The 72,089-nt window shown below is 41.1% G+C and overlaps 1 pseudogene; it reads right to left on the bottom strand.

Annotated features, from left to right (window-relative positions):
* Positions 1–43,905: 43,905 nt before the first annotated feature.
* On the bottom strand, positions 43,906–45,376 carry LOC136322925 (dnaJ homolog subfamily A member 1-like; annotated as a pseudogene).
* Positions 45,377–72,089: the final 26,713 nt, after the last annotated feature.

The raw sequence follows: 72,089 nt of genomic DNA, 5'->3' as shown, positions 1-72,089 counted from the left end.
AAAAAAGAAGAAATTGAATTCAAAGGTAAAGGTTCAAAAGCAGGAGGGAATGGTAATGAAAGAAGTTGGTAAGCAACTAGGCAAAGCCCAAACCTGCATTAATTATTCAAGAAAAACAATATTGGTAACAATAACTTTTAGGGGTATAAAAGTAAGGTGAAGCTACCTACAATGCTGGAAAGCAGTAACATGTAAGACAAGTTAAAATGTTCTAAATTCCCTATATTATTTGGGAAAAAGTTATCAATATTTACTTTAGACCTTAGGTCCAAAATGCTCGAAAATTTCAGGTTAACCATTAAAAGAATAGAAACAGAGAAATGGAGGGAAAGAGAGAAATACAGAAATCTTGACTGATCCAAAAGAAGCCAGGAAAAAGAGGCATAAAGGCATTAAAAAGCAGAATAAATAGAAAGTACATAAAGAAATGGTGGAAATAAATCAAATACATTAGGAAGCACAATAAATTTGACTCACTAGTCAAAACACAATTGTCAGGTTCAATGTGAAAAGGAAAAAAATAGAAAGAAAAGTTGCTTATGCTGTTTTCAAAATACATACCTAAAACAGAGGGTTTCACAGACTACAGTATGGTGAATACCAGAGCAAAAGGGGGCGGAGGGAGGTAGAGGAGAATGTAGGAGGGATAAATGGTGATGGAAGGAGACTTGAACTGGGGAACACATACAAAATGTAACAAAAACAGAAAGATTCAAAAAGTTTGAAAGGAAAGGATAAAAAGAGGTATATCACGCAAATACTGATCAAAATAAAACAGTAGCTATGACTGCAGCAGAGTAAATGTTTTTGAGACAAAAAGGTAATTATTATATAATGATAAAAATAATAATTCATCAGGAAGATGTAACAAATCTAAATTTCTACATATCCATTGCAGACCCACAAAATGTATAAGAGCAAAAGTTGACTGAATTATAAGAAGGAACTGACAAATCTTTATAGGAAAATTTAAAATACACTTGATAGATCAAGTGGTATAAAAATTGGCATAAATTTGTAAGGTTTGAATGACACAATGAACAAGGTTGATCTAACAAACATATAAAGAATCTTGTGCCCAACAATTGAAGAATATACATTTTTTTTGAACACACAAGAAATAATTACAAAACTGTCAAGGTACTAAGCCACAAAGCAAGTCCCAACAAGCATTGAAGAATTAACATCATATAGTCAAGCTTCTCTGACTAAATCTACCTTATGAACAACATAAGGTAACTGAGAACAACATGTTTAGAAACTATAATAGAAATGAACAAATACTTAAAACAAAATTTAAAATCTGCCTGACCTGTGGTGGCTCAGTGGATAAAGTGTCGACCTGGAAATGCTGAAGTTGCCGGTTCAAAAACCCTGGGCTTGCCTGGTCAAGGCACATATGGGAGTTGATGCTTCCAGCTCCTCCCTCCTTCTCTCTCTCTGTCTCTCTCTCTCCTCTCTAAAAATGAATAAATAAGTAAATAAAATTAAAATACTTTACCTCAATATTTAAAAAAAAATTAAAATCCTACTTAGTAACATCTAAGGGACACAGTTAAGAAGTTCTGAGCATAGTCGTTCTCATCTGGGGACATTTGGCAATATCTGGAGACACTTTTGGTGTCACAACTAAGAGCAGACATGAGCATCTTATGGATAGAGACTGGAGATACTGCTATCTTACACTGCAAAGGACAGCCACCTATAAAGAATTATCTGACCCCCCAAATGTCAATAGTGTTGGAGTTGAGAAACCCTGACTTAGAGGGAAAGTTATAGCCCTGAGTGTTACATAAGAAAAGAAAAATGATAACTATGTTGGCAAGGTTGAGGATAGATTAGAAACAGAGCACATGACAAAAAAAGGTGGTAGGCTATTTTAATAATTAAAATAAACACTAATAGGGACTTAGCCTGAGGCAATGGATACAGGAATGGACAGAGAAAAAGGTTTTAGGGTAAATTGACAGGATTTAGAGACAGGTGAGGGAAAGAGAGCAGTAGAAAAATGAGATGGCTCAGGAGGGACACTCTAAGGTAGAACCAAACTGTAAAACTTCGCAGATATATTGACCAACCATAGTGGACTACTGGGGCTGACCCTGACTGAGTATTCACAAGCATTTGGCCTCCAGGAACTGGTCAAAGAATCGTGACTTAACAGCCAGAAGTTGCCAAAAAAGAAATGAGATGAAGGCTATTTCCTAGGAGGTGAGAAGACTGGGGGACCCAGGATCCCAGAGAGAGGAGCCAGAAGGAGAAGACATGCTTCCAGAATGATCAGTTACAAGATCACCTGAAGTGGCGGCAAAGGTGAGATGGAATTCACTAGTCCCCGAGTTCTTGTCTCATTCACATGGACACGATGCAAGCCACAGGGGAACGTTCAGTTTCCAATTCTACCATAGCAGAGAGAAAGAAAGAACACGACCACATGTACCACAGCTCAGAGTTTCAAAGACCACATGTAAGGAGCACTTCAAACAGCCATGTGCAGCTCGCGCAGCCCGACTCAAGTCAGGGTAAACAGAGTTATATTTACTGGCACAAGGCCTAAAATAGAAATCTGCAGCAAGCTCTTCTCTCATTAACCATGTCTCTTTGATAGCTAGAATGGGTACCCACAAAAGGGCTGGTGTCAACTGTTAACGCCAGAAACAGTGGCTGGTGGGGAGCACTTTCTCTTTCACATTTTATGGAGAAATTCAAATGGCACCAGATTCATAGTGTGGGGACATCTTTGGTGGAAATACTCAGATAGTTTTCTCTTTGGCTGGTCTCCATGGGTTGATGTTCAGTATCAGAAGAGCCTCAGACAGGCCACCAGGAGAACCTGTAGGCTTACTGTTTAAAATAATGCTTAAAATAGCCTCATGATTAACTGCTCTGAGGCTCTTTTAGGGTCCTATCACATTTCTGTACTAGTGAGGGTTGTTGTTTTTTCATTTTCCATCCAGATAAAAGACAATCTACTCATCAAGGTAACTGGTACATTTTATTCATTTGTTTCCCATTAAATTCTGTCTCTGAAGTACACACAGATATTTATTTGGTTTGTCAGTGTGGGGGAGAGAGATATAGACACAGGATAACAACCACAAAAAAAACACAAAGACAAATGTGCTAGTTTGTTGATGTCGCCTCCTCCTTCAGTTGTCTGTCCCAGTGAACTGTCTGTCTCTGAAAGTTCGACTCAGTAGGACTTCCGGTGATGGTGGTAAGAAGAAGGCAGCCCAGAGGGAAAGATTAAGGGATATGGAGTAAAAAAGGATGATAGGAAGGGAGAAGGCAGGAAGGAAGGTGAGGAGCCTGGGTCGCCATTTTTCTAAGCTCTTAACCAACGATTTCTTGGCTCCGGGTTCATAAGACATGTCCATATCACTGAGGATGGACCTACCTGGCTTCCTGGAGCTACTAATGTGGGTCCTTAGAGTTCCGAGAGAAGAGCAGAAAGAAGGAGCTGATGGCTTCAGGTTCCATGCACGTGGAGTGAGAGCTGGAGAAAAGGAAGGGAGGACAGAGATCCAGGACATCTTGTCTAATGTCACTGCCTGTCTAGCACTTGCCAGTCACCTTCCGATAAGGGTCAGAAGGGGAAATTGGTAGAATTTGTACAGACTGGTTGAAATTTTTGTGAGTTGAGTTGATTGTTGGATTTCAACTTCAAAATGTAAGCCTATTTGAAAGTTTCTTGGACTACAAAGATGAATTTACTTAGCACTCTTCCAGGAAAAACAAAGACGTTACAATAAAAAGTTTCTCTTTTATCCTATGAAAGAATTCTAATAGTAATACCTCCCTGTATATCATAGTACCCTATGTTTATTTAAATTCTTTTCCCAGCTGCGATCTGATTTGGTTCTGTAAGGAAGTAAGGGATAGACTGCTATCTCCTCTTTTATCCCTAGGTTATTGGTATGCTTCCCCATTTCTGATAAGAATTATGTGATTGATCATCTCTTATCTTTTGCATTGATTACCGGAAAGCTCAGAACCAAATTTGTAGCTCAAACATTGCTTAGTCTATATTTTTCTGGTTTGGATTTTTATTTGTATTCTTATTTTCCCTGGGTCGGGTTTCCACCCCCTTCCCCTCATGCCTTGATTATATTTTGCTTTTTTATTTTCCTTTGAGTTTTGGTTAGACATTTGTTGCATTCATCAAACAAATATTTCTTATCTCTCACACTCCTTTTTCCTCTTCCTTGTTATATTATCTTTCTAGCATTAACACCATTTAAAGTGCCACATATTTTATGTATTTATTGTTTATTATATGTGTGTGTGTGTGTGTGTATATCCCTTGCCTCCTAACACTCAGTAGAAATTAAGCTCCATGAAGGCAGAGTTTTGTCACTTTTGTTCCATACTGTATTTCCAGAGTCTAGCAGGGGTCCTCAAACTTTTTACACAGGGGGCCAGTTTACTGTCCCTCAGAACATTGGAGGGCCACCACATACAGTGCTCCTCTCACTGACCACCAATGAAAGAGGTGCCCCTTCCGGAAGTGCGGTGGGGGGACAGATAAATGGCCACAGGGGGCCGCATGCGGCCCACGGGCCGGCCGTAGTTTGGGGACTCCTGGTCTAGAGCAGTGCCTGGCACATTGACGGCCTTCAGTAAATACTTCTGAGTGCAAGAGGCACTGACTCTGTGCCAGGCTTCTGTGTTAGGAGACAAGAATCAGAACTGACTTCATGGGTATGTGACCTGTGCAGGCTCACAGGGTCCCAGACTTCAATAGGCCCCAAGCTTGTTTTGATGCTCTGCTGTCACCATCTTGAACTTCCAAATATGTTTTGAACAAAGAGCCCCATGTTTCCATTTTACACTGGGCTCCATGAATTCTGTGACTGGTCCTGACGATAACAAACCAATGTCATTACCTGCAGAATGGATGTATTCCTACTGGAGAGAGGAATCATAAAAAAAGATATATGCCATAATATTTATTTTAACATAAAAGATTTATATGTGTGTACACACATCTGCATGGATCTTTTGAAGCAGAGCTAATAATGCTTTTCTCTGTCATTTTTTTTGTGTAAAAGCCACACCCTGAATGCATCATCTATGATTTCCTGCTTTATTTCTTTAAAGTGGAGGGAGAGGCTAAAGACATACTTTAAAAGAAATGTGTTTGCAGCATTTTTCTGTAGTTTTATAATCCCCTCCTTTATCTTTTATAATTGCTTTACTTCTAAATAAGCAGCAAGTTTTGGTGCCTTACCTTAATCAAGTCTTTTCAAATCATTCAATTTATTTTTCATATAAATAAATACTTTTTGTACTCACATTTCATTGGCTTAGATGATATTTAATTTAATGATATGATAAAAGCGTGTACAACTAGCATGAATAAATTTGGTAACAATACAAATGACTTTTGATAAACAAAAACTAAACAAGAAATAAATAGAAAAGTGGAACCCTGTTAAAGAATAGCCAGCCAGCTGCCAGCATTTCGGGTACCAGGAGTACCAATCAGTGTGACTCGCAGAGAGAGAGAGAAATTTGGTGAATCTGGGATCCAGGTAAGTAGAGGTTTGTTAAAAAAAATTTCTGTTGTCATTGATGCTATGAAAGCTTATAATAAAGAGATTTAACTAGGTCAAGGAGATCACAGAAAATTTCCCTGAAAAAATTATAACTGAGCTGAACTCTAAAATTAATTAAATAAATGAAAAATAGGGGTGAGCCAGGTGAAGGGAAAGGAGTATTCCAGGCTGAAGAAAGATCATGTGCAAAGGCCCTGTGGAAGAGTGGAGCACGCCATATTCAGAAGGAGAGTGTAGCTGAAATGTACAGAATGAGGACAATCATAAGGTATGATGTGCTGGAGAGGTCAGGAGGGGAAGGCCTGACAGTGTTTATTAACCATGTTAAAGATTTTGGGTTTTGCAAGAGAAGCAAGAAAAGTTACTAAAAATTTTAAGCAGGAGATATGACATCCGATTCAACTTTCATAAAGATCACTCTGGCTGCAATGTGGAAAACAGATTGGAGAGAAATGAGAGCAGATTTGAAAGATCAGCAATAGTCCTGGCAAGAGATGCTATTAGTTTTGACTAGGGTTGTGATCATGGAAATGAAAAGAACACTTAGAACTTGATAATAAATTAGATATGGAGGGAGATTGATGATTAATCAAGAATGAAACCTAATGTTGGCTTTTAAAACTGGATAGATGATCTTTCTATTCATGAGAATATAAAACATTTAAAAATAGTTATGTTTTAGGAGGAAAAATTCTGAGTTGGGTTTTGGAAATTTCAAGTTCAAAGTGCTTTTGAACGTGTAAGTGGAAGAATCAAGTTGGATTTAATTCTGTAAGTCTGGTTATAGGAAGAAGATACAGACTGAAGATAAAAATTCACAAGAATCTTTATATTGGGGAAACAAAAGTAAAGGTTAGCTCACCTAAGGTGAAAATCCAGAATGAGAAGGGGATTTCTTAATGAAGTCCAATATTTAATTGCTGGATAGAGAATAAGGAGCCTATAAATGAGAAGCAGCAGTCAAAAAGGGGAATGGAATCTGGGAGGTTTTGGATTGTGAGAGTCGTGGGAAGACAGTATTCAAAAAATGAAAAGGGTAAAATGATTCCAAGAGTTTAAGTAAAACAAAGGCTACAAATATCCACTGGAAGTAGCAACATGGAAGTCACTGATGACTTCAGCGAAAGCTGTTTCTTCAAGTGATGAGGCAAATGGGAGTGGGTTCATTCATTAGGGAGGGGGAGGTCAGGAGCTGGAGGCTCTGCAAATCCTTGTTGGGAGGGATATTTATATGTCTCGATCTATCTATGATCTATCTATCTATGATCTATCTATCTATCTATCTATCTATCTATCTATCTATCTATCATCTTTCTATTTATCTATCATCTATCTATCTACATCTTTATACACACACACACACACACACACACAAATACCTATTTTATTACTGAGAAAACAGGTTCAAAGAAATTAGTCTCAACTTACAATGGTTAAACTTAAAATTTTCAACTTTACGATGGTGCAAAAGTGATACTCATATAGTAGAAACTGTGCTTTAAATTTTGGTCTTTTCCCAAGCTAGCGATGTGTGGTAGGATACTCTGTCATGATGCTGGGTGGTGGCTGGAGCCGCAGCTCCCGGTCAGCCGTGCCATCATGAGGGTAAACACATATTACCTTACACTGGTTCATTGTATTAGAGGATTTTGTCCAACTGAAGGCTAATATACGTGTTCTGAGCCTAGGCTTAGTTATGATGTTCTGGAGGTTAGCTATATTAAATGTATATTCTGACTGTCAAATGGAAGGTGATAAATGGTGATGAACGGAGACTTGACTTAAGGGGATGAACACACAATATGGTGTACAGAGATGTGTTGTAGAATTGAGCATCTAAAATCTACATAATTATGTTAATCAGTGTCACCACAATTAAAAAAATATTAAAACCCACAAGTCCAATTTCTAAAATACGAAGCATTTAATTCTCCAACATTACCTACCAGTAAGGCTGATTCTTACATCCCTTAATGTAGATGCATAGGGTGACCAGTGGTTATTTAATGAGAAGTAAAGCTACGTGTTTACCAAAAGACATAGATTTCAGCTTGAAGAGCAGTATAAGGAGAGCTCTTGGCCAAAGAAGATTAAGTGCATTTGAAAATTTACCTAGTGAATTTAAATTGTACCATTTGTATGTTCCACCAATTCAGAGAACGAGGGTGATAGGCACAATGAAATTACTGAAGAATAGAACAAATATTACAAATGGATTGAATTATTTGCTCAGTGAAATGAGTCCCTCTATCATCATAACTCAGAGGTACTTCCTCAATTGGGAATTAGTTTTTTTCCAGAATAACTTAACCTAGTGTTAAAGCTACTTTTCTCCTACAAGGTAATGCTTCAACCCAGTGAAAAAACATGCAAATCATAACTAACACATATTTGTATTCTTGAGACGGTGACATTGGGATAAAATCCAATTGCCACACCTCAAATGAACTTAAAGGAAGTGGGAAATGTCCCTGGGACCCATGGACTGACTTTTCATAGTCATTTGGACATCTAGAACATCTGCTATACACTCTACTAGTTACAGTAGGAGGCAAGTTTCCAGTTAAATTGTTTACTCTATGAAGTCATCTTTTTAGGACCCCAATACTTTAGCTCATTTCATGTTGAAATATAGGTAATTGAGTTTCTATACGTAAGACTGGTTTCTAATCGAGACCATATCTGTTTATTTAGATCAAAGGTTCCCCCTTCTTGTCATCTTAACCTCTTTTCTTCTTCTGCAGCTATCCATTGGAACTGTGAAAGACAGTCTTTTATTCATTTAATTGGAAGTAAGGAGCATTCTCAGATCAGGATAATTTGGCTGTTTAACGTTGCCTCTTTAGCTGCAGCATCAACTAAATGATTTCCTTTTTATTTCATGGTAACTAAGCTTTAAAATGTTCTGAAAATTTGATAACTGCCAATTGTTTCATTTTCTGTATGATATCTAATAATTATGCAACTTTTTAAAAAAATATTTTTTAGCGAGAGGAGGGGAGGCAGAGGCAGATTCCCACATGCACCCTGACCCAGATCCACCTGGCAAGCCCACTAGAGGGCGATGTTCTGCCCATCTGGGGCCCTTGCTCCATTGCAACCAGAGTCATTTTTTAGTGCCTGAAGGGAGGCCATGGAGCCATCCTCAGTGCCTGGGGCCAACTCACTCTAATAGAGCCATGGCTGCAGGATGAGAGAAGAGAGGGAGAGAGAGAAGCGAGAGGGGGAGGGGTGGAGAAGCAGATGGGTGCTTCTCCTGTGTGCCCTGACTGGGAATCAAACCCAGGACATTCATATGGCAGGCTGACACTCTACCACTGAGCCAACAAGCCAGGGCCACAATTTTGAAATCAAGTCTTCATTAGTATTTCAGAGAGACAGATAAATGCCACCTCTAAAATGTAGGCTTCCTTGGCCCCTCAATGCACGTGTGCAGATTCTTGTGTGTGCCAAAACACTAAGTTAAGTTTCCAAGAGTGACTAAGGGGAGGTGAGGCTGTTTTTTCCTATATGCTTGACCTCTTCATTCATTCCAGAAAGTTCAGAAAATGCTGGTTTCCTACATATCTATGACCAGGTGTCCTCTGCCTCAGCTCAAAGATGTTAAACCACTTTAGGTGGCTGAGTTTTCAAAGAGACATTAATAATTCTTTCCAAGTAATTTTTTAGCCATATTGTTTTGCTAGTAGAAACCAGTTTAAGAAGAGCACAGTTTCTTATTAGACTGAACTAATATATGTGCAGATTTGCCTAAAGGGTGGGGTTGGGACTCTCTCTCTTTCTCTCTCTCTCTTGAGCACACCCATGCCTATCCCCATTCCCTTACTTTCCTCGAGGCACATACCTTTGCTTTCTTTCTCCCAAGCTCCAAGGGCTCTTCTTTTGCCTCTGTAACTTTTCTCCTGAGCCCACGCAGCCCAGCTGGCTCACTTTTTCCACTTCTCATTTATTCTGCCTCTGTGACTTTCTAAATGAGTTTTTACTTGTATTTGAGTTTTGGCTCTGAATTCTTTATTAGCCAGAATTCAAAGATGAAAGTTAAGCATTCTAGTGCTGGTTCACTGTTAATGCACTCACAAAAAACCTAGATTGTATAGCCTACTACTATATGATACAGCTTGTTGCACTTTAGGGGAAAAGGGAAAAGATTAGGGTTGAAATAAGGGTGAACTCTCCCAAGTTTTGCCCAACATAGGCACATACAGTTTGCAACTCTGATAACTTTTGGGTCCTCCTACTTAGTGAGATTTTATTTTTTTCATATAAACCAGCAAATGCCATTCCACAAGCTTGTAGAATCTACTTCTGAGTAAATCATTCCAGATCACAGTGACAGGCAGTGGCTCTATTTCCTTCTTACTCAAGGAAAGTGTGGAGGAATAATTGTATACAATCAGAATAAATATGAGAGTGGAAGAGTTGCATGGCTGATCAGACTCAGCTTGTGGAAAAGGTTAAGTAAATAACTTTCAGCTAAGACCTGGTGAAAGAGGAAACTCAAACCTCCCAACATATCAGAGAGATTTCTACAGTTCATGGACTTAGCTATCCTTCAAGGTGTCTTTCTCACATAGCTGTTTTCTCACTGCCCCACACAAACATTAGGTTCAAAGCATTCAATCCTTTTTTTCAAGGCTTGGGCACTCAACCAAGGCATCTCTTTCCTTGGTGAATTTTAGACAGTCATTCAATATTTGGTTTACAATTTGAACATCACCCTTAAAAAAAAAACTTAGTGTTAGCAATTAGATAATGCTCAATGTTCTCTTCTCATAGAATATTAGAGTTAAAAAAGTTATTAGAAAATCTAGGAGAATTTGAGCATCAAAATAAATAATAATATTAAAATAATATAACCCATTAATAAGAACCTATAAGTCTCCTCTGATATAAACAAACAAACAAACAAACAAATAAGAAGGAAAAGCTCTTCCTACCATGGGAAGCCAACTAATAAATGTACAAGAAATGATGGAATTAAAAAATTACCTTTTGGCAACCTTCATAATAATAATTATTTATAGGCAAGAAATATTAATGGATGCTAAAAGTGATGGTAAAAGTTTGTGAAGTATTAGAATTTTATATACTCTCAGTGTCTTCCAATAAGACACTAGTTAAACCTGACCGGTTTTGGCACAGTGTATAAGAGTGTCGACCTGGGACTCTGAGGACCCAGGTTCAAAACCCCCAAGGTTGCTGGCTTGAGCACAGACTCACCAGTTTGAGTGTAGGGTTGCCAACTTAAGCATAGGATCATAGAGACATAATTTCAGGATCTGTGACTTGAGCCCAAGGTCATTGGCTTGATCAAAAGGTCACTGGCTTAGCTTAGAGCCCCCGGTCAAGGCACGTATGAGAAACAATCAGTGAACAACTAAAGTGATGCAACTACAAATTGATGCTTCTCATCTCTTTCCCTGCCCTCCTGTCTGTTACTCAGTAAAAAAATAAACTAAAATAAAATAAATAAAGCACTAATGACAAGGGGAAATAGTCATTTTACAATGGAGAAACCTGGCAGACACAATCTTAAATGAGTGATCATAGTTAACATCTCTAGTAATGGGGCAAATTGACATGTATGTCTCCTGAAATGATGCACTGAGAAGAACACATCACTTCTATGGTGTTCCTGCAAACTATGTATAATCTAATCACAAGGACAGGCCCAACTTGAAGGACAATCTACAAAAGAATTGAGCTGTAATCTTCAAAAATGTCTATGGCATGAAACACAACAACAGAGAGAAGAACTATTTCAGATTAAAGAAGCTTAAGTAGAGACATAATAAATGAATCCAATAGGATTTTGGATTTTCTTTTGCAGTAAAGGGCAGTCTAGGGCAATTAGTGAAATCTTCATAAGATATGTAGTTTAGATAGTAGTATTGTTATCAATGCCAATTTCTTGATGTTATTAATGGTACTATGGTAATACAGTATTAGAGTATGTCTTATTTTTAGGAAAGGCATTCTGAAATATATGGGGCTGAAGGGGCATAATGTCTGCAATTAATTTTCACACAGTTCATTCACACTTGCACAGAGAGAGAAAGAAAGAAGAAAAAAGAGAGAGAGGGAAAGAGAGAGGGAGAGAAGTCAACAGTATGAAGTGGTAATCTTTGAGGAATCTGAATAAAGACCATTATGAATTCTTTGTATTATTTTGACAACTTTTCTACTTATCTGAAATTATATTTTAAAATTTTTAAAAGAGGTCGTGGAGACCAGCTGTTAAGTCCTCTTGTTTGATGGTAGAGGTCATTCCTAAGGACATTAAAGTTACCAAAAATAGAGTTTGGGAGTCTGTGTCCCATGGCATATACATCCAGAGAGATAGAGGCAAACCCTTTTGTCTTTTATTGCCAATCACTTTGTGGACTCTTCTTTGAGACTTTCCTAGATCCCTTTTGTCTTAGTTTAACCTTGGATAATGTAAGCTATGACAAAAGAGGACACTTAGACTAGTTGCTGGGGATTGGTATTTTTTTTATTTTTATTTTTTTTATAAATAAATTTTTAATGGGATGACATCAATAAATCAGGGTACATATATTCAAAGAAAACATTTCCAGGCTATCTTGTCATTCAGTTCTGTTGCGTACCCATCACCCAAAGAGAGATTGTCCTCCTTCACCCTCTATCCAGTTTTCTCTGTACCCCTCCCCCCTCCCCCCTCCCTCCTCCCCTCCCCCCACCCCCCGTAACCACCCACTCCTGTCTATGTCTCTTAGTCTCGTTTTTATGTCCCACCAATGTATGGAATCCTGCAGTTCCTGTTTTTCTCTGATTCACTTATTTCACTCTGCATACTGTTATCAAGATTCCACCATTCTGCTGTAAGTGATCTGATGTCATCATTTCTTCTAGCTGAATAGTATACCATGGTGTATATGTGCCCCATCTTCTTTATCCAGTCTTTTATTATTTTTTTTACAGTGATTAAAAGCCTTTAAGAAAACTCTTGGCCAATACAGCAAGAATGCATAAAAGAGTAGTGTCCTTAACATGTTCACCAAGTCCAAGTTGGCCCCATCACCATGCCAAATCCCTGAAAAATGCAACCCAACCACAGTTCAGTCTGTTAGGAGCTGTCACAGGGAGCAGGAGTCCAGAAAAGTCCACATCCAGGAAAAGTCCTCATGGCACTGGAATTGTCACCATTCTATACTTTGCAGCTCTGGGGATTGATATTGAGAGTGGGGTTTCTCTAATGATTTCTCCCTAGAACTGCCCTTTATTTGATGATTTCTAAGTGTATACTAGAGCAGTGAGTGAATAAATCTACTGTTGTAAGGAAGGGTTTTTGAGTCCTCTTCCTGTCATTGTTCTGAGCAGATTTGTGATCTTGGGCAGGAATAGAATCTGTGGTTTTCAATTTCAACTGTGCAAAGAGAGCACTTTTCTCCCTCTCTCTATTATCCAGGAATGTCTTGATGTGACATAACTAAGACTTAAAAATTTTCAGGTTCTTAAGGAAGGACACCTTCTAACACAAGTCTTAAATGAATGTGGCCTTTGTATTCAATATCCTTAAAGAACTACCCACATAGATTTTTTTCTATCCACAAAACATCATGGTTACATCTATTTTTTTATTTTTTTTATTTTTTACAGAGACAGAGAGAGAGAGAGAGAGTCAGAGAGAGGGATAGACAGACAAGAACAAAGAGATGAGAAGCATCAATCATTAGTTTTTCGTTGTGCATTGCAACACCTGAGTTGTTCATTGGTTGCTTTCTCATATGGGCCTTGACTGCCGGCCTTCAGAAGACCAAGTAACCCCTTGCTTGAGCCAGCGACCCTGGGCTCAAGCTGGTGAGTTTTTGCTCAACCCAGATGAGCCCACGCTCAAGCTGGCGACCTCGGGGTCTCGAACCTGGGTCTTCCGCATCCCAGTCCAATGCTCTATCCACTGCGCCACCGCCTGGTCAGGCTACATCTATATTTTATCTTCGTTTGATTTTTTATTGAAGTACTAGTGTGAGTGAAAGTGATGGAAGTCCAATCTCCAGTTGGACTATGCAATCGGTAACACATGGCCATTCCTCCCCACCCCTTCTGCCTTCCATTAACAAATCCAAACTCCTTACCAAGGGCTTATAACCTGTTGTCTACTGTTTTCTTTTCTCAGTGGTTGTGAAAAGGAAAAAATGAGAATGGAAATAATCCCCTCCTCCCACCATCTGTAGCAGCCTTGCTTACTCTACCCTCCCAATTTGCCACCTATAAATTTTTGGTTAGATTTACTTTATCTATAGAGAATTCCCAGATTACTGGCATTCCATAATAGCAGCTCCTATACATTGAGTTCCAATGTGTATCAGGCTTTATGTACATTAAATGAGAAAATGTACTCAAAGCATGAGCCATCATGCCTAGTACATAAATAAACCTGAATCCTTATCCAAAACCCTCAGGGCCAGATGAGTTTTGGAATTTATTTATTTCTGTATTTTGCATGTATTGCAAAGGTAATGAGGTGGCTTTATATAATATTAATCAAACACCCTCAGCTGGGTCACATTCAGTGGAATAAATTAAAACTATACATCATTTTACTTTTGGTCAGGCCAGGTTTTGAAACCAAATGAGTTTGCACCAAACTTACAATAGAACTTATTTTCAGAGCTTCTGGGATCTGGGGACTGTGGATAAGACGTAGTGGTATATTGGTATTTCTATTTTACATTTGGGAAACGTGCTCAGGGAGATGAAGAGATTCCTACAGCTGAGAACAGAGCTCTGATACAAACTCAGATTTTCCTGAATCAGGATTCCTCACTTCTACCAGGGAGTTACTCCCCACCTCTCCACCTCTCTTGGCTTCTCTCCGACTTTGTGTCTCCATGCCCACTCCTCTAACTCCATGTAGTATATTACTCACCTTTCCCTTGTAGGAAGGTTATGAAGTCCTTAGACCATGATCTAGTTCTGCCTCTAATGCTCTCGCTATCTCTCTAGGATTTTCAAAATTGGTATGTATGCTTCCATAGGGAAATGGAAGGCCCAAAGGGGGCTCGTCTTCACAATTTTTTTTCCTTTCTTGACAATTTAATTGAGAATTTAAACATTTTTATTGGAAATTCACATAACATAAAAATAACAATTTCAAGAGAACACTTCAGTGACATTTAGTATATTTATGATGCTATGCAGGCAGTACTTCTATATAGTTCTGAAATATTTTATCACCCCAAAAGGAAACCCTGTACTTATTAAGTCCCCCCATTCCTTGTCAACCACTAATTGGCTCTCTGACTTTTATAGATTTACCTGTGCTGGATATTTCACATCAATGGAATCATTCATTAAGTGATCTATAGTGTCTGGTTTGTTTGTTTGATTTTTTTACTTTGCATGATATCTTCAAGTATCATCCAATGAAATACTATTCAGCTATAAAAAATATGACATATTGCCATTTACGACAACACAGATGGACCTTGAGAACATTATACTAAATGAAGTAAGTAAATCAGAAAAAGCTAAGAACTATATGATTTCACACATAGGTAAAATATAAAACTAAGACTCATGGACATTGATAAATGTGAAGTGGTTAACAGGATGGGGGTAAGGAAGAGGGAAGTAAAGAGAGACAAATACACAGTGACGGAAAATGATTTGATTTTGGGTGATGGACACACAACATAATCAACAGTTCAAACGCTATAGAAATGTTTACCTAAGGGGATTATAACGTCATTTTAAAAACCTTTTTAAGCCCATCACGCAGGGAGAGCTTTCTGGTCTTTTGTAATTTTATTGTTTATATTGTTTGTTTGCCTTTTTAAAAAGAGATTTTATTTTTTCCACTTAGATTCACAGTTTTTTTGTTTTTGTTTTGAGAGAGAGACAGAGACAGATAGGAAGGGAGAGAGATGAGAAGCATCAACTTGTAGTTGTGGCACTTTAGTTGTATATTGATTGCTTTCTAATTCTTATTACATTGCATGGATGCACCACAGTTTGTTTAATCGGTTCACCTATTAAAAGACACTTTGATACATCTGATATTTGGTGATTATAAACAAATCTGCTCTAAATATTTGTGTGAAAGTTTTAGCGTGGTCATAAATTTCAAAAACAGTTGAGTAAATGCTTAGTTTTGTAAGAAACTGTCAAGCTGTTTCCTAAAATGACTGTACCATTTTGCATGCCCATCAGCAGTATATGAGAGTTTCCATTGTTCCACATCTTCACCAGAAACTGTTATTTTGATTTTCAGCATGCAAGTAGGTGTATAGTAGTTTCTCATTACAGTTTGCAACTATCTAATGGTAAACAATGTTTAGCATCTTTTAATATGCTTATTTGCCATCTCTATATCTTCTTTGATGAGGTATTGTTTCAAATATTTTGCACATTTTCAATTTAGTAATTTGTTTTCTTATTGTTAATTGTTCTTTGTATATTTTGAATGCAAGTTTTTTATCAATGACATGTTCTGCAAATATATTCTCCCAATCTATGGTGACTTGTCTTTTGAGTCTCTCAACAGTGTCCTTTGCATAGCAGAAGTTTTTAGTTTTAATGAAGTTCAAATTATCTTTTTTTTCATGGATAATCTTTCTTGTGTTGTATTGTTTTATATATGTTAAAATTTTTTCTTAAAAAAGTATGTCTCCTTCAAATAGAAATAATTTTATTTCTTTTTGGCCAAATTTTATACCCTATTTCTTTTTCTTCCTTGTACTGGCTAAGACTTCTGGTACATGTTGAATAAAAGTGAAAGTTGTTAATCCCATCCACTGAATTTTTTATTTTATATAAATATATATTTATTAAATATGTATTTCCATTTGTATATTTTATATAGTTTCTATTTCTCTGCTGGAATTTTTCTATTGGTTTATTCATTATTGGTATATTTTCCTTTATGTAGTTAAACATAGATATAATAATAGCTTTAAAATTTCTACTTACCAAATACAATATCTGTATTATCTTGAGATTAATTGACATTGCCTTTTCTTTAGAATATAGGTCGTATGCTCATATTTCTTTGTATGTTCAGTTATTCTGGATTATATACCGGACATTGTTAATAATATGAGCAGAGACACTAAATTCTTCTGAAAAGTGTTTATTATTTTGCTTCGATGGGCAATTGACTTAAATGGACTTATACTCCATGCTCTATGTCCTCTTTGGTGATTTGCAGCCAAAATTACCATTTATTTTCATTTTAGTTATGTTTCTTGGAATCTGAGACATATATTTGTAGTTTAAGGACAAGCCAGAGTTTATATACTTTCTTTCTTTCTTTCTTTCTTTCTTTCTTTCTTTCTTTCTTTCTTTCTTTCTTTCTTTCTTTCTTTCTTTCTTTTTGTCTTATGATTCTCTCCATTCCTGGATTTCCCCTTTCAATTTCAAAATGCTTTGGATCCCTCAAATTCTATTATCTGGTACTTCAGCCAGTTCGACTACAGTTTTAATTATCTTAGTTTTAGCTGCCATGTGTAGGTACTGACTGAAACTTACTGGGAGTTAAAACACTATAAAAAAATTAAAAAAAATTATAGGCATCAAAAGCAAAAATAGGTATGCTGGACTATATCAAAATTAAAAGCTTTTGTGCATCAAAGAACACAATCAACAGAGTGAAAAGACAACTTATGGAATGGGAGAAAAAAATTGCAAATAATATATTTTATAACTAGTTAATATCCAAGATATATAAAAAACTCCTAGAACTCAAATAACCTGATTTAAAAATGGGCAAAGAACTCAAATAAGCATTTCTCCAATAAGCACTTGAATAGGAATATTATAATACCTTTCCATTTTTAGTATCCTAATATAAATGGTATTTTGTTTTTCATTTCAAATTCCACTTGTTTGTTTCTGGTCTACAAGAAAGCAGTTGACTTTTGTACGTTAACATTATATCCTGCAACCTTCTGATAACTATTTATTTTTTACCTAAAGTGTTTTGATACGTTCTTCCAGATTTTCTTAATAGGCAATCTGTTATCTGCAAACAAAGGTATTTTTGCTTCTTCGTTCCCAACCTGCATACTTTTAAATTTTTTGTCTTATTGCTTTAGCTGGGACTTTTATTATGATGTTGAAAAAGAATGACAAAAAAAAGCATTCCTGCCTTGTTCCTGATTTTAACAGGAAAACTTATAGTTTCCCAGCATTAAATGTGATGTTAGCTGAAAAAAATATTTTGTAGATGTTCTCTCTCAAGTTAAGGAATTTTTCTTCCATGCTTAGTTATTGAAAGGTTTTTTTTTTATCATGAATAAATGTTAATATTGTAAAATGCTTTTAATAAATCTCTTGATATGATCATGTAATTTTTCTTTTTTAGCCTGTTGATGTGAGGAATTATATTAATGTATTTTTGACTCCTGAATCAGCCTGGCAAGCTGAAATAAATACCACTTGATTGGGGTGTATAATTCTTTTTATACATTGTTGGATTCAATTTACTAATATTTTTTGAGAATTTTTATAATCTATGTACATGAGATATATTGGTCTGAAGTTTTCTTTTCTTACCCAATCTTTGGTTTTTGTGTCAGGGTAGGGTAGTGCTGACTTCTATCTTTTGAAAGTGACTAGCAAATTACTATAATTTTTTCCTTAAATGTTTGGAAGAATTCACCAGTGACTCCATCTGAGCCTGGTACCTTCTGTTTTGAAAGGTTATTAGTTATTTTTCCTTAATAGATAAAGGCTTATTCATATTTCTATTTCTTCTTATGTGAATTTTCACAGATTGAATCTTTCAAGAAATGGCTCATTTCATATAGATTATCACATTTGTGGGCATAGAGTTATTAATGATACGCCTTTGTTATCTTATTAATCTTTAGAAGGTCTTTAATGATGTCTCCTCTTTCATTTCTAATATTAGTAATTTGAGTCATCTCTCCTTTTTTATTTTCTGAGTTCTCTTGACTAAAAAGATCATCAATTCTATTGATCTCACAAAAGAACCAGTTTTTGGTTTTGTTGATTTTCTCCTTCAATTTTATTGATTTTGTTCTACTTCTTTATTATTCGTTTTCTTCTGTTTATTTTGAAATTAATTTGATTTTTTTCTAGTTTCTTAAGGTGAGAGCTTAGATTACTAATTTTCGATCTTTCTTTTTTCTAATATATTCATTCATTGCTATAAATTTCCTTTTATCTGCATCACACAAATTTTGACAAGTTGTATCATAATTTAGTTCAAACATTTTTTGAAAATTTTCTCTTGAGATTTCTTCCATGGTCCTTGTGTTGTTTAGAAGTATGCTGTTTGACCTCCAAGTACTTGGAGATTTTCCTATTATCTTTCTGTTATTGACATCTAGTTTAATTTTATTGTGATATAAGAGCAGACATTGTATGATTTCTAGCCTTTTAAATTTGTTAAGATGTGTTTTGTGGCCCAGAATGTAGTCATCTTAATGAATATTCCATGTGAGCTTGAAAATAATGTATATTCTTTTACTGTCAGATAAAAGAGCCAATAGATGTCAGTCCTCCAGTTGACTGATAATGCTGTTGAGTTCAATATGGTTTTCTGTCTGCTGGATTAGTCCATTTCTGGTGGAGGGGTATTGAATATGGAGTCATTTACTGTCTTTGAGGTTTTTGTCAATCTTTGTCTCACATAGTTTAACATTCTGTTGTTAGGTGCATACACATTATGAATTATGGCATCTTCTTAGAAAATTGACCTCTATCGTTAATTATGCCCCCCTTGCTTGACCAGGCGGTGGCACAGTGGATAGAGCATCAGACTGGGACACAGACAACCCAAGATTTGAAACTCTAAGGTTGCCGGCTCGAGTGCGGGCTCAACTGGCTTGAGCGCGGGCTCACCAGCTTGAGTACAGGGTCACTGGCTTGAGCGTGTGATCATAGACATGACCCCATGGTGGCCGGCTTGACCCCAAAAGTCATTGGCTTGAAGCCCAAGGTTGCTGGCTTGAGCACAAGGTTGCTGGCTTGAGCACAAGATTGCTGGCTTGAGCAAGGGGTCACTCGCTCTGCTGTAGCCCTCTGGTCAAGGCACATATGAGAAGCAGTCAATGAACAACTATGGAGCCACAAGGAAAAATTGATGCTTCTCATCTCTCTCCCTTCCTGTCTGTCCCTATCTGTCCCTCTCTCTGACTCTCTGTCTCTGTCACTAATAATAATAATAATAATAATAACAACAACAACAATAATGCCTCCCTTTATCCCTAATAATTTTCCTTACTCTGAAATTTGCTCTGTCTGAAATTAATATCACTACTCCTACTTTCTTTTGATTAGTAATAGTATAGTATATCTTTCTTCATCTGTTTACTTTTAATCTATATATGCTTTTATATTTAAAGAAATTTTCTTATAGGTAATATATGATTGGCTTTTTCTTTTCACTCTGGCAATCTTTACCTATTAATTGGTTTCTTTAAACCACTGACATTTAAAATGATCATTGATAGAGTTGGGGCACTCTTGACCATACATGTTACTTTTTTCTACTCACTGTCTTTGTTCTCTGTTTCTATTTTTGTCTTCCATTCTTGTTTTCTACCTTTTGTGGGGATTTTTTGAATTGTGGCACAAAACATATAATATAAAACCTATCCTCTTAATAAATTTTTAAGTGTACAGTACGGTACTTTTAAGTACATGCACATTAAAGTACTGCAGATCTTTAGAACTCTTTTGTTTACATGATTGAAACTCCCTATTTCTCTCTCCCCACAGCTCCTGGCAACCACCATTCTCTTTTCTGCTTCTATGGCCTTAGTAACGTTAGACACCTTATATAAGCAGAATCATGCAGTATTTGTTTTTCTGTGATGGGCTTATTTTACTAAGCATAATGACTCAATGTTCATCGATGTTTAGCATATGACAAGATTTCTTTTTTTATGAGGCTAATATTATATTGTGTATATACATATATATGTATATATATATCACATTTTCTTTATGCACTCATTTATTGAGGGATGTTTAGGTTGCTTCCACTTCTTGCCCATTGTGAATTATGCTGCAATGAACATGGGAGTGCAAGTATCTCTTCAAGACTCTGCTTTCAATTCTTTTGAATAAATACACAGATGTAGGATTGCTCAATAATACGGTAGTTCTGTTTTTAATTTTAATTTTTTTGGAAACTCCATTTTATTTTGCATAGCAGCTTTACCATTTACAATGTGACCAGCAGTACAAAAACATTCTAATTTTTCCACATCCTCTGTTTGTTCTTTTCCCTTTTCAGTAGTCATCCTAATGGGTATGAGGGGATATGTCCGTGGTCTTGGTTTGAATTCCTCTGATGATTAGTGATGTTGAATATCATTTCTGATACTTATTGGCCATTTGTCCACCTTCTCTGGAGGAATGACTATTCAAGTTCTTGGCCCATTTTAAAACCAGTTTACTTGTTTTCCCTCCCTTCACCCCAAATGGAGTTGTAGGAGTTATTTATTTATTCATGCCTCATCATATGTTTGTTTTGCAAATATTTTTGCCATTTGACTGATTGCCTTTTAAGTCTGTTATTTTTTTTTGTTGTTGGCAAAAGTTTTCTAGTTTGATGTAGTCCACTAATCTGTTTTTGCTTTGTTGCCTATGATTTTAGTATCATATCTACTGCTTTTAATGGTTTTAACTAAGTGTTTTATATTATTCTATTTTCTACCTTTTCTTAGCATATGAGTAACACTTCTTTTTTATTTTTTTAAAATGTGTTCAGCAGTTGCCTTAGAGTTTGCGATATACATTTACAATGTATCCAAGTCCACTTTCAAATAATACCATATAATGCAAGTATTATAACAAAAACCCCACCCTCCTTCTCATCCGTTATTGCTGTCACTCATTTCACTTAGATACAAACATGTGTGTGTGCATCAAAGCGTACATAATCTAATAAATTGTTGCTATTATTTTAAACAAAACATTATCTTTTTAGATAAATTAAGAATAAGAAAAATAAAAGTTTTTATTTTGCTTTCATTTATTGCTTCTCTAAAGCTCCTTTTTTCTTTATGTAGAGTCAAGTGTCTGATCTATATAATTTTTCTTCTCTCTGAAGAACTTCTCTTAGCATTTCTTCCAAGGAAAATCTACTGAAAATTAATTCTTTTAATGTTTGACTGAGAAAGTTTTTGTTTATGCTTCACTTCTGAAGGATAATCTCATAAGACACAGAACTGTAGATTGATGGGCTTCTTTTTTTGCTCCAATCTTTTTTGTTCCTATGGTTTCTGAGAATTTGGATATAATTCCAAGTTTCTTTATATGATAAGTAAGGTGTTTTTTCCTCTCCCTCTAACTTTTTTCAAGAGTTTGTTCTATATATCTGTTGTCCTGCAGTTTGAATATGATATGCCTAGGTGTAGTTTTTGTGGCATTCAGCCTGCTTGTCATTCTCTTAGTTTCTTTGATTTGTGGTTTGATGTTTGATATCGATGTGGGGAAATTCTCAGTCGTTATTACCTCAAATATTTCTCTATCCCTTTCTCTCTTTCTTCTCCTGGTATTTTCATCACACATGCTACAGCTTCTGAAGTGGCCCCACGGGTTTTGGATATTCTCTTTTCTCTCTCTCTCTTTTTGAAGACTTTTTTTTTTTCCCTTTGGTTTTTCTGTTTTAAAAGTTACTATTGAGATACCTCAAGCTCTGAGATTCTTTCCTCAGTTATATTTCATCTACTAATGAGCCCATTAAAGATATTATTCATTTCTGTTATAGTATTTGATTCCTCTTTTTAAAAAGTCTTAGAATTTCTACCTCTTTGCTTACATGGCTGATTTACTGTATCCAACAGAGCCCTTAAAATATTAATTATAATTGTTTTAAATTCTCAATCTGATCATTATAACATCCCAGTTACATTTTTTAAGCAAGAGAGAGACAGACAGACAGACAGGAAGAGAGAGAGATGAGAAACACTAACTCGTAGTGTGGCACTTTACTTGTTCATGGATTGCTTTCTCATATGTGCCTTGACCAGGAGGCTCCAGCCAAGCTAATTACCCCTTGCTAAAGCTAGTGACCTTGGGCCCAAGCCAGCGACCTTGGGCTTCAAGCCAGTGACCATGGGATCACTTCTATAATCCCATGCTCAAACTAGCCACACCGCACTCAAACTGGTGGGCCTGCATTCAAGCCAGATGAGTCCATGCTCAAGCCAGTGACCTCAGGGTTTCAAACCTGGGTCCTCAGCATCCCAGACCGATGCTCTGTCCACTGCACCACTGCCTGGTCAGGCCCAGTCACATTTGAGTCTGGCTCTAATGCATTATTTATCTCTTTAAACTTTATTTCTTACCTCTTAATATGTTTTGTAATTGTTTCTTGCTAGCTGGACATGGTACCCTGAGTAAAAGGAACTGCAGTACATAGGTCTTCAGTAATGTAGCAGGTGAGTGGTGGGCTGTGGGGAAAGAGAAGCCTTCTATAGTCCTGTGATTAGACCTCTGTCTTTTAGTGGGCCTGTGCCCCTGGACTACGAACTCCACAAGCGCCTCTCAGTCCCCCACTCCCATACCTCACTCAGGTGGAGAAGGATAGTTAGAATGGCTAGAGTTGAGTACTTTCTTTCTTCCTTGAGGAAAGCTAGAGCAGGCTGCATTGGGCTATTTGCCTTCCCTACATGAAGCAGGAGTAGTTAAGTGCTTCCTTTCCTTTATTGGTTGGCCTGATAAGACCCCAGTAGGTTAGACTCCAATAAACTAGTTTTTTTCTGAGGGCAGGCTTTGTTAGGAAGAATAGAGTGCTCCGGTACATTACAAAAATGGTCCTTTTCCAATATAAACAAACAAATAGATACAGAGAATAAACTGGTTGTTGCTGGATGGAGGGGCATGGGGGCTGGGTGAAAATGATGAGGGAAATAAGAAGCACACATTGGTAGTTATAAAATAGTCACAAGGATGTCAAGTACAGCATAGGAAGTACAGGCATTACTATTGTAATAACTGTGTATGGTGCCAGGTGGGTACTAGACCTATTAGGGGATTACTTCCTAAGTTATATAAATGTATAACTGCTATGCTATACACCCAAAACTAATATAAAATAATGTTAAATGTCAACTGTAATTGAAAAAAAATTTTGAATGGTTTTTTTCCTTCCTCTCCTGGCCTGAGGGACCTTTTCCCTGATGTTTACTGTGAGAACCTGGATAAGGTCCTGGAGGTGAACCTGACAGAAGTGTAGGCTCTCCCCTGAAATTTGAACTCTCAGACTTGTCCATCCTGAGCCTCCAGCAACTGGTCAGTTACAGTTCAAGATCTCCTACCCCGGTGCTTGTTTCCACGGACGTTTCTGCTGGTGGTTTCTTCTCTGGTAAGTTGTGATGTTCTGTATTCACCTGTTTGCCTCTCCAACTGGGGGACAGGATCTGTCCTTGTGACTTCACTTGTCTGTTAGATCTAAGAATTGTTGAATTTTCTGTTTTTTCAGATTTTTTACTTGTTGTCAGAATGAAGTTGTGACTTCTAGGTTCTTTTTTTGTACCAGATCAGAAACGGGAAGTCATTGATCCCCTTTCCATTCTTGGTTTGCACACAGATTGGCTCACAGTCTCCTTTGACCCTTGTCCTAGCCCTTGAGCAATGACCTGTTATTTCTTCCACAGTTACGTAGCAGTTGAAATGTAAGTATCACTGCCCACAGTCCATGGATGGAGCTCACCAGATCATTGATATGCTTGCTTGGAGGACATGATCGTAGATCAGTGGTAGTTTCCTGCTGTGGAAATTTTGCCTGCCAAGGAAGACTCAGAAACGTCACATTTCTGATGTTACAGCTGGAAAAGCTGCTATGGGCATCTAGTAGGTGTAGGACGTTGCTAACAACTCTACACTGCACAGGACAGTCCCTCTCCACAGCACCCTCCACCCTGCTGCATTCAGCAAAGAACTACTCAACCTCAATGTCAATGGCTGTGGTTGGGACACACTGTCCCACATTAATCCTGAGATTTTCTTCTCCTACTTCCAACCCACCCGCATCTTCAATACAACCAGCATTCAACCAACTTGATGCTTCGAATGTTATTTTACAACCTTAAAATTCAACTTTTCCCGTGATTATTTGTTGGTCTTGTCCCCATTATTAGGCTGCTAGTCAAGATTTAGCCAACATTTTACTCACCCACCAGGCAGAATGCTCATTTCTTGGTCTTGTTTCACTTATTCTTATTCAATATTAACTGAGCTTGCCTGACCAGGCGATGATGCTGTGGATAGAGCGTCGGACTGGGATGCAGAGGACCCAGGTTCGAGACCCCGAGGTCGCCAGCTTGAGTGCAGGCTCATCTGGCTTGAACAAAAAGCTCACTAGCTTGGACCCAAGGTTACTGGCTTGCACCAGGGATCACTCGATCTGCTGAAGGCCCACGGTCAAGGCACATATAAGAAAGCAATCAATGAACATCCAAGGTGTCACAACGAAATAACTGATGATTGATGCTTCTCATCTCTCTCCGTTCCTGTCTGTGTGTCCCTATCTATCCCTCTCTCTCTCTCTCTGTCCTTGTAAAAAAAAAATTCTAAAAAAAAAATATATATATATATATATATTAACTGAGCTTTTAATATGTACCAAGAACACTACTTTAATATGAGGGAAAACTTGATATCCCTGTGTTTACAGGCGAGAAAGCTGAGCTCAGAGAGGTTAAGCAATGTATCTCAAGTCACACAGCTCAGAACTGTCTTGTCAGTTAGATACATGTGCTGAGAGAAGCCACCATAACACTTCTTTCTCCTGGGACTTGTGGGTGCTCTGGTAAACCAGGTTAGCTAACAGCATCTGCCAAAGTTGGAGAAGCCCGGGTCAGGTTGAGGAGGTACACAGTCCAAGCAAAGAGAGGAATAGAACCCAGTGTTGCAAGTCCCCACCCAGGTGCTCTGCAGGCCTCCCAGAGAGTGAGAATGGGTTTTGATGGGGATAATAGTCTCTCTCCAAGTACACTCACTGTTAGCCTTTCTTATTGAGCGATTCAGCTTTCAAATGCTTGGTACATTAGACCAAAGGATGGGTGTTTTGTCTTCTTTTCCCCCCTGCCTTTTTCTTTTTTAGGAAAAGCAATTTGCTCCTTTCTGATTTAGAATGAGATCTGGCAAGTAAGTGCTTGTTCTCCCTCCTTCCCTTGTTCTCCCACTCCCTCCCCACCCTTCAGTTTAAAAAAACTCTGTAGGGGGAGTGAGGGGGGTAAGAACACAGGATCCATGCTAAGCAAAACTATTTGCATAAGCTGTACACTTGGTTCTTAGAGCTGAGGCTGATCTAACCTATGACAAATTCCTCCGTCTCGGCTACCTGCCAGCTGCGTTTTCATCCGGGCTGGCAGGACAACTGAAGTCTACATTCTGTACTAATTAACGACCATCAGGGAGAAGACCACCAGTTGCAATGCCAGCACACTAGCACACTTCGCTTGTTAAAAAGGACAGGGGGCCTTGTTGGACAAGGCCCAGGCATTTTTATTTAGGGTGGTGGGTGAGCAAGCAGGCCAGGAGGAGTGAAGGGTAGACTGGTGTGTGTGGAGGTGTGCAATAAACATTCTAGAAAGACAAACTCTTAGTTGTAGTAACAGTTGCGAAGACATCTGTGCATACCAGAACATTGTAGAGAGTCCTGGCTTCTGCAAGGTAACCCTGTAGCAAGTAGGAAAGGAGCCTGGGATTGAGGGGCTCTCTTTTGGTAATAGGACGTGAGCTGACCCTGAGAGTTGCAGGCAGAACCCATGCTACAAAGGCAGCCCTGTCTGAAGACATTAGGGCTCCTTACCCCCTGGTGGCCTCCAGCCACACCCACAGTGCAGGTAGTCATCAACACTGGTGGCATCATCATCTTCTGGTGCAAAGATCACAACTTGGGCTAGAAGCCACACAGGGAAAAAAACCTCTCCTCCCCCAGGACTCTACCAATTTCATTTTTCTTTACTATTGGCAGGGGAGATAATAGAGGACATTCTTAAAGAACATTTGAGGTGGGGAGAAGAATCATCCATAATCTCCCCATCCAACCCAACTGCTCATTTGCATACCGTGGTAAATTGCACTGCTTTTGGCCATTTTATATGGATTCTTTTTTTTTTTTTAAATAGTTTAGGACTTTTAATTTGTCCCAAAGTTGCTTAAGCAAAATCATGATAAAACATTCTGCTCTCCTTTAGACTCCCAACACACACACAAAAAAACTATTTGTAGGAAAAAAATGGTTTTGACCATGGGAAGAAACAATATAAATTCAAAAGTTACAGATAAGGTCAAAGTCAAGACTACAGAGGTGGAAAGAACAGCACTTGGAGTGGTGAATCAAAAACTCTGGTTTTAAGCAATCTCTCCTACAGTGCAACAGAAGAAACTCTTCAGGAAGTATTTGAGAAGGCTACTTTTATCGAAGTACCCCAGAAGCAGCTTTAAATTCTTGTACTAAAAGAGAAATTGAGGGCAGAGCAATCAGGCTGGAATTGCAAGGACCCAGGGGATCACCTAATGCAAGAAGCCAACCATCCAAAACTCTGTTTGTCAGAGGTCTGTCGGAGGAGACTACAGAAGAGACATTAAAGGAGTCTTTTGATGGCTCTGTTCGGGCAAGGATAGTCACTGACAGGGAGACTGGCTCTTCCAAAGGGTTTGGTTTTGTAGCCTTCAACAGTGAGGAAGATGCCAAAGCTGCTAAGCAGGCCATGGAAAATGGGGAAATTGATGGAAACAAAGTTACTTTGGACTGGGCCAAGCCTAACTTGCAGGGGTCCTCAAACTACGGCCCGTGGGCCACATGTGGCCCCCTGAGGCCATTTATTCGCCCCCCCCCCGCACTTCCGGAAGGGGCACCTCTTTCATTGGTGGTCAGTGAGAGGAGCACTGTATGTGGTGGCCCTCCAACGGTCTGAGGGACAGTGAACTGGCCCCCTGTGTAAAAAGTTTGGGGACCTCTGCTAGGGTGAAGGTGGCTTCGGAGGCCGCGGTGGAGGCCGAGGTGGCTTTGGAGGGCGAGGTGGCGGCAGAGGAGGCCGAGGCGGGTTTGGTGGCCGAGGTCGGGGCGGTTTTGGAGGTCGGGGAGGCTTCCGAGGAGGCAGAGGCGGCGGCGGAGACCACAAGCCACAAGGAAAGAAGACGAAGTTTGAATAGTTTTCTTCTGTCCCTGTCTTTCCCTCTTCCATTTGAAAGAAAGGACTCTGGGGTTTTTACTCTTACCTGATCAATGACAGAGCCTTCTAAGGACATCCCAAGACAGTATACAGTCCTGTGGTCTACTTGGAAACATGCATAGATAACATTTCAAAGGAGACACCCTGTTGGTTTTGACTGGATATTCATATAAACTTTTTAAAGAGAAGAGTGATAGAGCTAACCCTTTATATGGATTCTTGAAGCCATCCTTCTTTTCCGTCTTCATCTGGATGGAGAAGGCCTCCAATCACAACACATTAAGACCGGAGGGGACCCTAAGGGATCATTTTACCTCTCCTCCTGGATCCAAGTTACTTTGAAGAAACAAACCTTCAGTGGGTGACGAACGAAAGGGGATCCCCCAGGGTTCTGTCTCACACACTCACACTGTAGGATGGTGTAGGGGCGGAATCTCTTTGTGAGAAGGATGGAGGCCACGTGCTCCTAGCTGATGCTTCTTCTCCCAGGAGCTCCCTGCCGCTGGCCCAGCAGTGCCACTCCTTGAGGGAAGCCTGAACCCCTGTTCCAGCTCACCCCTCAACACGCCATCCTCCAAAGTCTCTGACTAGTTCCATTCTTAGAGGCACATCCCTACGAATTGTGAGATGTGAAAGAGGGCCAAGTGCCCTTTCCCTCAAGAGGAGCCTGGACTGGAAAGATGGGGTGCCCTTCTGCTCACCCCTGGACTCTGCAGGCTCCTGATACCCCCATATCACCAGCCTATGCTTCATTACGGGAGCACAATGTGTCCCCATGGTCGCCTGCCAGCCGGGATGTCCTGTGTGACAGCAGATGCAAAGAGAATGAGCAGGCGGCTGAAAGAGCTGGGGACAAAAAGAGCACATTGTCCAGAGCTCTGAAAGAACTGCCTGAGAGGGGACATATGCATCTGAAAAAAACACCCCAGTGGGCTCCCCCCTGCTGGCCTCAGCCCGCCCTCACCCAAACCTTCCACTGATACTGCACAATGGTATCCCCAAGCCAGGCAGGGCTAGGCCAGCTCCAGGCTAACAGCAGACATGGGGCTGGAGGATGACTGGAGGTGAGGGTCTCACAGGCAGAGGTTCCCTCTGGGAAAGTCTCCACCTGTGTTCCCTTTCTGTCATAGACCCACAGAGCACCAGAGCTGAGAGCGTCTGTAGAAATCACCTGGCCTAACCTCCTCATATGACCATAGACGAAAAGACTGAGGCCGGGGATACACGACGTGCTACAGCTGGGCAGTTGAGGCAGGGGCTGCCGATGCACCCAGATCTCCTACTTCCTGCTCCCACACGCTTGGGTGCCACAGCTATCCAACTAGAGGATGACGGTGTGATTTCCAAAGGGTTTAGGTATTCTCGCTGAACCTCCCCTCTGCTGCTCCGCCCGGGTATGGAGCCAAAGCTCAACTTGGGAAGGGATTGTGTCATACTTGTAAGAATCCCAGGGCTTGGTTGCATTTGTGAGACCAGGGCCCCCAAAAATGGGAGGAGTGAAAGCTCACTCTCACAAACAAGCTGCTATTTTGTGAGAGACGATTGCATGGTTTTGCAAAGGAAAAGTACATGGTTTTACCATTCAAATGTAAGAATCCAAGTCCTCACTCAGTTCTGTTTTGTGAACTTGGGCAACTCATGACATCTCCATAAACCTCAGCTTCAACCTTAGCAAATCAGAGCCAATGTCAATACCCTTCCCCATGCCAATTCTGGTGCTAACATCGTGTTAGCAACATCCACCATGCCTTCTCTGAGGGCCACCAAAGACCAAATGCAATACCATGAGTGAAAGATAGAGTCCCATACAAGTTAGAGTATTGTTTTTACCACTAGAAAGCTTGGGGAGAGCTGCCTCAGCCCAGGACCATATTCCTTTGTAGAATATTTTCTAACCAGCAATTACTTCTTGACTTGGACTTCTCTGAGGAGAGGAGGAGAACTTGATGGGAGTCAAGGTTCTTTGTAAAAGCAATTGTAAATTTGATAATGCCTCCTCTTAACCATGACTGGCAAAGCAAACTCTCCTAGTCAAGGAAGGCGACTGTGGGATTACTTGTCCTTTAGCCTGTCTCCAATGAATTTTCTGATGTGAGAAAGTTTCCCCTCCACCTGGGGCCACTTCCTCTTTCCTCCTCAGCCCCTCCCAAGGTGGACTTAAGTGGACCCCACAGACTCAGACTGCATTCCCCGGAGAAATGAGCTCACCGGCTGTATGCTAGCAGATGTGGGGAAGTCTGTGTGGTCTCTCACAACAGCTGTTCAAAATTCTTTCCCCTGAAAGTTTCCATTCTGTATATGGGGAGGTGGGCCGGGGGAAGGGCAAGCCGGCAGGCAAGGAAAGAATGTCAGCTCTCCACCCTGTTTTGGAACTGTTTTGTTTCTTTGAGATCTCAATGTTTCAGAGACATTGTACATGCTGGAAGATGTCATAAATGAGTTTGTTTTGTTCCAGATGTATGACACCAGGATCTCCGACTCAGATTATACACATTATGTTGCCATGCCAACACACATACACACACAATCTCATGCACGCACACATGCACACACTAGTATTCCAAATTGTGCTCAGCGCTGGGGAGGAAACAAGGGGCCTAGGAGAAATAAATTTTTTCCTCTCGAAAGAATTTCCCATTGTTAAGTCAAGTAACATATTCCTGAATCAATTAGAGGCCTGGTAAATGTTACAGTGCTCAGAACCCAGAAGAAGGGGCATTTTCTTTGGAAGAGATTGGTCAAAAGAGTTTTTGGTGAATGTTTGACTTGAGTTAGCTGTGAAGGAGAGTGTAACTTAGGCAGAAAGGCAAGGGCTGGACACCCTAAACATGGTTAAAGGGTGCGTAAGGGCCCTGGCCGTTTAGCTCAGCGGTAGAGCATCGGCCCTGTGTGTGTAAGTCTTGGGTTTGATTCCTGGTCAGGGCACACAGGAGAAGCACCCATCTGCTTCTCCACCCTTCTCCCCTCCTTCCTCTCTCTCTCTCTCTCTCTTCCCCTCTGGCAGCCAAGGCTCCATTTGAGCAAAGTTGGCTCGGGTGCTGAGGACGGTTCCATGGCCTCCACCTCAGGCGTTATAATGGCTTCGGCCACAAGAGGAACAACACCCCAGATGGCCAGAGCATCGCCCCCTGGTGGGCATGCCGGGTGAATCCTGGTCGGGAGCATGCAGAAGTCTGTCTGACTGCCTGTCTGCTTCTAACTTTGGAAAAATACAAAAAAAAAGGGGGGGGGTGCGTAAGTGTATGAAGGTGGGATGAGCTGGCTCCTGTTACCCCCCATTCCTCCTGCACATGTCCGATAGTCTACTTAGAGGTTCCTGGACCTGAGAAGGCCAGTGGAGAGCCAAATGGTTGAGCCCCATCTCCAGACAGAATCATGTTCAAATCATTCTCTCTGGTAAGCTGTTTTGGAGTTTTATGACTGCAATTGTCAACAAATCTTTCTTCATATTTGCTTTTTTAATCCCTTTGGCAGCCTGGTGTTCACAACCTGAAAACACGTCTTAAACTTATAGAACACATTGTCCCAAAGACACACCAGAGGCTGACAAAGTCTCACTCAGCACTGTCAGACACCTGCAGCATACCAGGCGAGATGTCAGACCCTGGAAATTCAGAGGTAAGTTAGGATTTTCTTGCCTTCAAGATGGTTACAGTGTAGTAAGCAATTGGATTATAAAGTCTATAATACAGTGTAGGCAAAAAGAATTCACAAGAATGTTACTAACTCCACTTTGAGATTGGAGGACAAGAAGGAAAGCTTTGCAGAGGAAGTTATACTTATGCTGGACCCTGAGGGATGAATAGGGGTTTGCCAGGTAGACAAGGAAAGAACCAGCATTCCATGCATGGAGATCAACAAGGTGTGAATGCATAAAGTCCCTCCTCCAGGATTCTACTCTCAAAGCCATTTTAGCATTTTCTAAAAGAATAAATAATAAATGAGTGAACACATAAATAGCCTAGCACTTCACAGAATTGTCCAGGGGATTTGAAAACCTTACAGGTAGAAGTATCCAAAGGGTTTTTTATTAATTGGTTGGTGCTATGAGCCCTGAGGTGTAAGAAGGGCTCCTGGCAGCTAACTAGGCTCAAACAACAACAAGTGTCCAGAACCTAGCAGCCATTTCTGGACAGAGGCTTGTCACACCAATTACATTTCCCTGAAAAGCTTCTACACTGACCTGCCAGCCACAGCCTAAACTGCCTGCCTGCACTCTGTTTCTACAATCTGAGCTAGGCCTTATAAAGAAGTTCCTGGAATCCTATTTCAATCAATAGGACTGAGACTTTCCCCATCCAATCAGAGTTGAACAGCTCTGACCAATCAGAGTGGCTCTCTTTTGACCAATCAGGGAACAGGGACTAGGGATTTCTGTCTAATAGGGCAGGTTCTGGTTAGCTTGGGGAGAACCTCACTTTCCTCTGAAGAGTGAAGACCGTTTCCCTTGGGTTGGAGCAGAAGTGACAGGTGCAGACCACCGAGAAGTGGGGAGAACCAGAGTGACCGTGGTGGAACAGAGCTGCCTAGCTGGAGGGGCCTGGACTCAGGGGTACCTGGCCTGGAGCAGCCACATGGCTGTGATGTTTTCACTGCCTTGCTCTAGCACTGTTGAGCTGTTCAGCAGCAGTGCTGTTTTCACTACCAAAAAGAATTACCATTGAGCTGTTTGCACTGAACAAAGTTTCCTTCTTCACTGCACTACAAATTGGGGTTTCCCATTGGCACCAATGACCATGGATTGACAGTGCCCAAGACAGTGTCTGGGACTGACGATGAGTGTGAAAGTTCCTGGCAGAATGCTCAGCGTACTGAGGGCACTTGATTCTGCACTTCTTCAGAGACCAGCCTGAGGAAAGGAGTTGTTACAACGTGAGGTTGTGTAAAGCTCTAGCTAACTCCGTGAAAGCTGAAATAAGAGGAGTGTGGAGTTGATGTGATGAATGGGAGGCATGTTTGTCTACTGTGTGGCCCTTGGTCTCTTCTCAAGTGTGTCTATTCCATCATCTAAGTCCATTTTCCCTTCCGCATTGAGCTGTAAGAGCAATACAAGACAGTAACAGTAGTGTAATAGCAACATTAACACTGGAATACTACCATGTACCAGACTGTTCTAAGGCTTCCTACTTATTTTTTTATTTTATTTTATTATTTATTCATTTTAGAGAGGGGGAGGGAGAGAGACAGAGAGAAGTGGGGGAGGAGCAGGAGGCATCAACTCCCATATGTGCCTTGACCAGGTAAGACCCAGGGTTTTGAACCGGCGACCTCACCATTCCAGGTCGACCCTTCATCCACTGCGCTACCACAGGTCAGGCCAGGCTTCCTACTTATTAATTCACTTAATCCTTATGGTTCTGTAAAGTAAGTGCGATTATTAGCTCCCTTTGATAAAAAAGAAAACTGAAGAGTAGAGTCAAGCAGTTGGCCCTGGTCGCATAGCTAATGATTATCAGCTGGAGTTAAGCCCAGGTGGAGAGGTGCCAGAGCCTGGGTCTCTGATCACGACCCTCCAGGTCTTCTTCCGGTGATACAGCTAAACCAGAAGCCTTTTCCGACCCCGCAGAGCCCATCTGCCGTGTTTCCACAAGAATCATTGTTTTGTTATCATAACTGTCTTTCACAGGTTCTTTCCCACCCACTCACCTTAATTTTTTTCTGATCTCAATATAATGTGGGATAGGGGGTGCATAGAGCTGGCAGAGAAAAGATGACTTTAGAGCGAGGATGGGGTAGTATCCTATATTGTCTGGCAATCTGAAAGGGGTTCTTAGCACCCCCATCTCCTATATAATTTTATTTTACTGGGGGAATTACCAGCTCCGCTTTGACTCTCCACTTCACCTTTCTGAAACCCTAAAAGAAAGGTATCTCATTATGTAGATGAGAAACTCAGGCACACAGGCAAAAGTTCATGTACCACTTATGGGACTGTGAGAACATGAGGGCACAACACGTTAAGAATGCCTATTTTGTAGAACTACCTTATGACCCAGCAATCCCTCTACTGGGTATATACCCCAAAAACTCAGAAACATTGATACGTAAAGACACATGCAGCCCCATGTTCATTGCAGCATTGTTCACAATGGCCAGGACATGGAAACAACCAAAAAGCCCGTCAATAGATGACTGGATAAAGAAGATGTGGCACATATACACTACTACTCAGCCATAAGAAATGATGACATCGGATCAATTACAGCAAAATAGTGGGATCTTGATAACATTATACGAAGTGAAATAAGTAAATCAGAAAAAACCAGGAACTGCATTATTCCATACGTAGGTGGGACATAAAAGTGAAACTAAGAGACATTGATAAGAGTGTGGTGGTTACGGGGGGGAGGGGGGGAAGGGAAAGGGGGAGGGGGAGGGGCACAAAGGAAACTAGATAGAAGGTGACAGAGGACAATCTGACTTTGGGTGATGGGTATGCAACATAATTGAACGACAAGATAACCTGGACTTAGGCCCTGGCCAGTTGGCTCAGCGTTAGAGCGTCAGCCTGGCATGCGGGGGACCCGGGTTTGATTCCCGGCCAGGGCACATAGGAGAAGCGCCCATTTGCTTCTCCACCCCCACCCCCTCCTTCCTCTCTGTCTCTCTCTTCCCCTCCAGCAGCCAAGGCTCCATTGGAGCAAGGATGGCCCGGGCGCTGAGGATGGCTCCTTGGCCTCTGCCCCAGGCGCTAGAGTGGCTCTGGTCGCGGCAGAGCGACGCCCAGGATGGGCAGAGCATCGCCCCCTGGTGGGCAGAGCGTCTCGCCCCTGGTGGGAGTGCCGGGTGGATCCCGGTCGGGTGCATGCGGGAGTCTGTCTGACTGTCTCTCCCCGTTTCCAGCTTCAGAAAAATACAAAAAAAAAAAAAAAAAAAAAAAAAAAAAAAAAAAAAGGATAACCTGGACTTGTTATCTTTGAATATATGTATCCTGATTTATTGATGTCGCCCCATTAAAAAAATAAAATTATTTAAAAAAAAAAAAAGAATGCCTATTTTGTAATCTGACCAACAGCCACACAACTCATGTCACCAGCTCAAGGCCAAACCAGAAAGGATGGCAGCCAATGGCACACAGCTCTTCATTTACCCTTCATGCCAGGACAGACTTCAAACCATCTGGGCAGTGTTTTCCACCGAGTTCGGATGCTGCCTCAGAAGGCTTCCTAGTTTAGTGCTTCATGCAGTTACTACATCTTAATCTGATTTGACCCATGAGCTGAAGCCCATTTGGTCTTCCTGGACCAGCCGTTAGCTGTTTGAAGGCCTCACTGGGATCTCAGGTTTCCTCCTAGATGTATCAATATAAGCAATGTCCGCCTTCCAAAAAGAGCTGGGTATTTTCTCACTGCAAGGCTCTTGGGCTAACTAGTGTTTCTCTTTTAGCCAGGCAGGGGGAGGAAAAACCTAAGCAGTAGCCTTACATTAGAGTAAATAAACAAACTTTTATTGTGTGCCAGACCCTGTTAACCATAAGATCTAACTATCTGCAAAGTTGCTGCTTGGGATGGTGCAGAGTCTATTTGGACTGCAATGTGAATAGCAGCCCAGAGGGTTGAGCAGTGCACCATCCTGTACAACTGTTTCCTGAGGACCTCGTACCCCCCTCAGGCAGCTCACAGTCTAGCTGGGAAAGCGATATATCAACAACCATCATTCATTCTCGTCAGCACTGTCACTGAGGCACACCCAAAGAACACAGAGAAGGAGGAAGGCGGTATCTGTCCACATGGGAGCTCGGGAAGTCTTCACAGCACAAGGTCCCTTAAAGTTAGGTAGTAAACAATGAGTAGAAGTTCCCCAAGCAGAGCAGGAAAGAAGGGACATTCTGGGCAGAGGGGCGGCAATGTGGAAAAGTGTGAGCGCACAGTGAACAGGGTATTCTGTGTGCAGGGAGGAGAGGAGCTGTGTGTGGGGCTGGTGGTAGTTGGCCTGGGTGCCTGCAGTCAGGTCAACCCCCTCCCAGGAATCCTCTTGTCTCCACTTGAGCTGTCTGGGAAGGAAAGGTCCTCAGAGACCAGCATGTCCAATGCAGAGAGGAGATGGATAGATTTATTTTTTAAAGGCAAAACCCCCAAGCCTCAGTTCCACAGTACATCAGTGTGTAGAAGTGAGAGCCACAATTGATGGCCTGTTTGCATGGGCCAGAAAAGGGAGGCTTTCTGGGAGTGAGGTGAGAGCTAGGCTGTTCCCAGAGTCTCCAGTCTCTGTTTGTGCAGACAGCATGGAATCCTGTCAAGCCATGATCGTGTGGCATCCGCTGTTGGCCTCCAGGAAAATCCATGACATGGTGAGGAATGGGCCAGCTTGGTCTGCCAGAGAAGGGGACAGGCCTTTGGGGCTCTTTGCCCATTGTGGGGGTCAATCCACTTGAGAGACTATAGAGGCTCAAAGACCTGTTAGTGCAATCTCAAGCTGAATGTAAAGACAGTCCTCAGGGTGAAGCGAGGGAAGGGAGAAAGGATTTTTAGGGACCACCCCTTTCTCAAGAAAAATGCTCCAAGGACAAATCTGTCCATCCCCACACCAGAGAAATTCCCAGGCACTAAAACACAGTAGGAAGTGTCCGGCATCTCTGGTAGGGTTCTCCTTTCTCCTGCAGTCATGAGAAAAAGTGTAGCAAGTACCAGTCACCTCAACCCACAGGGCAAACGCCAGCTTACCACCTGAGCCAACTCCCTCACATCAAAACCAGATTTGGGGTCTATGTCACTGTTCCAGTCACTTTAGTTGTTGTTCTTGCCTGTGAATAGCATCCAAAGTCCTCCCTGTGGCTTATTTAGGTCCATCGCTACCCCCTCCATCTTACTGCAGTTCATCCGCCAAGCTACTGGCCTGTCCTTGCTTCCTAAGGGGGATTCGCCATCCTCTGAGTTCCCCATGCCTCAGTGCCTCAGTGCTGTGTCTCCAGACAGCAAAGCCCTCCTGCCCCTCCCAGTTATTTGAAAATGCAGCTGCCACCAGAGCTGACTCGCATACTGCCCATTCTAGTGATTGTTCAGTAAGCCATGGTCCATTTCCTTGTTCCTTCACATGACTGTGTGTTTGTTTGTATCTTATTTTTAAAATAAATTTAATTTTTTTCAATTATAGTTCACATACAATATTATATTAGTTTCAGGTGTACAATATAGTGAGTAGGCATTTATGTAATTTATGAAGTGCCCCCACCTGGCACCATACATAGTTATTACAATATTACTGACTACATCCCCTATGCTGTGCTTTACATCAACATGACTGTTTTGATAACTGGCAGTTTATACTTCTTACTCCCCTCACCCTTTTCCCCCAGTCCCCCAGTGCCCTCCCCTCTGGCAGCCATCAATTTGTTCTCTAGATCTATGAGTTTGTTTCTGTTTTGCTTCTAAAGTAAAACTCAATTTATAAAATTATGAGTGGCTGTGTATTTTCCATTGTATTTGGAACTCCTCAAGGGCAGGCACCAACCTCCCACAGTGCCTAGTGTAAGTGTCTGATGTTCAGTGACCATGTGCCTTCTGGAAGAAAAGAGGATGAAAGGAGGGAGAAAAGAATATGTGGATTGCTTTTTGAAGACTACTCCGTTAATAAGTGATTTATTATTCTTTTTTTCCCCAAATTTTAAAAATTAATTTTTAGAGAAAGAGAGAGGAAGGGAAGGAGGGAGGAAAGGGGAAAGAGAGACAGAGAGAGAGAGAGAGAGACAGAGAGAGAGAGAGAAACATGCATTTGTTGTTCTCTGTATTTATGCATTCATTTGTTGATTCTTGTATGTGCCCTGACTAGGGATCGAACCTGCAACCTTGGTATATTGAGATGATGCTCTAATCAACTGAGTTACCCATCTAGTGCTGAGTTATTTCTTCTCTTTCTTTTCTTTTTTCTTTTCTTCCCTTTCCTTTCTTTTCTTTTCCTTTCTTTCCTTCTCTTTTCTTTTCCTTCTTCCTTTCTTTTCTTTTCTTTCCTTTTCTTTCTTTCTTTCTCTCTTTCTTTCTTTCCTTCTTTCTTCATTTCTTTCCTTCTTTATTTTTTTTTGTGTGAGAGAGTAGAGAAAAAGAGACAGACAGGAAGGGAGAGAGATGAGAACCAATAACTCATAATTGTGGCACTTTAGTTGTTCGTTCATTTCTTCTCACCTGTTCCTAGACCAGGGGTCTCCAGCTGAGCCAGTGAGCCCTTGCTCAATCCAGCAACCTTGGCCTTCAAGCCAGCAACCTTTGGGCTCAGGCTCGCAACCACAGCGTAATGTCTATGATCTCATACTCAAGCCGGATGAGCCTGGGCTCAAACCGGTGACCTTGGGGTTTCAAACCTGGGTCTTCAGTATCCCAGGTTGATGTTCCATCCATTGTGCCACCTCCTAGTCAGGCTGATTTCTTATTTTTGAAGGCAGACCTCACAAATACTGCCTTCTTATGCAGATATAATGAAATTCTGTTTGAAAGAGAAATCATGTCAGCCAGATACTGTCACCAAGATACTTACATGTGATGTGGCATTACATACTATTTGAATACATGAAAATTGTCAGATACTTTTAATAAAGTATATCCTTATTTTTGTAAATAAATAAGCACCTGTGCTGTGTCAGGCCCGACACTGTAAAGGGACTCAAACATGGGAGCAGATGTGGGCTCTGTCCTCAAGCAGTTCAAAGTCCATAGAAAAAGGGAAGACATGAGCGAAAACATCAAACGCAAGGTCAGAATCCTGACATGGGGTGAGAGAAGAGAAGAGGGAGGATTCAGCCCAGCTTGTCGAGATGTGAAAGCAGTGTCTTTCTGCCTTGAAGGTCTGGGGAGGAATTGTAAATCTGTTTGTTTATTGCCAAAGAACGCTTGCCTTGGAAACTAGAGAGTGCCTCAGATTCAGTCCCAGTCATAAAGTGTCTCTAAACTGGGTCAGGGACAAAAACAAAGGAGAGACGATACCATAAATAAGGAGATTATGGAGCAGAAGGTGTCAGCTCAGGCATTTAGAGGCTCTCTGCCAAGGAGAGAGAACTGGAAATATAATTATTTGATGAGAGGTTTTGGAAGATTTCAAAACCAATAAATCAATTAATTGTTTAGTACAGTTTTTCTCACTCCTTTGTAGCATATTATAGTTACTTCCAAATTGATTTCTCCACCTTCAGTCTCTCCCTGGCCTTATCTCTCCTCTACAATATTGCATCTTCCTGGGGTGGTGCTTTGATCATGTTACTCCCTTTCTTACAACTTTTAATAGTTCCAAAGGAAAACAATAAAAGTAGAATTTCAGTGGGCATTCAAAGTCATTTTAACTGCAGTCTATTGGAACAAGCTCAGATTCTGAGGTCTGCCAGGTTAGTGAATTGTTACCATATGGCTTATGTCTTCCACCAAGGATGTATAATCTCCCTAGACAATCTCCCTAATACAGTCTTGTAGCCCTCAGCTCAAAGTCTAGCACATAGCAGGTGTTGTAGAAATCGTGGAAAGGTGATCTATATTTTCTGAGCAAAGGCTGCTTGTCAAGTGGAGTGCTGGGTGTAGTAGGGAAGAGAACAGAATTAGAGTCTATCAGAGGAGATAAAATTAACATATGCAGTCAGTGAGAATAATAGGACAGCTCTTTGGGGTGCAGCTCCTAAAAGCAACACAAGCATAGATGAAGGGCAGAGGCCCTGGGTGGTTGAATTATATATCCTTACATAGCCATATAATGTCCTCAATATGGCTGAACTCTTCCTTCGTGGAGCTTGCGTTATTTCTTATCTGTCCAAGAGTAAGTGGCCAACAACCAGAAGATCATAATGATGAAGATGAAGATGATGATGATGATGACAACAATAACAAATGTATTACTACTTATAATAATAATAATAATAACTAACATTTATGGAGGTGCCACTATGTGTCATGTACTGTTCTTAACATTGTATATATTAACTTATTATTAATCCTTATAACAACCCAACGATAGACATCAGAGAGAGGATGAAGTTGAAGGAATCAATTCAAAAGTTATTGCAGTGTGCTAGATAACCCAATAAGATAATGTTATTCAGTGATTTTACAGAGGTTGAAACTGAGGCACAGAGAAGTTAGGTATGATTCTACTGATTTGAAGTGAGAGAGTCAGGTTTGAGGTCCCCTGTGCACTAAGGGGGTTGAGAAGGGAAAGCTAGGACCCCAGCCCCTCGGCGTGAGCTGCAAAATGCAGAATGGGATTTTAGACCAACCAGGAAAATTCTTGGTGTCTTTGGCAATATCCTTCCTTCCAGATGGCTGCTGTTTCTTATTTAGCCTTCTCTGAGCTTTTTGGCTCTGTGATTAGTTTACTTTCTCACCTGCATGGGAGAGCTTCTCTCTCTTTATCCATTCTGCTTTAACGTGCTTCCACCATCCTCCTATCCTATAGAAATCCCAGATGCCTCTCAGAATGGTAAACCAGTATCCCATTACTCTCTCTCTTCCTTGTCCCCTGGCTTGGATGTGCTCTTCTCTATCCTAGAGCATTCTTTCCTCTTCCTCCTTTTCTTCATCCCTTAAGGTATGAGTCAACTGAGTCCTATACCTATTTTTACAGATAGGTTTTTAAAGCAGACGCACAGAGTTATAGTTCAGTGTGATCCCATGGGGACAGTGCATTAGAGGACTAGCAACCACTAAGTTTTATGCCACTTCTGACTTACTGTGTGACCTTGGAGCCAGCCACTTGCCCTCTCTGTGTCTTAGTCCCCTGTGGTGGGATCATAATATCTACCGTCAAGCAGTGCTCCAAGCATGAAAGAATTATTATCCCGAACGCCCTCTGAGCTTCTAGGACAAAAGTGCTATGTTAATACACAGTATCCCTCTTCTTCTTCTTCTCATTAGTATTATTCAAACCCAGATGGCATTATTATTGTTGTTGATTGACAGCCCCGCATAGCCCCATTCATGGGTGTCAGAGAGCCAGGCGGTAGTTAACACAAGCAAAAACCATGTTTAAAACAAAGCCCAAGGAACACTCCAATAGTGTGTGCCTTGGGTTGCTATTAAAGCCAGAGCAGCTGCGGTGGCAACACGGAGGGACAGGGCAAGGAAATGCATCCCAGAGCACAAAGAAGGGAAAGTGGGTCTTGACACTGATCATATAATCGTGCTGGGCTTTTATAGACACTGGGAGGCCTCAAACAGAATAAATGCTTGAACTTTATCCACGGTTTGCAGGCAGCGGCTGTAAAGGTCTTTGTTGCTGTTGCTGCCATATTAATGACCCAGCTTGGGGCGCTGCCGCCGCCACCGCCGCCGCCGGCCGCTTCTTCCAAAGAAAACAAATCAAAGTGAGTAACTTGATGTCCGGCAATGAGTTTTCCATTATATAAAAATAAGTATAAATCTTTCCCAGTTGGGCAGCGTACTGCAATGTCGGAGGCTGGTGAAGGGGTCAAGGTGGCTAGACACTTTGAACCCCTGAACCAGTGCATCAAAAAGAGGCCCCTTCTCTGTGTGAATTGCAAAATAAACAGATAAAATAAACCATGGTGCTCCGGCTGTGTGGACAGTGTGTGCACTGGAGGAGAGAGGATGGGCGGCCACTGGTGGGGGGGGGGGTATGGGGTCCCCTGATGTTTCTCCTTTACCTTTTCCACTCTGCCTAGGCTGATAAACCCTGTAACTGATCTTCCACAAGCAGGGATATTCATCTTCAGCTACAGGCCATGCCTAGCAACATTAAAGAGGTTTTCATCAAAGTGGTATCTTGCACAGATGCAATTTAGTGTCTTGAGGTTTAAAAAAAATGGTTGTTTATTAATATTCTTAACAGAACTTGGGAGTCTTTGGTAAGCATTAGGGAGCTGAAAAGTGGAGGCAGCATGTCTTGGTGAGGGAACTGGACAAAAGGATGAATAGCCTTAGCTCCTAAGACGTGGAAGAATGGATGACTTTGGGTAGTTGGGCTGAGGAGGAGTGAGCATGTAAAATAAGGCAAGTGGACGTGGAGGAAGAAAATGGGGACACTGGAACCAGAGAGAAGAATGGGAGAGCTTGTCCCTGGTGTTGGGTGACAGTTTGGGGATGTAGTGAAGGGAGTGACAGGGACAGCATAGTTAGTAGGGAAGGATGTTAGACAGCTGGAGGCACAGAGAGCGGGGCCCTGGAGAGAAAGTCAGGTGACTTCTGAGTGGTGCTGGTTATAGGATCCGAGTCTCCCACCCTCACCCACCCCTATTCTAACTCAGATTCAGCAGGAAAAACCCAGCCTGCTGCTTGGATGTGGTGCTGTCCCCCTAATGCAGCAGTGACCCACCCCAGCCATAGGGAATGAGTGTCTTTTACTCAAACGCTGTGTTTTCTTCTTTATATTTAATCAAACTTTTCTTCCTCCCCAGACCTCTTTCCTTCACTGGGTCCCTCCTGATCATCTCTTCTTTGCCACCTGTGACCTTTAATTGATCCATGCCTTCACTCAGTCAGCATTGTGGAATTCTTCTACATTGATTTTCCAGAAACCATTCAAGGCATTCCAGACGCTGCTAAAGCAGGGTCTCTGCCCTGAAGCAGGTCTCTCCCCAGGGTCAGACCAACCGAGCTGAGATAAGTACCAGCACTGTAGAAGTAAGCACTGTGTGCCCGGTCAGCTTCGGTTGGGGGTGGGTAAGATATAGTGGGGTGGGGGTGGGGTGACGGTAAGGAAGGATTCAGAAAAGAGTGGTTGAGCTGAATCGTGAAAACCATATGGGAATTAGATGGAGAAGAAGGGGGAAAGATCTGAAGAGGAAATACCAAGTTCAAAGCACAAATTTAGATTGATGAAAGAGAAAAGACTGAGTGAGAGCCAGAGCACAAGCAAAGCAGGTGAAGAGGCCAGGCTCTGGGGGGTGACGGGCTGCCTGGGGGGCTGGAGCAGAGAATGCAGAGAGGTGAGGCTGAGAGATGGGCCAAGACAGGTCCCAAAAGGCCTGATATGCTGCAGCGAGGAGATCAGACTCGGGCTTGAAAGGTATAGGAATCCATTGAAAAGTCTGAAGTGTGGGGTGGGTCGGGGACAAGATCAGATTGAAGAAGGGTCACTGTAGTTGTGAGATGAACAGATTAGTGGGCAGGGGTGTGAGGTGAAAGGACCAGTTGGTTAGGAGGCTGGTGTCATTTCCAAGACAAGAGACAACTTGGCCTGACCTAAGCAGGGAGGGGACAAAGAATACAGGTTTTGTAAAATGGAGGAATTATCTCAAGAGCAAGGCATGGGGGCAGCAAGGAGAGGACGTCTACCAGAATTCTGGAAAACCCAATTAACTCATTCCTTCCATAGCTCCTTCCTTATCTTCTTTCCCGTGAAGGGCAGTCCAAATGCCTCTCCTTCACACTCCCTCTCCTTGAGCCTCTGCTTTTGTCCACATCTCCCCTCCCAGTTTCCTCTCACAGACATACAGCACCAGGGTTTCAACAGCTCTTCTCCAATAGTCTGACACTCCTCCTCCTCCGAACCTTATATTCACCTTCTTTAGTCTCTTTTCCCCCAATTCCATGCTTTTCCCAGTGTGACACCACAGGAGACAAAGCCAGAGAGATGAAAACCTGGGTGAATTTAGGCAGAAATCATATTAAGTTGGTCTCATTTCTTCTCTGAAATAATGGTCTGTTGGTAACAATTTTTTTTTTTTAACAGAGTCAGAGAGAGGGATAGACAGGGACAGACAGACAGGAATGGAGAGATGAAAAGCATCAATCATTAGTTTTTTGTTGTGCATTGCAACACCTTAGTTGTTCATTGATTGCTTTCTCATATGTGCCTTGACTGCAGGCCTTCAGCAAACCGAGTAACCCCTTGCTCAAGCCAGCAACCTTGGGCTCAAGCTGGTGAGCTTTTGCTCAAACCAGATGAGCCCGTGCTCAAGCTGGAGACCTCGGGGTCTCGAACCTGGGTCTTCCGCATCCCAGTCCGACGCTCTATCCACTGGACCACCACCTGGACAGGCTGTTGGTAACAAATTTAACATGATCTCTGAAAATTTTCATATTGCATAGTCCCAAATTTGAGATTTTTATTTAGTATGGAAAAGAACCATACTAAATGTTTTAAAATGTTTATGTTTTTTAAAAAAACCTAAAATGTTTTTTAAGCTTTTAAACTTGAGTTTATTTTTCATTTAATTTTTAAAACATTACCATAGTTGAATATTTAAAAAATAAAATGATTGTAAGTAGTGAGCATATTATGTTTATAGTCCTTCACTCATTCTCTACAGTTTATAAAAGGCCAGCAGTGAGGGTTACTCACTGGCCCCATTAAGAGGTCTGACCCTGAACACCACCCCAAGGATGATGCTCATCCTCATATGCTTCTCCTTTGTAATGGCACCATCTTTCTTGCTTTGGATCAAAATCCACCAGTTCGACCTGGTTCTTTTCATCAGTCTCCTCTATTTCCTTCCGTTCAGGTAGAAGTTTTTCCAGCAAAGAAAGTTTATCTGAAGAAAGAAGGCCATTCTCAGGAAAGTTTACCTTAAATTCAATGATTAGATGATCCTTTTCATATGGTCTATGACAGTGGTCCCCAACCCCTGGGCCGCAGACCAGTACCGGTCCATGGGCCATTTGGTACCGGTCTGCAGAGAAAGAATAAATAACTTACATTATTTCCATTTAATTTATATTTAAGTCTGACCGATGTTTTCTTTTTAAAAAATGACCAGATTTCCTCTGTTACATCCATCTAAGACTCACTCTTGACGCTTGTCTCAGTCACGTGATACATTTATCTGTCCCACCCTAAAGGCCGGTCTGTGAAAATATTTTCTGACATTAAACCTGTCTCTGGCTCAAACAAGGTTGGGGACCACTGGTCTATGACGTATTGGCATGCCTTCATCTACCCCACGCTTGACAGCTCCATGCTTCATGATCTGCCCTGGGCGAGGGGTGATGACTCTGGTTCAGTTGTCAACAGGAGCTATTGGCTTTTGGAAGCCACTGTGGTTCAACCAGCTGTTTGTCTACACACATGGAAAGGTCTTCTCCTCGTTGTCCTTCTGATCTAAAACAGTAATAATATCTCCCGGCTCCAGGCCTGGTTCTTGGTCTCCTTCACCATGGAATGCTATCTTCTGGCCATCGTTCATGGCTTTGTCAGTATGAACCTCTAGACTCTTCTCTCAACATCTTCCTTCTGTTGTAGCTTTTGCATCTATCTTTACGACTGATCCGTTCCCCATGCCCTGGCACTCCATGCACACAGACTGAGTTTGCTGAACCATTCCAGGTCCTATCTGATGAATTCTTATTTGCATCCAGGACCTTGGCAATGGACAGCCCTCTACTGCTCCTTTCTTACCACCTCTGCCTTCACATTTGTTACAAGTCACATTCTTTTACAGAGCTAGCTGTTTTGTTGCATTGTTACATAAATATTCTAAGGTTACTGAGAGCTGATGCACAACATTTTTACCTTTCCTTTCTCTCTGCATTCTTCTTCTTTCTCCACAGAAAATGTCTCAATGATGTCCATGGGGGAGCCCAAACTGCCACCTGCTCCACCTCCTTTCATTGCCTGTTTTCCTCCTTTGTTGGATAAGTCCCTTTTCTTTACAGCAGAGAGCACTTCATAAGCTTGGGAAATCTGTTTAGACTTCTCTTCTTCATTTAGATTCTTATCAGGGTGGTACTTCAAGGTCAGCTTCCTGTAAGCCTTTTTCTGTTCTTTCTGGATGGCATTGGGTTTGATTCCCAAAACATCACAGTAAGTGATTTCTTTCACCATTTTGAACAGCTGGTATGTGGGCTGAGGCCAGTGTGGGGAAGCAGGAAGGAGCACGTCACTATTGAGAACCTAATTCTTAAGAAAGCAGGAGAGAAGCTGCCTTTCCTCTTGCTCCTTCCCAGCCGTGGCAAGGAGTGGGAGCATGGACTCCTGGTTTCAAACATTGCAGAAAGACAAACGGAGGCTTCAGAGGAAACACGAAAAGTCATTATTGCAATTTCCATATTATTAAGTTTAGAGTAGTTTATCACCCGCTATTGCTGTGCCTGGCAATTTCTCATACATTGTATTTCCTCCAACCCTCACATCAATCTTTTTTTTTTTTTTTTTTTGTATTTTTCTGAAGCTGGAAACGGGGAGAGACAGTCAGACAGACTCCCGCATGCGCCCAACCGGGATCCACCCGGCACGCCCACCAGGGGCAACGCTCTGCCCCTCCGGGGGGTCGCTTTGTTGCAACCAGAGCCACTCTAGCACCTGGGGCAGAGGCCAAGGAACCATCCCCAGCACCCGGGCCATCTCTGCTCCAATGGAGCCTTGGCTGCGGGAGGGGAAGAGAGAGACAGAAAGGAAGGAGAGGGGGAGGGGTGGAGAAGCAAATGGGCGCTTCCCCTATGTGCCCTGGCCGGGAATCGAACCCGGGTCCCTCGCACGCCAGGCCGACGCTCTGCTGCTGAGCCAACTGGCCAGGGCCCCCTCACATCAATCTTATGAGATAATTATGATTCTACCTTAGAGATGAAGAAACAAGGGGTTAAGAAACTGGCCTAGGTCTGCACGAGTCGTCAGCCTTTCCCACTCTACCATGCATTCCTTCCGCAGGCAAGCTGATGCTGGTGAAAAATAAAACAGTAATAAGCCACATTAGCCTAACACAATATAATCCTACATTTCTCCACCCATCTCCAAAAATGTTAGAAATGGATCTCACTCTCTGGATTTTGCTTTGAAACAGAGAACTAAAAATGTTTCTTACAGCACTGTTTAGATTTCTCTTCTTCATTTAGAAAATGATAGTGAAACATTTTCTAAAATGATACTTTTCTCCAGATAAAATACTTAACACTCTGAGAAGTTTTTCAGTTTGTTTAGTAAGTTGTTCCTGAAAACAGCATTAAATAAAATATTTCACTAACTCTGTCTTTCAGCTCTTTCCTGAGACAGTGCCTCTGAGGAGCTTATCTTTGGAGGAATATGTTATAATTGTTTCCTGAGGCCTTCAAAAGGAACAGAAGTTCTGGAAGAAAACTGTTTACTCACTGCAGGGGTAGAGACCAGGGCTGGTTTGCTGGGCAGGAGCTGGAGATGTAAGTAGTCAAGGGAGTCCACAGTGGGGGCGCAGAGGGGAGAGACAATGAGCTGCTGCTGTAACAAAAAAAGTTAAAATATAAGAGTGGCTTTGGAACAGTAGAGGACATAAACTGGAAGACCTTGAGAAGATTATTAGTAAAAACTTAAAAGGTCTCAAAGAGACTGTTAGCAGAAGCCCAATGTCCTCAAGAAGGCTTTCTGTCAAGGATTAAAGAAAAGTGAGGTTCCAGCCGGTTGGCTGAGTGGTAGAATGTCAGCTCAGCTTGTGGAAGCACAGCGTTCAATTCCCAGTTAGCAGAAACATTGATACGTAAAGACACATGCAGCCCCATGTTTATTGCAGCATTGTTCACAGTGGCCAGGACATGGAAACAACCAAAAAGCCCATCAATAGATGACTGGATAAAGAAGATGTGGCACATATACACTATGGAATACTACTCAGCCATAAGAAATGATGACATCGGAACATTTACAGCAAAATGGTGGGATCTTGATAACATTATAAGGAGTGAAATAAGTAAATCAGAAAAAAACAGGAACTGTATTATTCCATACGTAGGTGGGACATAAAAGTGAAACTAAGAGACATTGATAAGAGTGTGGTGGTTACAGGGGGGAGGGGGGAATGGGAGAGGGAAAGGGGGAGGGGGAGGGGCACAAAGAAAACAAGATAGAAGGTGACAGAGGACAATCTGACTTTGGGTGGTGGGTATGCAACATAATTGAACGACAAGATAACCTGGACTTGTTATCTTTGAATATATGTATCCTGATTTATTGATGTCACCCCATTAAAAAAATAAAATTATAAAAAAAAAAAAAAAAGATCCACATATCAATTCCCAGTTAGGACACACAGAAGAAACGACCATCTGCTTCTCAACTCCTCCCCGTTCTCTTTCTCTCTCTCTCTCTACCTCTCTCTCTCTCTCTTCCTCTCCCGCAGCCATGGCTCGAATAGTTTGAGCAAAGTTGGACCCAGGCGCTGAGGATGGCTCCATGGCCACACCTCAAGCACTAAAATAGCTTGTTTGCTGAGCAACCAAACAGTGGCCTCAGATGCACAGAGCATCGCCCTGTAGGGGGCTTGCCGCGTGGACCCTGGTCAGGGTGCATGTAGGAGTCTGTCTTTCTGCCTCCCCGCTTCTCATTTAATAAAAAAAGAAAAGAAAAGAAAAGTGAGGAAAATGTTACTGGAAACCAGAGAGAAGAGGCTCCATTATGAAGTGACAGAAAGTTTAGCAACACTCTTGCCTACAATAATGTGAACTAGGTGATCTAGCTAAGGAGATTTCCAGGCAGGGTTAAAGGACATCCTGGCTTTTTTTGCTGCTTACATTAAAATGTGAAGGGTGAGGAATAAGCTCAAGAAAAAGAAATTTAATATGAAGAAGACAGAATGTACTGAGTTTGAAAATCTCCTTCTCCAGGTGGATGTTAAAGCAATGTTAAATTAAGAATGGTTCTGGACAAAACTAAAATTTAGGACATGGTCAGGAAAACATTGTACAAAGATGAAACTGAGAGTGTAAGTATAAAATTCTTTGTTAAGACTTTGGAAGGACTTAAAGTAATGCCTTAGAGAACTCTTCAGTCACAACAAAATGCACAACAAACCCAGGACTTTTAAGAGTCCTCAGCAGCTTCAGCAGAAGCCCAAAGGAGACTGTGATTTTTCATAAAAAGATTTGTAGATGTGGCTTTTTTTAATGGTATGAATCACAGTATAATTCATAGGAAGCTCTCAAAAGTTTTAATAGAATTGTATAAGCAGAAACACCACCAGCTTGAATAAAAAAAAACAGAGAAAGTGGGGGGGGGGGAATATTTGAATTCCAAAACGTTACAGGCTGGAAATAGTCTGAGAAAATGAATCAGTAGCAAATTCAGATTACCTTTTGTGGAAAAAGAAGAATGACATAAAGAGTATAACCCAGAGTCATGATAAATTAATTCTCAGGGCTTGATCTTTTATCAAAGAATGGACAAATGGTCAACAGATATTTTTTAAAATGCTCATATTCACTAGCTATTAGATAAATGTAAATCAAGACTACAATGAGATACCACCTCACACCTGTTAGATTGGCTGTTATCAACAAGACAGGTAATAACAAATGTTGGAGAGGCTGTGGAGAAAAAGGAACCCTCATTCACTGTTGGTGGGAATGTAAACTGGTACAGCCATTATGGGAGAAAGTATGGTGGTTCCGCAAAAAAATTAAGAATAGAACTACCACATGACCCAGCAATCCCTCTACTGGGTATCTACCAAAAGAACTTGATAACATTGGTATGCAAAAACATATGCACTCACCATGTTCACCGCAGCATTAATCACGGTGTCCAAGACATGGAAACAGCCAAAGTGTCCCTCGATAGAGGACTGAATAAAGAAGATGTTGTCCATATATACAATGGAATACTACTCAGCCATAAGAAATGAAGACATATTGCCATTTATGACAACATGGATGAAACTTGAGAGCAGTAAACTAAGTGAAATAATTGGAAAAAAACTAAGAACTGTATGATTTCACATTTAGGTGGGATATAAAACTGAGACACATGGACATAGATCAAAGTGAAGTGGTTTCCAGAAGGAAGGGGTCATGGGGGAGGTGTGGAGAGAAGGAAGTAAAGAGGAACAAATATACAGTGATGGAAAATGATTTGACTTTGGGTGATGGTCACACACACAATCAACAGTTCAAAGCCCACTGGGGGGTGATGCTCTGCCCATCTGGGGCACTGCTCCATTGCAACTGGAGCCATTCTAGTGCCTGAGGTGGGAAGGGAAGAGAGAGACAGAGAGAAAGGAGATGGCAAAGGATGGAGAAGCAGATGGGCGCTTCTCCTGTGTGCCCTGGCCAGGAATCAAACTGGGAAGTTCCACATGCAAGGCCAGTGCTTTACCACCAAGCTGACTTGCCTCTTAAATACCCAGGTTTTCAGATAGAGACAAACTACTGAAGAATTGGTGTCTATCACTTTGTAAAATGGAGACCCAGCACGCCTTCCTTGGCACCTAATATACTCTGTTCTTTCTGCCTAGAATTGTCTTCCTTCACTTTCTTAAATGGTTAAATCCTATTCACTCTCTAAAATTCCATTTAAAAATAATCTCCTCCATGAAGTCACCCTAGTTTCATTAGCTCAAGTTAATGACTCTGTTTTCTTGTTTTTCCTTTTTGTGTGTGACAGAAACAGAGAAAGAGAGACAGAGGGAGAGACAGATGGGCAGGAAGGGAGAGAGATGAGAAGCATCAATGCGATCTTGGGGTTTTGAGCCTGACTGGGTTGCATCCCAGTCCAACACTTTATCCACTGCACCACCACCTGGTCAGGCTGTTTGCTATTTTTCTGTAGGACTTATCATGGCTCTTATCTTCCTGACTGAAACGATTTACTTCCTTATTTGTCTCCCCCACTGGCTCATGAGTTCAAACATGATAGGGATTCAGGCTTATTGCTTTTGTTGCTTACCCAGACTCATTGCAAAATTAATACAGCTGTTCAACAAATATCTGGTGACAAATAAGTATGAGGCTACAGATGGTATGAAAATGCTAACAAGGGAAAGTGAGTTAAAACTTAAATGCTGGCCCTGGCCAGTTTGCTCAGTGGTACGGCGTTGGCCTGGCATGCAGGAGTCCCGGGTTGGAGTCCCAGATTTGATTCCCGGCCAGGGCACACAGGAGAGGAGCCCATCTGCTTCTCCACCCCTCCCCCTCTCCTTCCTCTCTGTCTCTCTCTTCCCCTACCGCAGCCAAGGCTCCATTGGAGCAAAGTTGGCTCGGGGGCTGAGGATGGCTCTATGGCCTCTGCCTCAGGCGCTAGGATGGCTCTGGATGCAACAGAGCGATGCCCCAGAGGGGCAGAGCACCTCCCCCTGGTGGACATGCCGGGTGGATCCCGGTCGGGCGCATGCAGGAGTCTGTCTGACTGCCTCCCTGTTTCCAGCTTCGGAAAAATGAAAAAAACCAAACAAAAAACTTAAATGCTGTGCTTAATACCTGAGGTCTAGAGAAGTTTTATGAGTTGGTGCAGAGCTGGGGTCCTGTCCTAGAGGCCAGTCTGATTTAGCGTTTAAGAAATCTAAGTGCACAGCCAGTCTTCAAATAATGTCATTTTGTTCCACATTGATCCATTATAGCATTGATGATGAAATAAAGTCAATCCCTGGCTGGGGCCACTGTCTGCGTGGCGTTTGCCCCCTTTCCCTATGTCCATGTGGGTTTTTTCTGGGGGTTCCAGTTTCCTCCCACATTCCAAACATGTGCACGTTAAGTTAATTGAGTGTCTATGTTGACCCAGTCTGATTGAGTGTGGGAGTGAGTGCACCCTGCAGTGGGAAGGCGCTCTGCCTGCCTTGCTTCTTGAAATTCTGACGGCCTGAGACCCTAAACTGGAATAAACAGGTTAGAAAAGAATTCTCTTACTTGTTTGTATTCATCTTTTTTTTTTTTTTTTTTTTTTGTATTTTTCCAAAGCCAGAAACGGGGAGGCAGTCAGACAGACTCCCGCATGTGCCCAACCGGGATCCACCCGGCACGCCCACGAGGGGGTGATGCTCTGCCCACCAGGGGGTGATGCTCTGCCCATCTTGGGGCATTGCTCTGCCACAATCAGAGCCATTCTAGCGCCTGAGGCAGAGGCCACAGAGCCATCCTCAGCGCCCGGGCAAACTTTGCTCCAATGGAGCCTTGGCTGTGGGAGGGAAGAGAGAGACAGAGAGGAAGGAGAGGGGGAGGGGTGGAGAAGCAGATAGGCGCCTCTCCTGTGTGCCCTGGCCGGGAATCGAACCGGGGACTCCTGCACGCCAGGCCGACGCTCTACCACTGAGCCAACCGTCCAGGGCCTTGTATTCATCTCTCTTAAATGGAGTATAGCTTACATTTATTTTAGTATATAATATTAAAAGTGTTTAGGGTTTTTAGTTAAACATTCGGTGATGTTTTTGTAACCAGAACTGTGCCATGGGAACTTAAGACATATATCAATGATCCTCTGGTAACATTGGCTTCATTATATTTCATTTTGCTTGAAATCCAAAAACCTATTGACAATGTTAAGTGAGGACATTCTAATTAACAAGTGGTAAAAAAAACCCAGGGAAGAAATAGCTTCATTTCTGGGTGTGAGCAGGGATTGGAGCTGTGCACTTTGTTCTCTTTGACATATTGTCAGGGACATAACTAAGTCTCTTCAGCATTTAGGAACACATTACAGAACATGAAAAGGGAACCAGGAATGGTGGAAATCTGAACATCACATTCCAAGAGACCACCTCAGATCTAAACTCTTCTGTTGGGAGAAACAAGCTTAGACATTCAAGTTAGGCTCTGTAGGACTAGAGACTGTGTCTTCTCTTGCCATTGCTGCAGCACAATAAGCACTAAAAATATTTTTTAAATGGTTGATTAATATTAACATATAGGAGGGAGGAAGAAGATAAAAGAGAAGGTTGAGAGAAATTTGGGAAATTTTAAATGATGTGAATTTATAAAGTGGGGGTGGATTGTAAGGGAGGTTTTGTAACACCAGGATAGTGGTCCCCAAGACCATGTCCCTCAGACCTTCCTCCAGAAGGCCTCCTACATCTGGTTGTGACTCTTTTCTCCTCTAATTCTCAATAAGGCACACTTTGGAGAGAGTATGAAGCAGAAACCCATCCCTTGTGCTGCCGTGGGAAACTCCATGTGAATGCCAGGGAACCAGAGTCTCAAGGCAAAGATGATCCATGTTGGGCCCAAAATAAGATTTGTTGACATGATTGATATTTCTTTTCTTTTTTTTTTTTTTTTACAGTGAGAGTGGGATAGATAGGGACAGGCAGACAGGAACAGAGAGAGATGAGAAGCATCAGTCATCAGTTTTTTGTTGCGACACTTTAGTTGTTCATTAATTGCTTTTTCATATGTGCCTTAACTGTGGGGCTACAGCAGACCAAGTAACCCCTTGCTTGGGCCAGCGACCTTAGGTCCAAGCTGGTGAGCTTTGCTCAAACCTGATGAGCCCCAGTTCAAGCTGGCGACCTCGGGATCTTGAACCTGGGTCTTCTGCATCCCAGTTCGATGCTCTATCCACTGCACCACTGCCTGATCAGGATCTTTTTTTATTTTATTTTTTTAAAGACTTATCCATTGATTTTTTTAGAGAGAGGAGAGAGAGAGAAAGGGAAATGGGAAGAGCAAAAGCATCAACTCATGGTAGTTGCTTCTTGTATGTGCCTTGACCAGGCAAGCCTGGGGTTTTGAACTGAAGACTTCTGCATTCCAGTGGAATAGCTTTACCCACTGCCCCACCACAGTTCAGGCCATGATTGATATTTCTGTTCTTTTTCTGTTTCTTCCCAGGAGACTCTCATAGTCAAGATCTAGAAATTGTTACAAATACACAAATATGCACTTCCTAGTTAAATAGAACTTATACAGCGACAGTGTTAAGACACGTTTAAAGAGGGACCAACAAGGTCTCTCCCCCATCACAGAGCCCCCTTAAACACAAGGCCGTCACTGGCTATTACAGTGGCTTTGGGAAAATTAAAAAAGTCATTCTTTTCTTCGGGAAGACACAGCTCTGTGCCAGCTCATGGCTTGGGAAGAAAAGCGCACAATGTGTTGACAATCTCGCTCACCCCCTTAACTTCAAGCTAATGTCAAAAACAATCTACACAATCCTAGATGCAAGTCCTCTTGGAATCCCAAATTCTACCATTGGATGAAAGTATTATTCCCTATTTTTCATAAAGTGCAAGCTCTCTTAAATATTGAGTACACATCCAGCTCCTCTCAGACATCAATTATTACTCTTTACCAAATGACAAGGAACTGTGACAGAGACAGAGGAGGGACCCCCCAGGCAATGACATATGCTTAGAAGCCCCCAGGAGGAAGAAACTGGCTTGTGGGAGAACTTGAAATGCAAGGAGGCTGAGGTTCATGAGAGAGGTGGGAGTGAGGGGGTGAGGTTGGAGGTTGGCTGGGCCAGACCACATTCATACTTTCTTTCTAATAGTAACGTGGCTACTAGAAACATTAAAATTATGTATGTGACTTTCATTATATTTCTATTGGACAGCACTGCTCTAGAACTTTACATGGTGCCTAGTACCTAGCAAAGGCTCCTGGATGTGATTTGAGATGAAATGAAGATAAATGTAGCACAATCATGTATCTAAGAGCTGGGACTGATACCTTTTTTTTAGGTAGTACTTCTTTCTCTAACTGGTTATTTATTTTTGCTCTCCTCTTTAAACATTCACAGTTGCTTAGCATAAAAGATCAAGACAATAAACCAAAAGATACTTTCAGATATGTTCTTTGTAAATAAAATATCCCATGTCCCCCCTCCTTAGTCCCTTCTCTGGGATGTACCACGGCCTCAAGTACAAGATGATGGTTGATCATACAAGGAGAAGTGACAATTTATCAACTTTGGATGCTTGTTGTAGACGTTGAAAATGATTCAGAATCCTAAACTGCCTAAATGCTAAGTCCTTTACAAAGGCTCACCATGGATTCAAAGTGTATATCTATAGGAAATGTAGCAGATAACAGGGTGTGTAGCTAATGATTTTCTGTTCAATGAAGTAAATGAATAAAGCTTTGAGATCAAATTAGGAATATGGAGGGAAATAGTGATTTGGAGAAAAAAAATGTTTTTCAGAGTCATTAGGAAGAAAAAAAATCTCACGTAAGTTACATTTCAGGTTTTCAGAAATCTGTGCTGACTATTGGAATCAAGGAGCAAAGTTCTGAAGTTAGATGAGAAGATAACTTTAATTTGCTTTCTAGTTCTCTTGCCCATGTTTTCCATGTGTGACTTTTGCCTAACACATCGCCTGTGTGGACAGAACAAGCCCTACCGTGATGCTAACTGGACCAGGTGAGTGTGGGTTTGGGGAGGAGGTACCACTGACTCGGGCTTTGGTGGGAAGGGATACAGTGAGGGAGGAGGGTGTATGTAGACAGGTTCCAGAGGAGTCTGTGGTTTTAGGGGATATTTTGTTTGTTTAATTGCTTGTTAGAATACATTTAGTTTCTCTCCCCAGAAGAGACAGAGACTTGAGATAAATTTTAGATTTTAGAACAAAAATGTTACTCGGTTGGATTTCTGTTTTTGCCATAGCCTTGTAACTGAGCCTGCGGAAAGGAAGGCCATGTAACTCCCCCTGGACCGAAACCCTTTTTGTTCCTCCCACGTCGCAGAGCCTTCATTCTGTTCCTGGGAAAGAAATAGTATCCTGAAGGATTCCCCAAAACATGACAATCAGGTAAACATTTTTGCTAAAAAACATGCCATTTGGTTCCATTTTCCTTGATAAATGATCCTTTCCCTGTCAAAAAGGGACCCAAAAAAGAAACCCTTCTCTTGAGACAGAATCATAATAAATAGAGATACAATTGAGTTTTATAGATGTTAAAGCATTTAAACATACTAGAGCTTGAAGTATTTAAACTTTTTTCCATACTTTTAACTTTTCTAAAAAGGAAACAAATAAAGCTCATGTTAACATCTCCTCTCCCCCTTTTAAAAGACCATCATGAAGTTGAGGAAGGAAATGAGATGGTTGCCTTAATCATTTTGCCCACATAGTCGTAAAAGCCACACTTTTACAATAGGCATGTTGTATTGGGCTGTCTTAACTGGCTTCTTGCAGAGTTAGCTTAATGGCTATGAAATGAAACAAAAAACTTCATAAAAAACTGTGTCTACTGCTATCCCTTTATTTCTAAATGTACTGGGAAAATATAATACATTACAGTTGCTCCGAGCAGGTTCTTAGATAAACAGAAATTGACCATGGAAGTAACAATATGGCAGTAAACCACAGGTACTGGGTGTTTTCTCAATCTTGCACACCATATGATTCATTCATTTATTTACACAGTTCACATGTATTGAGTGCATTGCACAGAGAAGAAATAAATAGCTTAGCTGTAGGATCTGGAGCCAACTTCCCAACTGAAATGATTTTTTGATCAAGATCTTGAAGATGAAAGGTATGGCAGGAAGGCCAGCCTGCCAGAAAGAACAGCATAGGTAAATATTCAGAAGAATAAAAGCACATGCCATGTTTAAGGGACAGTAGGTGACTTCAGGGAAGTGGGCTGCAGGATGGCTGTCAGTGGAGTAGGGGTGGATCTGAAATACAGAAGACCTTGAATGCCAGCCTAAGGAGTTTATGATTTTTAGGGAAATAACTATAAAATGGACCTACAGTCAAGTTGGCACCTCTTAATTTATATTTCTTACATATTTCTTGTGCTCTAAGTACAAAGTGGAGAACAACAAAGTATAAAAAGAAAAAAATAAGAAATAGTCAAACTAAAAAACAAGAAAAAATATTTTTATGGATCTGGGAAGCAATGAGTGGGGATGAAGTCATGGGGCTTGCAGGCAGTAGCAGAAAGAGACCTGGCTTCTCCAGTTAACAGAGATTAAATGTTTGTGCAGGCTAACTGCCTAAAGACAGGGTCAGACTCTCAAGAGTGATGGGTCTAGGGGGGGAGAGACCTAAGACCCAGCTTTCTTATAAGGAATTGCTCCGGGTTCTGTGACAGACTCTGTCACACTCTCATTACTGCTGTGAATTAGGAGCCCCAGAAACCACCTGACCCTGTCTGTGAACAGAGGGGCAGGGGCCACGGTGCTGGGTGGAAGCATCCGAAAAACACTCAGCTGGTGCAAGAGACTGGAAAACAAACAAAACAAAAAGCCTCTCATATAAAACAAGCCTTCAGACTTTTGAGAAAATGTGTAGAAAATTAGTGCCCCCCAAAATAGTCAACAGAATCAATAATTTATTCCAACTCTAAATAATTTTATGAAGCAGTCTGACAAAGACTTAAACAGTGAGTTTAAGAAAATTAAAGAGAGGAAACAGGAATTGTATCCATTAAAAATGAACTAAGTAAGGCCCTGGCCAGTTGGCTCAGTGGTATAGCATCAGCCTGGCGTGCAGGACTTCTGGGTTTGATTCCCGGCCAGGGCACACAGGAGAAGCGCCCATCTGCTTCTCCACCACTCCCCCTCTCCTTCCTCTCTGTCTCTCTCTTCCCCTCCCGCAGCTGAGGCTCCATTGGAGCAAAGTTGGCCCGGGCGCTGAGGATGGCTCTGTGGCCTCTGCCTCAAGAGCTAGAATGGCTCTGGTTGCAACAGAGCAATGCCCCAGATGAGCAGAGCATCGCCACCTGGTGGGCATGCCGGGTGGATCCCTGTCGGGCGCATGTGGGAGTCTGTCTGATTGCCTCCCCGTTTCTAGCTTTGGAAAAATGCAAAAAAAAAACAAAACAAAAAAAACTAAGATAATAAAAATGCATCATACATACAAATTAATTAAAACCAAGACTGGAAAGCAGAGATTATCAAAATGAATGAGAGAGAGGGAGAGAGAGCAACAGATACAATTGACAAGAAAGCCATATATCTAAAACAATATCAATCCAAAAGGTTGAAAATAAAGGGTGAGGATAAAAGGTAGATCATTCAAATTTCAAGAGAATGTGGAGTAGCAATATTAATATTAGACACAGTGGAATTTATGATAAAAAGAACAAACAGGAAAAAAAAGAGAGACGCTATATAATAATGAAATACATTATTCTCTACCAATCATGACCTTGGCATAAACTAAACAACATGGCTTTATATTATATAAAAGCGAAAAACTGATCATGTTATACACACAGTAGTAAATTTTCACAAAAAATGATGACCCAAAGTGCCAAAAAAAAAAAAAAATACAAGACTATAAAATATTTAAAGAAAAAGTATATAAATTTATTTAATAGCTTTATATGGAACCCTGAACACAATGAAGATTATAATTTGTTTTCATGCTAACATAGAACATTTGCAAACATTTGCATATCACAAAGAAGACTTTGACACTTTTTAAATAATTTATATTACACATATTTTTTGTGCAATTAAGTAAGACCCTTAAAAGCCAAAACAAAGGAAGAGTTATAAAAATAAGTTAAAAATCGCATGTTTAGAAATGCTCTCCTAAAAAACTTTTGGGTTCAAGAGAAAATCATAATAGAATGCCCAAAATATTATAAACTATGTGGAAATGAAAAGATCACATAAAAATATGTGATGCAGTCAGTGTAGAATTAAAATGTAAAATTAGAACCTATAATTAATTTATTAAAAAAAGATTAAAAAAAGTATATGAGTTTGCAGTCAGCTCATAAAATAAGGTGAGGGTTGGGAAAGAAAGAGCCTTAAAATCACAAAAGGAAGGAAATAAAGGTAAATTAGAAATCAGTGAGTTAGGAAACAAACAATACAAAAAACTACAATTAAAATTAAAAATTTTTAATAAAAGAAAAATGTGTAGCTAAGCTAATCAAGAAAATAAAGAGTACAGGTAAACAATATCAAGAACATAAAACGGGAGCAAAACCATATTACATGAAAATAGAAATTAAATAAATCCTAAGAGAAAGTTGATAAATTTATGCAAATAAATTTGGAATTCAGAAGAAAAGATTGAAATTTCTTTTACAATGGAACAAGAGGAGAGCAAATACTGGGGTGAAATTAGTAATGTCAGCCATAACTTCTAGTTCTCATTTCTTAAGTTTTCTTTTTTAAAACACAAGTCAATGATAACTTCTATTGAATGCTTTTTCTTCATTTATTGGGAAAAGCTTATCTTTTCCACCTTGACTGTTAAGATGGTGGAGCAACATGAAAATGGGAACCTGGAGCATTCAGACTGTTTGTGTTCTGGACTGATTACCTCTGAATTCCTCAATGGAAAATACACTTCTATCATAGTTTAATATACTACCATTTAGTTTTTTTGTGTTAACTTGCAGCCAAGCCTAATGCAAATTGGTACAAAAAAGGAGCATTGTAACCTAATAAAGAATATTTTATAAGAATATATAACAAAATCATACCTAATGGGCAGGTGATGTAAACAGAGCCCTCTGTAGTAGGACCATGCAGTGGTCCTGAAAGGTGAAACTTAATAAGCCTTCCTAGCAGTCAGGAGGAGACAGAACTGCTCACTATATAAGTGCTTCTTTTTTTTTTTTAATGTTTTTTTAAAGATTTTATTTATTCATTATAGAGGGGGGGGGGGGAGAGAGAGAGAGAGAGAGAGAAGGGGGAGGAGCAAGAAGCATCAACTCCCATATGTGCCCTGACCAGACAAGCCCAGGGTTTTGAACCAGCAACCTCAGCGTTTCCAGGTTGACGCTTTATCCACTGTGCCACCACAGGTCAGGCCGATTCTTTTCAGTACTATACTAGAAGTCTTAGCTAATACAATAAGATAAAGAAAATGAATAATAGATTTATAAAAAAGAAAAAGAAAATCTGTTTATTTGCAAGTGATGGAACAGTCTATAAGAGATTTTTATAGATAAACTTTTGGAATTAATAAGAGTGATCACTAAGCTGGATATAAGATCGACAAATCAGTAGCCTCCTTAATCAACAGTAACAGAGAATTAGAAATGTAATTTTTTAAAAATGTCTTGCTTATAAAAATGAACAATGCCTACGGAAAAAATGGTGAAATATTATAAGGGAAATGAAAACAGATGTGTCATATTAATTAGGATGCTTTCTCATGTAATTAACAGACACCCAACAAGAAGTGCCTGAAATATAAGAATATTTACTATTTTGTGTAACAAGGAATCTAGCGTAGGTGGGTGCAGGTTTGGTAAACTCTGCAACTGAAAGGCATCATCAAACACTCAGACTCTTCCCATTTTCTTACTGCACCATCTCCAGTCACGCTATTGTCCTCCGATTTGTCCTTCTGCAGTTGTAGGTTGGATGTCTTAGCTATTATCTATGTGTCAAGTCCTCTTCATACAGACCTGTTCTGAAAGAATTAAAAGAAATTTCTCTTTACACATTCATTTTATCAAACTTTTCTCATAAGACTTCATTTTATGCTTTACTGCTCAGGATTAAGTTGTGAGGCCATGCCTAGCAGCAGGGCGGCTGGAAAGGGGTCATATTTCCGGTCCCTATCATGGGAACACATGCTTCTGGTTTTGATGAGTAGGCGATCAACAGGCCCTGACAAGCTTGAGGAAATGGATGGAAAAACTCAATGTCAGGTTGTCATCTCTCCCCCAGTAAAAATCTACAATTTCAGTGTAATTACAATCAAAATGGAAATAAGTTGTTTTTTTTTTTTAAGGAACTTAAAAACCTCATACTGAAATTAATATAGAAGAACAAAGGGCCAAGAATAGCTAAAATAATTTTGGAGGGAAAAAATGCAGGGCACTTGTCCCACCAGATGTTAAAACATCTTACAGAGCCATAATAATTGAGCTGGAATTACTTTGACACCTAAACCAGACACCAGTAGATGATGGAGAACAAAGATGCAGGCCTATACATATTTGGAAATTTGATATCTGACGGAGGTGGCATTATTTCATCCCTTACATCAGTGTTTTTCAAACTAAAACTTATGACTCCCTTGGATAAAATAAAAATCTTATGCACTCCTCTGCATTCTCAATATAATATGTTCTCTTAAAAAAGTTGAGAATTATGTATTGCCTACATATCTCTACCAAGGAAAACATGTATTTATAATGTAATTGCTTTAGGTTTTCTTTGCAGATCATGTTATATGGCTACTGATGCTTCCAACCATCCTTCTTCTTCCTTATAAGACAATGAAAGCACACCAATCTCTTTTTCGTCCCCTTCTAAGTAAGGTAGGAGTCACTGTAGAGGGCAATGGGAAGCTGAGAATTCCAAACCAGAGGCTGGCATGATAAGATTTGCATTTTAGAGAGACCATCGGAAGCAAGAGGATGGAGTGTGCATGAAAAAGAACCTATAATCCTGTCCTAAAGTATTTTTTAAATCTAGCTGCAGAGATACTGAATGCACACAGTACAAAGGATAAAGGACCTTCACGTGGCAGCCCAAGAAAGAGCACACCGGGGACACAGGTCGGAAGAGTGGCACCTGTCACGGGAAGTGCCAGGAAAATAGAACTGGAAGACTGGACTTTGTCACATTAGCACCCTAACCCTAATTTTCCAATCTTTAAAAGTGGAATCATGAAACTACCTACTTCACAAAGCTGTTACAAGAATTGTTATATGGTCTATATGAAAAACGCTTTGTTGACTATGAAATGCTATCTAGATGTGAGCCAATACCAAGTACCAAGAGGTCTATTGTATCTCTGTGCTACAATGTTTACCCTGGCAGGAAAGTTAATGACATTGACATCCTGCTCCTCACCTGCCCTAAATTCTTCATGTAAGCAAGGGCAGAGGAGGGCAGCTTTATAACTTACAAGGAAACACCAAATCTGCCTGTTGGAAGGAATCTTTGAGGTTATTATTTCAGTCTCCCACTCAGTGGAGGAATCCTCTCTACAGATTCCTGCCCTAGGTGGCCATCCTGCCTCTGTTTGAACGCTTCCCATGATGGAGGTGCGACTGCCTCACCCAGCACCTCAGCCCATGGGGAACAACAAGAATCAGTATAAATAGACCTGAAATCAGACTCCTTCCAAGATCTTTCCATTTGTCTCAGTCAGCCTTCTGGAGGAACACAACTCAAATTCACTCCCTATCCCTTTTGACAGCTCATCAGGAGTTTGAAAACAGCCTATCAGGGCTCTCTCCGTCCACCTCCCAGGGATGAACAGTGTCTCAGCATTCTTTTAACTGCTCCTCTCACGACATGATTTCTAAGACCCTTCATTAAACTGGCTGACCTCCCAGAACACTCACTACCTTTATCCATCTCCTTTTTAAAATCTGGTGCTGCCTCCCTGCCTCCATTTCTAAATGGAAACAACCTGAGTGTTCAGAAAGTCAGTCAGTTTAAACAAATTAACCCATATGCATATGATAGTAGATTGGGTCACTATTAAAACTGTGTTGTTTTTTTTTTGTTTTTTTTTGCATTGATAGACTTTATTTCATTTGTTTAACATATCAAAGGATATTACTGGTAGAACCTTTTTTTTTTTTTTTTTTAATAAATTTTTATTAATGGTAATGGGATGACATTAATAAATCAGGGTACATATATTCAAAGAAAACATGTCTAGGTTATTTTGTCATCAAATTATGTTGCAAACCCCTCGCCCAAAGTCAGATTGTCCTCCGTCACCCTCTATCTAGTTCTCTGTGCCCCTCCCCCTCCCCCTAACTCTCTCCCTCCCTCCCTCCCATGTCCTCCCTCCCCCCCCACCCTTGGTAACCACCACACTCTTGTCCATGTCTCTTAGTCTCATTTTTATGTTCCACCAATGTATGGAATCATGTAGTTCTTGTTTTTTCTGATTTGCTTATTTCACTCCTTATAATGTTATCAAGATCCCACCATTTTGCTGTAAATGATCTGATGTCATCATTTCTTATGGCTGAGTAGTATTCCATAGTGTATATGTGCCACATCTTCTTTATCCAGTCTTCTATTGAAGGGCTTTTTGGTTGTTTCCATGTCTTGGCCACTGTGAACAGTGCTGCAATGAACATGGGGCTACATGTGTCTTCACGTATCAATGTGTCTGAGGTTTTGGGGTATATACCCAGTAGAGGGATTGCTGGGTCATAAGGTAGTTCTATTTGCAGTTTTTTGAGGAACCACCATACTTTCCTCCATAATGGTTGTACTACTTTACAGTCCCACCAACAGTGAATGAGGGTTCCTTTTTCTCCACAGCCTCTCCAACATTTGCTATTACCCGTCTTGTTGATAATAGCTAATCTAACAGGAGTGAGGTGGTATCTCATTGTAGTTTTGATTTGCATTTCTCTAATAACTAATGAAGCTGAGCATCTTTTCATATATCTGTTGGCCATTTGTATCTCTTCCTGGGAGAAGTGTCTGTTCATGTCCTCTTCCCATTTTTTTATTGAATTGTTTGTTTGTTTGTTGTTGAGTTTTATGAGTTCTTTGTAAATTTTGGATATTAGGCCCTTATCTGAGCTGTCGTTTGAAAATATCAGTTCCCATATAGTTGGCTGTCTGTTTATTTTGATATCAGTTTCTCTTGCTGAGCAAAAACTTTTAATTCTGATGTAGTCCCATTCATTTATCTTTGCCTTCACTTCTCTTGCCATTGGAGTCAAGTTCATAAAATGTTCTTTAAAACCCAGGTCCATGATTTTAGTACCTATGTCTTCTTCTATGTACTTTATTGTTTCAGGTCTTATATTTAGGTCTTTGATCCATTTTGAATTAATTTTAGTACACGGGGACAGGCTGTAGTCGAGTTTCATTCTTTTGCATGCGGCTTTCCAGTTTTCCCAACACCATTTGTTGAAGAGGCTTTCTTTTCTCCATTGTGTGTTGTTGGCCCCTTTATCAAAGATTATTTGACCATATATATGTGGTTTTATTTCTGGGCTTTCTATTCTGTTCCATTGGTCTGAGTGTCTATTTTTTTGCCAATACCATGCTGTTTTGATTATCGTGGCCCTATAATATAGTTTAAAGTCAGGTATTGTAATGCCCCCAGCTTCATTCTTTTTCCTTAGGATTGTTTTGGCTATTCGAGGTTTTTTATAGTTCCATATAAATCTGATGATTTTTTGTTCCAGTTCTTTAAAAAATGTCATAGGGATTTTGATGGGAATTGCATTAAATTTGTATATTGCTTTGGGTAATATGGCCATTTTGATTATATTTATTCTTCCTATCCAAGAACAAGGAATATTTTTCCATCTCATTGTATCTTTTTCGATTTCCCTTAACAATGCTTTGTAATTTTCATTATATAGGTCCTTTACGTTCTTTGTTATGTTTATTCCTAGGTATTTTATTTTTTTTGTTGCAATCGTGAAGGGGATTATTTTTTTGAGTTCGTTTTCTAATATTTCATTGTTGGCATATAGAAAGGCTATGGACTTTTGTATGTTAATTTTGTATCCTGCGACCTTACTGTATTGGTTTATTGTTTCTAATAATCTTTTTGTGGAGTCCTTCGGGTTTTCGATGTATAGGATCATATCATCAGCAAAAAGTGATAGCTTTACTTCTTCTTTTCCGATATGGATGCCTTTTATTTCTTTGTCTTGTCTGATTGCTCTGGCCAGAACTTCTAGCACCACGTTGAATAAGAGTGGAGAGAGTGGACAACCCTGTCTTGTTCCTGATTTAAGGTAGAAAGTCCTCAGTAAAACTGTGTTTTTAAAGAATATATAATTCATTGGGAAAATAAGTCAGGATATAATGTTGATATTTAAAAAAGAATATAAACTCTCTATAAGCTTCACTTTTAATACTTCCCTTCATCTGCCTCCATCTCACATAAAAAAAAAGACTTAACACATACAAAAATGATAACAGTAGTTATTGCTAAATGTTGCGAGGAGGCCATTTTTGTTTTCTTCTTTTTACTTTTCTACACTTCTAAGATTTCTATAATAAATGTACTTTGCTTTTATAATAAAAAAAGTACAAAGGTCTACAAAGCTTAATGTAAAGGAGAAACACGGTATCTAGAACCAACCTTGATGCAGATGGGACAGTTGGCAGCCCCCACCTCAGCCGCCCTCAGTGTGGCCATTGAGCTCTCCCCCATCTTGCCTAACAAATATGAGTATGTGGGTTTGGTTTTGTTTTTTTTGTAGCCGTGTCAGAATTTCTTACTCTTATTGAGCTTTCTATTAACTAAAATCTTCAGACTCCTTCACAGTAACTATTGTCAATAGTTTGACAACTACTGAGTTATTTTTTTAAAAATTTAAATGACTAACTTTCACTTTCCCCCATTGAATTCCATTGTGTTTGTTTTGGTTCCTTGTTCAGGTAAACCATATCCTGTTTCCACCAGGCAGACTATTATTCATACTTCTTTATTTCAGTTCATGCCACATTTATACATTGTCATGTCTATCATGTCATTGGAAGATTTTCAATGGGACAGGTCCCCATACAAGGACCAGTGGCCTTTTCTTCTATGTACCTCCCTCTGGGTGTCTTGGCTCAGTCAGTCAGTGCTTTCCAAATCCAAAGCTTTGCCCAGCTCTGCCTTCACCCAGATGATAGATCATCTAGTCCTTACCCATTCATCTTACCATGACAAACTTGGTCAAAAACCCTGCTCAAAGAGTCACTACCTCTGGGACAAACTGGTGAGTTTTGGTAAACTTTCAAAAGAGAAAAAAATATAAATGATGTTTGTATGACGTGGTTTGTTCTACATGAACTTGTGCTGGCTTCTTGAGATCACCACTTCCTTTCTGAAGCGATTACAATCTAACTCTTTAATAACCCAAGTTAGAGTTTGCTGGGGATCAAAGTCATATGCAACAGTGCAAACTTTCCAGAACCTACATATTCCCCTTTTGACAACTCGGGCAGTTGCCCTTTGTTAATCCTTTGGCATCACTCCTGAGATTGCTGAAAGATTGCTGACAATGGTTCTGTGATTAAATCTACAAGTTATTTTAGTCCCCAGAGATGCAATTTGTCAGGGCCTACACATCTGAGCTTATTTAGAGGTAAGTTATATATTTTCTAAGGCATTTCACAACTAGACCTGCAATTTTCTTTTAACCATGTTTATCCTAACCTTTCCAGTTTGAAGATCCTTCCTGGAGATAGAGAAAATGGAAGTTAGGTAGGAGGTGAATAATTCTGCTTGGTATCTGTCATCTGCTAGCGTTACACCATCTGCCTCAAGCACTGGCGCTGGCCCTCGCCTATTCTTCCTGCTCAGAACATAGTTGCATAAAGCTTTTCTTGTTGTTTCTGAGCACTTTTTGCAAGTCTCAGCTCATTCTGAGCCCCGGCCTTGCTAACACTATGACTACAAGCCTGTGACACTCTTTGCTTTTCCTCTCAAGTTCTGTGCTCCTCCTTGCCACTTTTGTAAGGGCTCTTTGAAAACCCGAGAGTGCCAGAGGGCTTCCTCTGCTGGCTCTGGGTCTTCCCTTCGCTTCCTAGGCAGCATCTCCGGAGATTGCATTGTCAGAATTTAATTTTGGAAGAGATATTTCTTTAATAGTTATTATGTCCTCTTATCTTTTTTTTTTTTTTTTTTTGTATTTTTCTGAAGCTGGAAACGGGGAGAGACAGTCAGATAGACTCCCGCATGCGCCCGACCGGGATCCACCCGGCACGCCCACCAGGGGCGATGCTCTGCCCACCAGGGGGTGATGCTTTGCCCCTCCGGGGCCTCGCTCTGCAGGGACCAGAGCCACTCTAGTGCCTGGGGCAGAGGCCAAGGAGCCATCCCCAGCGTCCGGGCCATCTTTGCTCCAATGGAGCCTTGGCTGCGGGAGGGGAAGAGAGAGACAGAGAGGAAGGAGGGGGAGGGGGCGCAAATGGGCGCTTCTCCTGTGTGCCCTGGCCGGGAATCGAACCCGGGTCCCCCGCACGCCAGGCCGACGCTCTACCGCTGAGCCAACCGGCTAGGGCCTATGTCCTCTTATCTTTTAAAAAACAAAACAGCACAACAATGAAACCTCTTCAGGCTTGTTTCCTATCACAGATGCAAATAAAGTCTGCTAAGCAACTGGTACTGTGCATTTAGGTTCTTCATGGTCAATTTTCCTAGAAAAACGAGAAATGGTAAAAAGTGTTGCATAATGTGCTCCAAATAAAAGTGTGAAGGAGCTGTTTCTTTACAGTTTATCATGCAACGAGAGAGAAGAGAAGGCAGAGATTAAAGAAAGAAGAGAAATTAATATTGGGTACCAACTACATTATTTCATTTAATCTTCACATCAATCCTACAAACATTTTCTTGAGTTTAGAAATGGAAAAAATAAAGCTTACATTAAGTAACGTGAAATAACTTTGTGATCCCATAGGTGGAGAGCCCCGAGTTGAATTCAGTCAGTATGATTCTACTTCTCATGCTTTGGTAGGTAAGTTACTCACAGAACTACTCAGCCCAGGGATGAGTTTTTTGGGCCACACAGGATTTTTAAAACTCTAAATATATTGCAGACATTTACAATTTAGGAGATTTTGCATCAAATTTCAGATTTCCAGTTTTTCAAAAAATCTTTAGACCCAGCATTTTGCCCCATGTCAACCATTGGCCAAACTGAATAGGGGTGATCCTCTTCTATCCCTCTCCAGGTTTTCATATCCTCACTTCTTCCTTCATTTATATCCTCTGCTTGGTCCTGCTAGGTATTCGAGTTTGTAGGACCCTGGGCCATGCTGCTGAGCCATTGTTTTTCCTGGTTTCAGAGAGAAAGTCTTCTTCTTTATGGAAAAGATGGGAGCAAAGCTTATAAAAAGCAGATATGTCTCTTACACTCAGTTCAGCCTTATTATTCCCCTGGAAATAGGGTTCTCAAAAACTCAAGAGGTTTCTGAAAAAATGTGCTTATTTTACTGAACTTGTCACAGGTTCCTCCATTCCCACTAATGTACTCACTTTTTGTACTATGTTTCCTAAACCACAGAATCTAACAAGATCTTAAACCTCTAAGAGGTCCTGGCCGGTTGGTTCAGTGGTAGAGCATCAGCCCAGCGTGTGGATGTCCCAGGTTCAATTCCTGGTCAAGGAACACAGGAGAAGTGACCATTGGCTTCTCCACCCCCCTCCCTACTCTCTCTCCCTCTCTTTCCCTCCCACAGTCATGGCTCAAAAGGTTCAAGCAAGTTGGCCCTGTGCAGTGAGGATGGCTCCATGGCTTGCTACAGGCACTAAAATAGCTTGGTTGCCAAGCAACGGAGCAACACCCAGATAGGCAGAACATCGCCCGGTAGGTGCTTGCTGGGTGGATTCTGGTCAGGGCACACATGGGAGTCTGTCTCTCTGCCTCACTGCTTCTCACTTAAGAAAAATTTTTAAATAATTTTAAAAAAACCTTTAAGAATGGGCAACAGAGTTTCTTTCTATGATCTATGGAATAGGGGTCTCAAGCTTGATCAAAGTCCATGCTCTCCCAGTGTCTCCGGCTAAGCCAGCCATTGTGGCTGGACACTTCTAAGAGAACATTAAAAATATAGGCCTGACCTGTGGTGGCGCAGTGGATAAAGTGTCGACCTGGAAATGCTGAGGTAGCCGGTTCGAAACCCTGGGCTTGCCTGGTCAAGGCACATATGGGAGTTGATGCTTCCTGCTCCCCCCCCTTCTCTCTCTCCTCTCTCTCTCTCCCCCTCTCTCTCTCCTTTCTAAAATGAATAAATAAAAAATATATATATAAGGCTGAATGGACCGTAGAGTGGAGAAACCTAGGCTGGGAACCAGGAAACCTCCCTCTTGGTCTTGGTTCTGTTACTGTAAGGATACCAGCACACTGAATATTATAGTAATACAGACCTGAGGAGGCAAGTTCCAACCTAGGACTTATAGTAAGAATGAAGAATATAGGAGGAATCTAAATATCATTTTGAAGAAGAAAAGCCATTTATTCATTCATTCAGTTAGTCAGTTGATATATACCTATTAGATGTCTACTATATGTTTGACACATTAAAATGAGGATTTGGAAGTGAACAAGACAAACAAAAATCCCTGCTATCATAGAGCTTACATTTCAGTAGTAAAAGACTGACCATTAAAAAAAAAAAAAACAATAGCCTGATCAGGAAGTGGCACAGTGGATAAAGCATTGGCCTGGATGCAGAGGACCCAGGTTCAAAACTCCGAGGTCGCCGGCTTGAGTGCATGCTCACCAGTTTGAGCACGGGGTTACTGGCTTGAGTGTAGGATCGTAGACATGACCCCATGTGGCTGGCTTGAGTTTAAAGGTTGCTGGCTTAAAGTCCATGGTTGCTGGCTTAAAGCTCAAGGTTGCTGGCTTGAGCAGGGGGTCACTGACTCAGCTGCAGTCCCTGGTCAAGGCACATATGAAAAAGCAATCAATGTGTTACTAAGGTGCCACAATGAAGAATTGATGTTTCTCATCTCTCTCCCTTCCTGTCTGTCTGTCCCTATCTGCCTGCCTGTAACTGTCTTTCTTGCTTAAAAAAAAAAAAAAAAGAGGAGAGGGAAGGGCAAATGCAGACCCTGAGGTGGCACCATGCTTAGCATGTTTGAGATGGGACAAAAGCCTGCATGGCTGCAGGAGAATAGGCAATAGAGCAGACAGAAAGGGAGTCAGGACAGGTAACGGGGCCCCAGATTATGGAGAGACTTGCAGGCCATTGTAAACACTTTGATTTTTGCTCTGATTGTTATGGGAGGTAGGGAAGTGCCATAATCAGACTTACACTTTACAGGATCACTCCAAGAGCTCTGTAGAAGCAGGAAGTCCAGTTAAGAAGCTACTACATGGAGGTGAACTAAGGAGGTAGCCTTGGAAGTGGTGAGATGTGGTTATATTGTGCACATATATTTTTTTAATTTTATTTTAATTTTATTTATTCATTTTAGAAAGGAGAGAGAGAGGGAGAGAGAGAGAGGAGAGAGATAGAGAGAGAAGGGGGGAGGAGCAGGAAGCATCAACTCCCATATGTGCCTTGACCAGGCAAGCCCAGGGTTTCGAACCGGCGACCTCAGCATTTCCAGGTCGACACTTTATCCACTGCGCCACCACAGGTCAGGCTGTGCACATATTTTGAAGGTAAAGAGAACGGGGTTCGCAGAAGGATCAAAGTAGAGTATGAGAAGAAAGAGAAAGGTAGGACTGTAAGATTCTACCCTGAACAACCAGCAGAATGTGGTCAACTAAGGTGGGGAAGGCTGTGGGAAGAGTGGGTTTTGGTATCAAGACTAGGAGTTGTCTTGGCTACATTCAGGTGCCTATTAAACACTGAAAGAGATTGTGAATAAGCAATTAGTATATATACATGTAATTATAAATGAGGGCATCATAAATGTATTGATTATACTTAAAATCATAGACTGGATGAGTTCACCAAGGAAGAGAGAGTACTTTAAAAAGAAAAGACTTGCAGGACTGGGCCCTGGACATTCTAACATTAAAAAGTGTGAATAAGATAAAATCAGCAAAGGAAACTGAAAAGGAGTATTCAGGAAAGAAGAAGGAAAATATAAAGAAGCCAAGTGAAAGAAGTAAATCAAAGAATGGGGTGATTAACTCTGTTCAATGCTGCTGAAGTTCATTCAGTATGATGAGGAATTAGAAATGACCATAGGATGTAGTAATGGAGAGACCTTTGGTGATCATGATAAGGACAGCTTTGGCAGTAGTGGAGGGAGTGGGAGAATGGGGTGCTATAAAATCCTAATTAGGGAACATGGCAGAAGAGAGCTTGGGGACTTTGAGTGTAAACACCTATTTTGAAAAGTTTTTCTGTGTAGAGGAAGAGAGAAATTGGATGGTAGTTGAAGGAGGAAGTGAGGTTACAAGAGATTCTGTGTGTGTGTGTGTGTGTGTGTGTGTGTGTGTGTGTGTGTGTTTAAGATGGGGCAGATTCTGTAGGCAGAGAAAAACTGATAATTCGAAAGACAGGCAAGAATAGCTGTGATGATTTGAGGGATGAGATGTAGTGAGCATGCAGGGAGAGTGGCATTTGCCAGGAGCAGGGCCAGCTCATTCATGGTAATGGTATAAAGCCGAGTGACAGAAACTTATACAATAATTATAGCAGATCTCGTCAACAAGCTAAAACTGAGATGGGCAAAAAAGGGAAAACTCAGAGATATAAGTCCAAAGCCCATCGAGAGGCTGTCTATGTATAGTTTCAGTAACTGAATCCAAGAGGATACCAAGTGGAAGCACCTTTTAAACCCTGAAAGGGTTTAAAAATGAAGAAATGAAGACTGTGGGAGCTGCTATCACAGATGGTGGCAAAAGAGATTGGATGAATTCACTGAGAGCAAGGGGTCAGGGGTGGGGGTGGGGTGAGAATTAGGTGGAGATCGAAAGAGAGAGAGAAGGACAAGCCAAGGAGTGAACCTACAGGACACCCACCCCAGGGAGCATATGTGCATGTGTGTTTGTTGGGGTGGGGGAGGAAGCAAAGACAGAAGATTATTCCTTAAATTGTCAGTTCACACTTGCTCTCTCACTCAAAGAAGTAAAGACAGTGGAGCATGCAAGAGAGGATGGAATGGAGAGTGCTTCTTGAAGGAAGGAACCACCGGTTAGATCACCAGCTTCAAGGAGGCCAAGAAGGTAGGGGCAGTGGTGGCTTAATAGTCACCAGATTTAAGAAGAAGGAGGTCACCGGTTTTTGAGGGAACAGGTACAATACAGGAAGTTGGGCAAATGCTTAATTGCAGGGGTTTAAGATGTGATTTAAAGAATGAAAAGCCATATAATGCTTATAAGGACCAAGCAAAACATTTTAAGGGAGTTCCAGGATGGTATCAGAAGAGGGACCCGCAGAGAGGGTGAGATCCCAGAGAGGAAGGGGCAAGAGCCACCGGAGGCGGTGGTGTACTTACACGGTTCTCAGAGGATTTTTGTCTAGACTTTCTTGTAGCATAGCTGGAACTTCTAAGGGGTGAGGGGAAGGACATTTCAAGACCTTTCATTTGTCCCATAGCCTTCTGGCAAGATTGTACACAATAAGAAATAAGAAAGTGAGGTGTATTGTGTCCTAAAGTCCCCCAGGTCTGTCTGGGGAGGAGCTTCCATGGCTGGGAGGACAGATTGTGAAGGGGAACATATAGGTGTTGAGCCTCTGTTGCTTTGGTCATTGTTTTTCTTACTTTTCCACCTGCCTCCAAGTCTGCTTATAAATGTGTCTCTGCAAGGTGTTCTAACAGGAAGAAGTCCAAGAGTTTCCTCTTGGGATGGATGGAGACTACAGGGCTAGAATCTGCACATTTAGGGAATAACAAAGCATTGTGTTTTAGGTCTTACACCCTCCTCCTAGTGCCATCTTATAAAGCCTTCATGGACACTTGGAGCCCAAAACTTCAGCCACAGTGGAAAAGAACAGATTCGTGCCCCCTCTTCTTCTATTTATCCTCTGATGCTCTTAGAGGAGGCCTCAGTAAGCCTTCAGAGATAAATTTTTACTGTAGAAAGGACTTCAATTTTTGTATATTTTAAAGATATGTGTATTTATTTATTAATGCATTAATAAATATATTAATCAATACATTAAAGTGAAGAAAATAAAGTTTAAAAAAATAGACTTTAAAAAATTTTATTTTCCACTTAAGACAAACCCATTTTCATGTAATAAAGTGGATATTTCTGAGTATTTGAAATATACCAGTCACTGGGCCACATGCTTGACCTGCATGATCAGATTCACTCTTCAAAACAAACTGATGAGGTAAGTATTGACTGTTTCTGTTTTACAGTTGCAGAAAGGGGATCTCGGAGACATTTCTGGGGCCCAGATCAGGAGCTGGTAACACCCGGAGCCTGGGTCCCATTCCCAATCTACTCCACAGAACTCATTTTCACCCAGTTGGGATCTCCTGAAAGTATTTAAGGAGCATTTTTTTTTTCACATGGTTGCCTAACCCTCAGCCCCACTCCCCTTCTTTGTGGTAAGAGGTTTCCCAGTAGGAAGAAGCCCTTTGGGAAATTCC

This window comes from Saccopteryx bilineata, chromosome 2, assembly GCF_036850765.1.
Source record: "Saccopteryx bilineata isolate mSacBil1 chromosome 2, mSacBil1_pri_phased_curated, whole genome shotgun sequence".
NCBI lineage: Eukaryota > Metazoa > Chordata > Mammalia > Chiroptera > Emballonuridae > Saccopteryx > Saccopteryx bilineata.
The sequence above is the reverse complement of the archived record's forward strand: the minus strand, read 5'-3'. Positions and strand labels throughout refer to the sequence as shown.